A 52,813-nucleotide genomic window follows, 5' to 3' on the forward strand; every position below is an offset into this window, starting at 1 on the left:
TGTATGTTCTAAAATTTTAAAAAGATAAAAATGTATCTTTAAAGAAAGAGAGGGATGTTGCTTGAGTGTGATGTACCTGATGAGTCGCTCCCAGGCGCCTGGTACTTGGAAGAGCAGAGGCTGATGCCCAGCAGTACATATGGGATGGAGCAGAAAGGACCCAAATGAAGACTCACTATTCACGATGTTGGCTCAGAGGACCATGGAGACCTCTGTGAGATGCCTGATGGAGCAAAGAGCATTATTGAGGTATCAGATAAAGGTACGCAGAAGTAAATGTGTGTTTGAATTGCTCTCAGAACGACTTCCCTCGGAAGAGGAAGGGTTAGACTAAAACTTTGATGCTTAATGATGTGTTTATTACAACATATCAGCCTGTTATGGTGTCATTGTGACATTGTAGGCATCATACAGGAAGAAAAAGTGTTGTATAGCTCTTGTGTTGCCCTTTCATATCATATATTACTTGATCTGGTCTTGAAATGTTTCTTCGAGGTCAACTTTGAACTTCAGTGTTTACAATGATGGTGAAGGTCAAATGTTTCACCAACCTAGGGAGTCATGTCCCTCAAGGCCTAGTATATTGTTTGAATTTTGAACACAATCCATAAAAATGTGTGGGTAATGTAAAGTTTTTACTGCTTTTCACAATTTGTGTGAACTTGATGTCATTTTCACCCAAATTAAACAAGCTTGAACTGAAAATGAAAATGAAAGCTGTGGACCAAAGACTGCTAACAAACAGACAGACGGACAAACTTTGTCTGTTTCTCCTTCGAAGGAAGGACATCAAGTGCGCTAAAATTGAATAACGATTGTGTAGATTAGCCGCTATATTTTAAAACTCGAGCAGGCAAAATATTAATGTACAGTAGGGCTGCTTTTCCACATTGGAAATTTTAGGTCATAGATTTTAAGATCGTGTAAAATCACATAACTACTTTTGGCCACATTGATTACATACTTTATACTTTTCCATTTTGTTTTTTAACTACACGACACTGCCCCTCTATTTGACAGTGGGAATCATGATGGATGTAGACAGACCCAAAAATGCTCTACTTACCTGGGATCCTGCCCCCAACAGCCAGGCATCCACTCGTTCCATGTTTCTGTTGGAAAGGCAAGAAGTTGGTTCTGACTTTCACTCTCAGAGATCTTCATCTCAGCTGATGTCACCAGTGACAGAGTAACATGTGAAGACTTACCCAGTGACTGGGAAAGCAGAAGTGAAGTGGTGAGGGAAACTGCCAAGAAGGTACTTACTGTATCCTCTGGATGGAGTAAAGAGGAGATGGTGCATTTAGAAGTCAGGAGTGGAGAGCTGAAAATGCTTAGATTTTCATTGGGACAGGATTACATCAGAGGAACAGCTCAGCTTGAGTGATTTGAAGATAAAGTGAGGCAAGGCTGACATGATTTGGACATGTGCAGAGGAGGGATAATGGATATATTAGAAAAAGGATGGTGAATATGAAGCTGCCAGGCAGGTAGACAAGAGTAAAACCTCAGAGAAGATTAATGGATGTGAAGAATGACCTGTGGATGGTTGGTGTGACAGAAATGAATGCTAGGGATAGGGTGAGATGGAGATAGATGATCCAATGTGGTGGAGGAATAAAACTGCTTTAGTGCCTCGAATTACTCTGTGCATACAGTTAAAATCCTGGTGCACAGATCTGCACTGTTCTTTTCAGCAACAACCCTTTGTTCTGTATTACTGCACATCTACCTGATAAATCTAACTCCCAGTGCTTTATTGAAACTTCGATGATGTACTAGTTCATTCATCCATAGCAGTTTCAAGGTTTTTGAAATGTGTAAAGCTGAGCAGTAGAGTGATGTGCTTTTGACTTACTGTATTACAGAAACTAAAGACAATTAAAATCCTTTGAGAATCAATGAGGCTTTTAAAGAGTCACATCCAGTAAAAATCAATCTACTTGACAAAGTTAAAGTTCAGGATGGTCAGTGGTAACCCTGACACATAAAAAGCATGGAAATATGTGAATTCACCAGCATTTCACTGATGTTAGCATAATGGTGAAAGGAAAGCCCCAACCACGCTTTCCTAATGTGGGAGTCAACCAGTAGGACCACTCCCTCCATGATCATGACCATGAAGATCATGATCATCACCATCTAACAGGATACCAGTCATCAAATTATTTGGTGTTTCACATTTTTTTTGTCATCATTTTTTATCACTTTGCCAGAATTATCAAGAACCTTATGTTAACGACTAATTCGGATTCAATAATGTTCCTACATGAAGAGCAAGGATTTGGTGGAATTTCTGCAGTGTGCGTGAAGGTCAGGCTTTTAAAATGGAAAAATGTCTGTAAAATGACAAATGTGACCTTGACTTTGGGTGAAGACCTAATAGGTGATCACAGTGTATAAGTTAAATTTTGAACAATCACGTAAAAGGACTATTCATGCTTTGTTATGGCTTTGCTCTTCATTGAAGGTTACATTTAACTAACTTTAAAACCTCGTAACGACCAGATTTTTCTATTATGTACTGATCCTTAAACCCTTAGAAAAGAGGGTGTACTTTCTTTTTACTGTGACTCAGAATCTGGGCAAAGTCAATTTACAAATACGATTTAATTGGTTTCACTGATATGCTATCAGGAACCAAAAGGTTTGGGAACTGGAAGCCCCACCTCAGCACTTCTGCGGTCAGCAGAAATCAAAGCAAAGTCATAAAGTTTAACTGAGATGGTTTCAGTGAATAAGTGAGCAACACAGAGTGCCTGGAACACACTGTACCCTTGAAGAGACAACAATATCTTTAACTTCTCTAATAAAATGTAAAAAAACGATTGCCCTTTAACCAAAGGACTTTGATGTTCCTCACAAAATCAACATGTGCACTTCCTGTTCTTTGGAATCTGCAGTGAGGAGGAAGGCTTGGCTCACCGGCTGGCCTGTGGGGGTTGTTGTAAGTGTTTCTAGTACACTTATGACTCTTTGTAGCTACTCAACCATGTTTAGCAAAGGTGGTGGTAGTGCTGGTGTTGGTGGCAGTTGTAAAAGTACAAAGAAACAAAGAGCGAAGGGGAGGGGGAAAAATGGAAATTAGCAACATGTTGCCCATTAAAATACTCTGTGCTCTTGAACAAAATGGTCTCTAACCTCTCAGCAAATTATTAGGAAAATGTCCTAATATGTTACTTTTTTATTTGTGACACATAGCATGTACCAAACTAAGGACTGTGGAAAGGTGGAAACGACTCACAGGTCCTATATCTGCTGAAGCTTCTGGGAACCCCCCCACCCCCACCCACCCCCCATCCTGAATCAGTATTTTTACTGCTAACACAACAGAGAAACCTACAAGAAAAGTGTGTACAAAAGAAACTAACATGCAGGCAGCCTCAGTGTACAACAGAAGTTCTTTATTGTGACACACACTGATAAATATGTATTTATATAAATAATGTAAGATTGCATAAAATGGAAATGAAAAATGCACATCCTTCAAGCCTATGTCATGTTGGCTCAGTAGTATGTCTCTAGCTCCACCCAACCTAGAAATCAAATGAGACACAATTAGTGTGTTGTTTCATGTCAAATGTGAGAGTTTAGATACTTCCTTTTGTCTTTTACAGACAAATCCAACGAAAAATTCTAATAAAAATTATAGAGTGGCCAACTTATCTAAAAAAGGCCTGAAAAACTTTTACTTGATTTTGCTTATGTTTACTGACAGTTATTGGGGGAAAAATTGACTTGACTGGGGATTATAAAGAAGATAAACTGCAGCCATGATTTTGGTGATGATGCTATTAGGAGCTCTACCCTGCAGGGACATGTGAGCCTGTGTCAGTTTGGTCTCAGGGTTGCTTATGAGAGGATATCATGAGCGAGGCCATAAATAATCACCCTGGGATGAAGTCATTAAAAGGGTCACATGATGCTGATATGACCCTAGATGAGCTAGATGTTTGTGTATTTGGGTTTTATATTATTAGATTTACATCCTGTACAATTCTGAACTGAAGTCTGATCCTCAGTACACAGTTTATTTTCAGTTCTTGGAATAATCAACCTTTTCCAGCTTTCACTCTTAATACTTTTTGCTGTTCTGATGTTCAGTATGTGGTTTCTCAAACCCTTTAGATAGAATGTAAAAAATTATGACCTTTGCATTTCCCTACGCTAATATTTAAATGCAGAGTTTACAGGCAAAAATGTGTCCTAGGTGTGTCAGAAAGTAAAACAAAGAGCTGGGAAGCTCTTACCTCCTGGGCTGCGTCTGAGGATATATTTTCTGACTTCATCATAGATGAAGATGAGGAAGGAGTAGGGGACGGAACAGAACCACCACATTGGCCTAAGGTAAGGATGGGCAGACAAAGATTCAATTTCAAATGACCAAAAAAAACCCCCAAAACCCCCCACACAAAAGCATGCTTCTCAACCTCTTGGAAATTCTTATGTCAGGTTCTGTAAAAGCACATGAAAAGCTTTGATGGTGAGCATTACGCTATAGACAACCAGATGTTAAAATGAATTTATGAGGTGAGGAAGCAAAACGACGCATCTAAAAAATCTAAAAACAAAAGGCACTCACTGCTACAGGTCAGTAAGAACAGACTACATAGCAACTGATATATCAGTGGGGTCAATATATTGGCTTAAATAACAGCATTGGGATATATAACAGTTGATAAATTAAAAAAAAAAAAGTAAGGAAGACATGGGGAGAAAAAAAGCCTTCAGTCATTTTATGACCATTGATGTTGCACAGTTTGCCTGCCAGAGGGCACTCTGCAACTTCCCTGTTGGCAACACATATTTGAAACGCCACAAACACAAAACCCAGCTAACCCGAACTTAGTTGGACAGAGCATAAACAAGCAATCCACGACAAAGAAAGACTGTTTTAAAACATCATTGTCATATCAAGGACTCATATATAACTACATATAACAAATAACAGGGAAAGCTGTTCATATTTTCTGTCTGAAAGAAAAAAATTGGCCAGTATCGGTTCTGAAATCACCAAATATTTGTGTCAGTATTGATCTTAAAATTCCTGTTACTGGTCACGTCTAGAAGAGACCATACGGACACGATCCCTTTCAATGTCATAATGCACACATAGAAAACCTGTGATATACTGCACAGCATTTAAAGAACACCCACAGGAAAAGTAAAGAAATAAATGCAAATGTTTTATGGTCCTCTTGGATATTCTTTGGCAAGATTGTATGAATTTCTGAGCCGATGAGCCTAAAAGTGTCTTAACTTTTTTCTTTTTAGAGGAAGGCAACCAATATCTACAGCTTGTGTGCTTTACTACAAAGTGGAATTGACAGTAATAAACATATTACATTTTATATTAACAAAGCTAAAACTCCATTTAATAAAATACAAGGACATGATTGTCTTTGCATAAATGAAGATGGCAAACTAGGCAGCCACAAAAACATTGGTGAAATAGCAAAACTTTGCGATATGAATATATAGCGATTTCTCTAAAGTAGCCAAATAATGCTGAGTGTTTTGGTTCATTTGTATAATTACAGTGTAGAAAATCATAGGGTAAACCTATCAGATTGTTTTTACTCACTTCATAGGGTACATTCTGATGGCAATGTCCATGCCTGGGCAGTATGACAGGAAGGCAGCCAGAGCCATCTCCTCAAAGATGCCAAAGATGAGAACGTAGTTCCTGTGAAATAAATAAATAAATGTAAGAATCAATAAAACAGCAGAGACTAATCTCATCTGATTTCCAATCTTATACTTGGCTAAACACCAGGAGAATACATGACTCTGGTTTGGTGATCAGCAAGGAATGTTTTCAAGTTCTGTCTTTGAAAAAACCACTGATATGTTGTGGAAATGATTTAAATAAGGGAGGTAATTAAAACTGGACTTATTTGCTGGTTTATTTGGAAAATGTCGGTTCCAAAGTCCCAGTTGTTATTGGAGATCTCATGTATATCTGTGCATACATACTTCATTCCTTGTTTCACAATGGAGTTGGTCCTGGTTTTACAGATGAGCAGATCGGCCACCTGGACGATCACAATACTTGTGAAGAAAGCTGTGTGGCAGGTAAACTCTACGATCTTTCTGCGCTCATACGTCTGGGGGACAAAAGCTAAATTAACACTAAATCACTGAAACATACTACTGAAACACCGAAGTTTTACAATTCTCACAGTCCGGAGTAAAGCTAGTAACATTACTGTGACTGACCCACTCCTGTCCATAGCTGTCTTCCAGGTCATTTAGATATCTGTTATCCCAGAACACTCTGATTCCCACCAGGTCTTTGGGGAGGAATCCGTTCTCAGACAGGATGACAAAATAAGTGAAGAAGCCACCTAAGGCCTGCATCATACCTAAAAGAAGGAAAAACATCAAAGAATGCATATCAGACAGGGTTTCAGCTTTTACTAATGACAAATATAAATAACAACTGTGGCTGTCTCTTCATAAAGAAAGCAGTAGCAAATATGACATATCAATGTAATACTCTGCAAATCCATGGTGGATGAAAATTAAACACATTAATTGTTTGAAACAATGCCGCACGCTTAACCTATTAACAAATTAAATAATGGTCAGATTTGCCTGAAAAAAACTGACGGATTCCATCTTTAATTCCTGCAAACAAATAATCAATCTTTAAATTTAATAAAGTAATATGGATTTAAATTAATGATTGCATTCAATCTATAAGCAATAATTTCCTGACCAAATGACGGTACTCATTTTGGACATGATATTTAAAGGTGTTTTAGTGTCTGCAGTACAAACAAAATCCAGCAGGGGGCAGTAGAGGAAGGCTTAAACCAGCACAAAAGTATTAAAAACAGATTTGATATAGGTAAAGGTTAAACAGTGAACGATGTGTTACCAATTTGCCCATAGGCCATACTGATGAGCCTCTCATTCACCAGCTTGTCTGTTTGGGCATTTCTAGGCTGCCTCTTCATGATGTCACTTTCAGCTTGTTCATAGGCCAGGGAGATGGCAGGGACCTGTCACGGAACGAGAAAAGAAAAAGAAAAAACAAATTATCCACCCATAAATGCATTATCTTCTGCTTGAGCTTCTGTGTAGAACAGATTCAGTAAGCTGGAGAGGAAATGCCCCCTCATTAACAAAGAGATCTTCTTTTAGCCTGCAAAAAGAGATTGTTGATCTAAGAAAAACCCAGGACATCTTCCTAGTCATCTCTGATCAAGGAAAACAGCAAAAATCGCAGGTTTCTTTTCAGCACTGTACCCAACTTACTTAAGTATAAATAACTTTATGAATTTCTTCATAAATAATATTTGAACTATTTAAAAAACAACACTCATAACAATGTCACAAACATATCATTATTCACAGTAAGCTTTAATACTACTGATATTTATTTAGACTCTCTCCCTACGATTGATCTATCTGAGTTAACGTCAATAATTAGTACTTCTAAATAGTCAATGTAGACCACATTACACCACAGAAACAGCTTTAGTGATACTGCTGGTATTAAAGGTACTGTGCTACAGTAGTTTGAAATCTTTCCATCCAATGGACTACAGTTTCTTCATGTAAGATGGAGAGTCCTCTTCTCACGCTAAGGTTAATTATGGAGTTCCACAGGGTTCCCTGCTAGGACCAATTCTGTTTACATTATACATGCTTCCCTTTTACATTGACTTTTACTGCTATGTGGATAATACCAAACTTTATTTATCCATGAGGCCAGATAACACAACAATTAGTTAAACTCCAGGAATGTGCTAAAGTGTATGAATGTGAGCGTGAATGAATTATGGCATTGTAAAGCGCTTTGGGTGCCTTGAAAAGCGCTATATAAAATCCAATGCATTATTAAAGATAAAACAGCCTGGATGATTCTTGCTTCTAAAATCACTGTTGTTGTGACTGTTGTTGTGATTTTGTTCTACATAAATTGAATTAAACCAAATTGAACAGAATCAGGCAAAATCTCACCATGTCAGTTCCCAGGTCAATACAGAGGATGGTGACAGTTCCCAGGGCAAGAGGGATGTCAAAAAGCACGAAGAAGAGGAATGGCGACATTTCGGGGATTTTACTGGTCAGAGTGTAGGCGATGGACTTCTTCAAGTTATCAAAGATCAGACGGCCTGAAAAAGGAATTCAGCAGCTGCTGCGAAGCTTTGTGTTTTATGGAATTTTACTTTTTTTCCAAGTCTTGATATAGATCTTACCTTCTTCCACTCCAGTTAAAATGGAGGCAAAGTTATCGTCCAGCAGGATCATGTCAGCAGCCTGCTTGGAGACATCAGATCCAGCGATGCCCATAGCAACACCGATGTCAGCTTTCTTCAGAGCTGGAGAGTCGTTCACACCATCACCTGTCACGGCCACAATGGCTCCCTGGAAGAAAGCATTTTTTTTATATACATTTTAAACAAAACAATGTTGAAACTGTGTCTGTGAGAATCCCCATTCCCCCCCCCCCCCCCGGCAGCCCCCGATGCTCACCTGTCTCTGGCATCCTTCCACAATGATCAGTTTCTGCTGAGGGGAGGTCCTGGCAAATACAATTTCTGTGTGGTGCTTCAGCACATCGTCAAGCTGATCTGGGGTCATTTCTTTCAGCTCACTACCATGGACGACGCAGGCCTTAGCTTCCCTGTAGATTAGATTGCAGCAGTGTTAGTACAGAGGTGTTTCGCTGATTTTTTTTTTTTTTTTTTACTGCGCATTGTATTCTGCGTCCTGATTGGCTGTAGACCATTTTCAATCAATCTCGTGCAGTGTCTCCTGCACAGTACAGATTGCGTTCAACTTGTCAAATTTACATAAATCTTCGATCGCTTGCAGTGTGACTCTGAAGTGCTGCACTGTATGTTTGTAAGTTTTCTCCCCAACAAACACAACAATGTCGACGAAACATCGTCACCTGCGGGTGCCTTCGGTTTCATTCTATAATACTGCACTTATTTTTCTACAAGGTTTGAACTTTGAGAGTATTTAAACAAGAGAGAAAAGTGTAAAAATCTTCATGCCTGTCTGAAAAAAAGTGTATAAAGTGTGTAGTGAGGGGTTTTACAGCCTTAAAACATCTATAATAATTGCAAAAAATAAACTTGGCTACTTCGCGGATTTCACTTATTGCGAGTTCTTTTTAGAACGTAACTCCCGCAATAAATGAGGGACCACTGGATGACAGTAGTGTGGCTCAGGAGGTAGAGGAGTTCAGTCGCTAACTGGAAGGTTGCTGGCTCGTGTGTGAATGTGCATGAATAAATGGATAAATGTTGCATGTTGTACAAAGTACTTCAAGTACTCAAGTAGAGCAGGAAATAATATATACTATATAAGAATCATCTATTAACGAACAGCAGCTGTAATCCAACATCCTGTGTCCAAGCACAGACTATGTTAAGGATATTAGAAAAAGATAATGATCGGGGAAAAAATACTGTCAGAAAACAAAATAACATCAGCCTCAGCAAAAGTTGATGATGGTACATTCAGCAAAAAGCTATATTTACAACATATTCTACTTGTTGGCTTCCCACTGCAGATAATGAATCACAGGTGTAGCATTTATTAGGTATTATTGCACTTGAGTTGCAAAGATGACTACTGATTCAGGATTATAGTATAGTATAGTCTTGTATTGCTGATGAAGAAACAGGAAAGCCAGCAGCTAAGAACCACATCAAGATTATTATTTTTTTGCATGAATTAATGGTAAAAGCCTTTTAGGTTCTGCAGATGTCAAAACCTCCGTTAGCCAAACTTGATTTAATTTGAACAGCTGCCTCTTAAGCTCACAAAATGTTCAAAGCTAGCTAAATAAATCTTGATAAGAAAACTAACCTAGGGTTGACCTCTGAAACTGAAATGTTGAGGCGGGCAGCAATGTCTTCAACAGTCTCATTGCCTTCTGAGATGATACCCACACCTCTAGCAATAGCCTTGGCTGTAATTGGATGGTCACCTGTGACCATGATGACCTGAGAGGGAAAAAATAAGAAAAATACTTAACTTGAAGTTTTGACCACAGTTTGAAAAAAGAGAAAGTTTAAAATCTGTTGTTTCAAAAAAGTTAGCATACCTTGATTCCAGCACTCCTGCATTTACTCACAGCATCGGGCACAGCAGCACGAGGAGGGTCAATCATGGACATGAGGCCAATAAAGCACAGGTTTTCAGTGGGGAAGTTCACATCATCAGCATCAAAAGCAAAGCCTTCTGGGAACTGGTCATCAGAGAGGTGATAGTGGCAGAAGCCTGAAAAAGACACACAGAAAGTACTTGTTAGATTAAATTTTCTCCAGTAAACAAACAGTTCATAAATGCTGATATAAAAAGAAGTGAAGCTGTACCCAAAACTCTCTCTCCAAGGCCTCCCAACTCAAGATAGGCACTATTAAAAGAATCTTTCAGCTCAGCGTCCAGAGGCTGCTCTTTGCCCTGGATCACGATGGTGGAGCAGCGGTCCAAAATCCTCTCTGGAGCTCCTTTCATCACCAGCAAATGCTTGGTTTCGCCAGGGATGGTGTTTTTATGGATGGAGAGCTGTGGGGCAACAGAAAGCCTTGATTTAAATGCAAAGTTTTCAGGTCTCAAAAATTAGGCCCTCACTAGACTTCCTACATTTGCAAGGGTGATCTTGAGTATGACTTGAATTTCGCCATCTAGCGGTGAGTGCAAGCATCGGTGGAGATGTCACTGTGCCTGCTGATTATTTGTGACCACATGGAATTGTTCATGGAGACTTTACATTGCAATGTCCCAACTGTATATGTGAACCAGGCACCGGACTTCAAAGAAGTATAACACTGTGCATTTCCACAACAAAATACAGTCAAGGTTTATTGCCTTAAACTGTACTCTGGCCAGCAAAGGACGACTCCAGAGATAACAACAAGAAGTCAGATTGCATGGGTATTTTTGAGAAAATTAGCTTACTGGACTTCTGATTTAAACACAAAGCTTTGAAACAGAATTTCACAAACCAAAGCATGACTGTGGTTGCAGTTCCTCCTACATATATAGTATGTACAATGTATTTTTGAGATTTGTCACTCTGTATGGATGATTTACCTGGTATTTGTTTGTGGAATTAAAGGGGATCTCAGCAATTTTGGGGTATTTTTCTCTCATGTCACTAACAGATCCACAGCACAGCTCGATACACTTCAGCAAGGCCGCTTCTGAGGCATCACCAGCAACATGTCTCTGTGGATTTTTAGAAAAAGACAGAGTTGGTAAAATTGATTCATAAGTCACATCCTATGCCTTGTTTGAAATACCAAAGCCTTTACTTGACAACCACAAGAGCCTTAAGAAATGAAAGTTTATCACCTTCAGAACAGCAACTTTGTTCTGTTCAGCCAGGAAGACGGCCCGGTTGCAGAGTCCGGCAATTCTGGACAGAGCAGCCCAGGTGGGTGAGCTCCTGTCAAAAGCTGTACCGCTCTGGTTCTCAGTGGTGTCAGCTATGTGGATCTGGTTGTCAAACCACATGTGGGCCACAGTCATTCTATTCTGGGTCAGGGTGCCGGTCTTGTCAGAGCAAATGGTGGAGGTGGAGCCCAGAGTCTCGACAGCTTCCAAGTTCTTCACCAGGCAGTTCTTCTTGGCCATGCGCTTAGCAGTCAGAGTCAGACACACCTACAGACAAAATATAAGTTTTCAAAACTATGACAACTGCAGACAGTAAAATATAAGCTATCTGAAGAGAATGTCATTAGACACCAAAACTCACAGTGACAGTAGCCAAGAGACCTTCTGGCACGTTGGCGACAATGATACCAATGAGGAAGATAATACCCTCCAGCCAGTTATATCCAAGGATGACGGAGAGGATGAAGAAAGAAACACCCAAGAACACGGCCACTCCAGTGATGATGTGGATAAAATGCTCGATCTCAATGGCAATGGGAGTTTTTCCAGCTTCAAGACTGGAAGCCAGGGTGGCGATGCGGCCCATGATAGTATTATCTCCAGTGTTGATGACGATTCCTCTGGCTGTGCCTGAAAATTGAAGACACACTGATTCCACAGAACAATGGATGATTTCATTCTTCCTCGTTATCCTTCTTATTTTGTGGATTACCAGCAAACATCACTAAACTACTGTTTCATCAAATAAAAACCATACTCAAATTGTCAACCACGAGCTGTTCATACTCTACCTTCTACACAGTTGGTGGAGAAGAAAGCAATGTTCCTGGTTTCCAATGGGTTTTCATTGGAAAATTCTGGAGAACGAGTCTGGGGCTCTGATTCACCAGTCAGGGAGGAGTTGTCCACCTGAGAGATAACAAACAAAATCAAACAAAGATCAGTGAGGGGGTCAGTTACATGAAAACACAGAATTAAATATTTTTGTAAAAAAATAAATAAACTTAAGGAACAAAAAGCTACTTAGAATGTAGACCACCACATCCAATCAACATAGCTAGTAACTTCTAAGAATTACTGGTGGAATACATAAAAATGTTTCAGCTGGGCAATCAGCTTGCATGCACAAGATTAGCTAATGTAAATGGACTGAGGGCTGAGCTCGACTCTGTCATAACTAAACTATGTCTAAAACTAATTAAACATCACAGCCTGTCTTCTTCTCATTCAAATAAATAAATAAATAAATAAATAATAGTAGATATCAAACACATGCTCTACAAAAATGTTTGGTGGCATTAAGAGTATTTGAGGCACAGACCTTGCAGCCGTGAGCAGAGATGATTCTCAGATCAGCAGGGATCCTGTCTCCTCCTTTCACCTCCACTAAATCTCCAAGCACCACCTCCTCGGTGTTGATGCTTTTCTTCTCTCCGTCACGGATAACCAGGGCTTGCTATGAAATCAAAGATTTTAGGAATTTTTGATTAACTGGGTTTGATTTTAATCCCAGCAGCAAAGTTTCAGATGATAAAATGTATCATCAGTGCAGAACATTTTCCTTAAAAATGTGAAAATAATACTGCAGTTTCCTGCTACCTAGAAGCTGTAAATACATTGCAGTTATATTAGCTTTTCTTTCAGTGTCTCACCTGTGGGACCATGTTCTTGAAGGAATCCATAATCCTGGAGCTCTTGGCCTCTTGGTAGTAGGAGAAGCAAGCCGTGATCATGACCACAACAGAAAGGACGATACCTAGGTACAACTACATAAAGAGACACGAGAGAGTTAGGTGATCCTTAATGGTCACAATAACAATTTAGATAAAGACTCGCTTACGTTATCACTTGCAGGTTCATCTTCTGAGGCAGCCTGGATACTATAAGCCACGAAGCAGAGGAAGGCACCAATCCACAGCAGCATGCAGAAACCACCAAACAGCTGGAAACCAGAGGAAATAACATTCAAGCTTTGCTGGTTGTACTCACTTTTTTGCATTTCTAATGTGTGAGTTAAAACACAGGTTTGAGGTTTTAATGGTGATGATGTTTGACTCCTACCTGTTTGCAGAACTTGACCCACTCGGGTGTTGTGGGAGGAGGTGTGAGGGCGTTAGGGCCATCTCGGGCCAAGATCTCTTTTGCTCTGAATGAGGAGAGACCCTAAAAACAGTGTCTCAGTTACCGCAGAAGTTCAAAAGACTTGTCTGTACAAGTGGAGTACAGTACAGTTACATCCTACAACAGTAATATTGTGGTATATTTACTGGTTCCTGTCATTCATTAACTAAAGCACTGACTGCAAATAAAACCTTTCTTCCTTCTTTATGTTTAAAATCTCATTTTTCTGTGTAAAGTTGTCACTGTCTGGTGGTTCAGTATGCCCGAGCCGCTTTGCTGTCTTTCAGCTGGGGCCCAGATACCCTCCATTTATCACCGACTAAACTCTGGTTGAAATAAAACTTTAAACTTGCTCTTTCCTCATTATGTCTGCATCTGAGTGCTCAAATCTAAGTTTTTTAAATCTTGTATTAGAGAGAGGATTCCACTGCCCGGTTTTTTACTTGTTGGGGCAAGGCAGTGGTATTTTCTCTGTAATTTTACAATTCTATGCACAAAATGAGCTAATGTTAAATTTGATGTTTGCTACAGGCCACACAAAAGCTGTCAAGGGGGCAACAAATGGCTGAAAAAGCAGGAAAGTTCAAAAAGATTCAGCTTGGAGAACATATAGCAAATAATTAAGTTATTATTATTTGATTGCTTTTTAGTTGTTTAACATGCTTAGCTATAAAAGAGATGTGAAAAAAATACTGGCTCGTGTGGATTAAAAGTCTTTTAGTTTTCATTTTGTTCAAATTTGAAGAATTTGGGTTGTAAAACTAGACCAATAAAACAGAACTCCATAACTAGATACTGCTCATAGTGGGTGAGAAAATAGGGATTAACTGAGATCTTGGAAATTTTATATGCTATTATTTGCATGCACACCATGATGTTCTTTAAGACTGCTTGATCTTTCCTGGCCTCTGTCCTTATCATCTCAAACACTCACAAAAACAAAGACATATTCGGAGTCCTCACCATGACTAGGTCGGTTCCATATTTTCTGTGAAGCTCATCCACACTTAATTTGTGATCATCCTAAGGAGAGTGTGGGAGAGAATAAGACGAAAATGTCATTTGAGGCTTAAAAAACGTCCCTGTAAATTCCTCCAGAAGGACACAGGGGACAACATGCATCTGCACTTTACACGTTGCTCAATACAGAGTCATTTTAAGATAAGAATCTTTTTGTGTTTGAACACGAATTTTCACATGTTATAAACTCTTTATACTTTATTGGCATGCTTAAATTGTGCCAATCAAACACTTACATGAAAGATTATCCCAAATTGGCTTCACATAATTTACGTACTCACCAGGTCAACTTCTTTTTTCAGGTCTTCCGTATCCCTATTTTTTCTGCCCTTCTTGCTCCTCTTCTCCTCGTGGTCTGCGGTTGCTGCCAGTTTGTAGTCATCTTTCATTTTCTGTTATGAACAAAGTGTCACAAAATGGGGTTCTGAATAAGACTAAAATCGAACGTGATTTTAAAGCAGAAAGTTGCATGAAACTAAATTATTAATTATTGTCGACAATTAAAGAATAACATATTGTTAACTGATATGCTGTTAAGTATTAGAACAGCGAATTCAAATTCAAATACATCATTTTAGAATATGTTTTAAGTTTTTCAAGCTGTAAAGAAATTAATGTATGTTTTCACAGTGTCACAAAATAGGGTTTTAAATAAAACTGATACAACATGAAACATGCTGGAAAGTTGCCTTTCAGATTTTACATGATGAAGTAAAATGTGTCATTGTTGTCAGAAGAGGGAATTTGTTTATATAATTTCGCAAAATGTCTCCCCACAGTTGATAAAGCAGTCAAAAAAATGAAAGTTAACAGAGATGTAAGCTAATGTGTAAGTAAGCTGCAAGAATATTCAACCCTGAGCAATCCAAAACTGTCGAGCTTAATCCAAACTTACTGTCACTCCCATGGTTGCAGTGCAGTCTGACAGCAGTCAGTTCAGTTAATCAGTCTAACTTCCTTACTCCGCCTCCCTCTTTCAGTCCAGTTGTGTCCTGCGTCTTCCACTCTGCCCTGAACATAGGTGGCTTAATTTCAGCTTACTTTTATACCTGTGGAGGAGGCGCTTAGGGGAAGGAAGGGTGGAGGTTAAACTCAATAGGTCATGGGTTGGGGGAGGTATTATAATTAAACTCCTCCCACACTCAAATTTTTTGCTTCAGTCACTGCCAAGGGTACCCGTCAGCTGTGTCCAGAGGCCCAACAGCTAACCACGCTTGTTTGGACTCCTTCAGCTTGATGGCTCCCTTCGGCTTTGGTGCCACTACTCAGTGCAGATATCTCGGCAATAGAGCTACCAAAATTGCTCAGTCAACTTCGATAACCCTTCATCCTTGTCAGAATGCTCTGCTGGAAGGGGGAAGTTAAAGATCTAGCAAACAAGGATCCTCTGCCAGACATGCACAATGAACCCTCCATACATTTGGGCACAGCGGGGCGATCGTGGTTCAAGAGTTGGGAGTTCGCCTTGTAATCGGAAGGTTGCCGGTTCGACACAACAGTCTCGATCGTTGTGTCCTTGGGCAAGACACTTCACCCGTTGCCTACTGGTGGTGGTCAGAGGGCCCGGTAGCGCCAGTGTCCGGCAGCCTCGCCTCTGTCAGTGTGGCTGTGGCTGTGGCTACAATGTAGCTTGCCATCACCAGTGTGTGAATGTGTGTGTGAATGGGTGGATGACTGGATGTGTAAAGCGCTTTGGGGTCCTTTGGGACTAGTAAAGCGCTATACAAATACAGGCCATTTACCATTTACCACAGCAAACCTCACTGCGAATCTGGTCATACAGTTACAAAATCAATCATCAGCGACCTAGCGTGTTCTAGGTGCCTTCATGAACACAGCTATGCTCAAAAATTGACCCTGATATCCCTCATCAAACCAAGATGTTCTCTTCCTGTTCGCAAAGAAAGGACTGCCCTTGATGTCTGGCTGGTCGGAGTACATGGAGTTACAGGATATGTTTGCTGTAAACGTGTGTAAGCATGTTATCATCTCATTAGGCAAGGTTAGGATGGGTGTAAAGATAGAAAGAAAGAAACCGCAAAGAGGAGATATACTGTCAAACTAAAAAAGGGTGAGGGAGAAAACCTAGAAAAGAAACATGGAAACTGTCTGAAATAAATGTCAGAGAAGAGAAGAAGGAGAGGGTTATTTGCCATTTGCCTTGGGAAACAACATGAGGCCAAAATATGTCTCTAATTGATTAGGATTTTCCACCATTTATGGAAGGAACAGATTTTTAGAAATAAAAAAACATAAAAAATTACAACTTGTAATCTTGTAAAATTCATTATGGAAAATCTTTAAGGAGTAGTTTTGTCAACAAAGACCTAGCATGTAATTAAAAAAACACTTTTGACCCTGATGTCCCTCATCAAATCAATCTATCCTCTTCTTGTTTAGGAAGGAAGGGCTGTCCTTGAAGTTTGTATGGGTGCAGAGCAGGGAGTTTCTGGATATGTTTGCTGTAAACGTATAACTTTGTGTTATCAACCCACCAAGCAAACTGAGGATCATTGTGAAGATGCAAAGAATGAAGCGACAATGGTAAAATGTAAAACAAAAGGCGCAGGAGGAAAACATTGAAACTGTCTGAAATAAATACAAGAGAAAGGTAAATGATGAATGAGATGGTTCAAATTTAAGTATGAGGTCCAAAGCACACTTCTGTACATATTAATATATATTTAGAAAAACACAGAATGGTTCAGTCCATCCCACTCTTGACTCACCTTTATAGCACAACTGATTTATTCTGCCTAGGCGAGTGCTAATGCACACTATGAGTCATGTCTTTCTCCAAGAAAGCAAAATCAAAGAATTACAAGAAAGAAAAGAGAGGGGCAGAAAGCGGTTCTTAAGAAACGCTTTTTCCAAAGAAAGGTGAGCTGAGCACAACAAGCATTTTACGATGTTAACCCAGAGAGTTTGAAAAAGTAGGAGATCCCACTTCACTTGAATTGACACATAGTGAGCTCATATACTGCCAACAGCAGCTATTCTCAGCAATCTTTTATTTCGATGGCAGTATCAACGAAAAGCTTGGCAGTATTAACGCCTGTTCAATTCGGGGGGTTTTTCTTTCTTTTTTATATTGTAAGATAAAGACCCTACAATAACAGACAGGAGCAACATCAAGAAGCGCCTTTTCAGCACTTTGTTTTTTCAGGCTTTATATGTTGGACCAATGAGTTTGTGAGGTAAGAAAGCCACGTGGAAGTTGATAAAATAGCATTTTTAACATCACTGTGATTTTTTTTTTTCTTCTGTAAAAATGAAAAAACGTAATATTGCTAAGTGTCAATGAAATACGCCTCCATACACAGGCACATAAACATTTTCAGGCTCACTTCTATGTTTATGTTTGTTAACTAAGGAAAACTCACAAAGATTGTGATGCATTTTGACATACTGCAATTGGACCAACTGGACCAAGATACGGTATTTACAGTGATTTTTTGTTTTTGTTTTGTTAAACAGCTAAGTTTGGATACTTACTTAATATTTCAAAATTTCAATCATCTGTATTATTATATAAATTTGTATGTTTTGCCTGATGATCTAGTTTGATCCCTGCCTTAGCACCACATGGGTTGAAAAAGGTACGAGGCTGTGAGTATGGAAAATGAAGGTTATTCTGAGGTCACTGCAGATAAACATTTATTATCTGTGAATAAATCACATATCTAGTGACGTCTTCTGGTGTTTATTGAGCAGTATTGTAGCCTAAGAATTGCAATTTAACATCCTATCCAACACTTCCCATCCCCCGCCCCCAGTCCAACTCGCCAACCTGATCATAAAGGAAGGACTGTCCTTGATGTACGGCGGAGCTGGATATGTTTGCTGTAAACGAGCAACTGTGTGTTGTCACCCCATTAAGCTAAGTGAGGAGGGGTATAAAGATGCAAAGAAAGAAAGAGAACAAAGTAAATGGATCCTATAAAACTAAAGAGGCAGGAGAAAAACATGGAAAATCTCGGAAATTAATGTAACAAATGCAAAAATAAATAAATAAATAAATAAAATAATAAAAAGAGGTAATTGACAGTACACATCATTTCCATTTAAAGAGCATTACTGTTTAACTTGCTGTCTTATACTACAAATATATTTGTAGTATAAATGTCTATGATACTATGGGTATTTTGAAGACACAAAATTCTACGTTTCCCTGTTCCCTAGCACAATAATGACATTATTTAAATCAGTTGTGTGACTGAATTTTGATTCAACCAAAGTGTGCTGAGAAAAGTTGGAACGTGAGATATGCTCTAATACTTTTAATCTTCTTAATTAATTTTGTTTTTACATTTAACATCACTTCTTTTTTTTTAATAGAGTAATTGTGCAGTAAGGTCAACATATCACCTTATCTCAGAACTGGACAAGTAAGTAGAATTTATTTTTCTTAGCACTCTAGACACTGGCAACAGCAGCAAAGAGACCCTTTCGGTTCTGTTCCATTTATTGCCATAGTAAACGCTGACAAACAGACAAACTGAAAAGTTTCAGATTTAGAAACACACCATTTAGCAGTGAGTCATTCCCGTCAACTTCCTTTCAACAGTCATGCAGTGTTTAGGTAATTTGAGTCAGGACTTTAAGACTGGATAGCGGTGTTTGTTCAGAAAACTTTTCTCAAAAAAAGCCATGCTAGTAACTGCCCTTCACACTAATACTGCCTTTACTTCCCTGAAAGAATGAAACTGTCACTGCTCACTGCCTGCATTAAAAGGTCACTTCTAAAAAAAATCCCAGGTGGTGCAGTGTTTAGCACTATCACCTTACAGCAGGAAAATTGGGCTTTGGTGTGGATCAGTTGATTTCATGGTTTGCAAATAAAAACGTAGGCTATCTAATGGGCAGTAATAACAAACATTTTAATATTTTTTTTGTTTGGTTTTTAGTGAAGTTGTATTCACTCTATGCACATTTTTTCTTTTAGATTGAAGGATTCCCTGGCAATAGATGCTTACATAGAGTAAAACTGGTTTCCTTGATTTCAAATTACGTTGACTGACATCCTGTCAAGGACCCCTTGGTCTTATTCAATTTTCTTCAACTAATAAGAATGAAACCCAATCTCAGGACAAACATAAGAACTCTGCTTTTGATTTTTAGTTCATCTAAAAGCTGCAAGGAGTTCAATGTCAGAGGCATAAGTAGTCTTAAATGTACTATTGTAAGAGTCCTCCAAAGGACTATGGGAAAAAAATGAATAAACTGTTTACTAATCAATGCTTGATGGAGTAAACTTACCCAAAACATGAATTCCTCATAATTGTACTACAGAGATGTTTTGTAGTAGAGTCAGTCAGCACCCTCACAATGCGATCCCAGTTCTGTGACCTGTAATCAAAGTCAAATATCTGTAATCACAGTTTTGCAAAGTTTGGGAGAATCATCAAATAAAGAGATAGACTAGATACTTGCTGTCAACACCAAATTCAAATATGCCACAGAAGGGGACAATTTATAGCCGCATTACTAGTAGTCACAGGGGGAAATAAAAATGCAAAAACTGGCAAGATGGAATTGGTGACTGACTGTTCAACTTGGATTTTTCATATCTTTATATCTTTTGTTAAGGTGATGAAAGGTCATGCATCAAGTGTAGAAAGCCACTTTGTCTTGTTCTACAAAGAGCACTGATTCAGTACAGGACCCTTGCTTATGCAGTAACTGTACCAGTGGCTTCATAAGTTCTTGTACCTGATTAACTGATAACTTGGTGCTGAAAGTTTTCCCGGAGGAATATCAGCGCACTTCCTCAGGAATCACAAACTTGATGTGAATTTCTGTGAAATGCCAATTATTATTCTTAATTGTAAAACAATACAGTTATACAGAGAGAGAGAGAGAGAGAGAGAGAGAGAGATTACGACGACAGTGTTTACTTAAATGGCAGTTTAGTGATAACCTCTGTGCTGCAAGACCTGGCAAATAAAGAAATCACTGAAATAGAACCTATCTGACAAACGGAAGCAGGCAAAAAGATCTCAAAAAGCAACCTATAATCTAAAGAAATGTCTGAGAAACAAATGAATTGATATCTATTGGCATGGAAAAGGTTACAAAGCCATTTCTAAGGCTTTTGGACTTCAGTGAACCACAGTGATAGTCATTATTCAGAAAGGTCACCTCTGAATGGCTAAAGAAAAAAAACTAATCAAAATGAAGGTTCTGGAATGGTCTAGTCAGAGTCCAGAGTCAATTCCTAATTAGCACTGAGCTTATGTCTAGTGTAGAACTCTCTAATTTTTAAATTTTGTGTCCCAACACACCATTCAGAGCGACTGATCCAATTTCTAGATATTTACAAAACAAGACAAGCGTGTATGACTTGTGCTCTTTAAATGATTTCCAAGAGTGAGTGTGTCATAGAGGAGGGATACATGCATTACACAGAAATCTTAAAGACAAAAAAAGGTGGTGACAACACAGAGTAAACAAACGAGCCACGAAAGAGACCTAGAAGGGACTTTTACGTTAACCACAGCATGAGAACAATGCAACAACGATCTGACAGTTTGTTTCCTATGTGATACAAGTTTTTGTTGATTAATGCTAAATTTACTGTACAATATTTATATAGTGTGTATCACACAATTTTCCTTTTATTACTTTCTTTTTTTTGTAAATGGACTCCTCAGTGAGCTACAGCACCAAGAGTGTTTGCTCAAAATACCCCTCACCAAAATGTAAAACAAGAGTTAATCAACTCAACAATCAATAGTTCCTCTTTGGCAGCTGCTCTAAGTCTTTTGAAAATGTTAAACATCTGCACACCCTTCGCTCTGCTTTCAATGATTTAAGCATTAAAAAGCATTGTTAGTTTTAAATCACAATTAAATTTAACTAAATATCTGGATTCATCTACAGTGCTACAGTACACATTTATTAGACTACCTGTCATTAAAACAAGAAAACACAGAGAACAAAAAATTATATTGTTAATAGTTAGACAAATACCAAGCTGATCTAAAGATTGTAAACACATTGCACTTGTCTGAGGAGTCAATCACGCATAAGGTCATTCTTACCAGCAACTGTCAGACTCTATTACACAGTTTAACACTTTTTGGGTTATCTTACTCATCAGCTTGTTTGTTACATTGTTACCTATATATACAAACTTCAGTTGCTTGTGTATATTGGACCACTTTGTGTCTTCCTTCTATATTTTATATTCCCCTTGCTATAAGAGCTGTGCAACACCCAAATTTCTCATTTGTTGGATAGTAAAGCTTTATTCTATTCTATTCTATTCCATAACATTAGTCCACTAAACCTATTTTTCTTACCAGAAATGGAAGTAAAGTATTTAGCATAATAAAAACATACAACGACATTGATGTGGTTTACTATTTTTTCTGTGTTTTTGTAAAACTGTAAATTTGAAAATGAGTGAATAAAAACAATTTTTTTACATTTTAGCATTAAAAACATAATTTTGATTAAAGGCGCATATCCAACTGGAAAAGCATAAAAATGATTTTCTTAATCACAATTACTGTTAATTTATTTACTTCTGCTATGTTGCGTGCTTCAGGTACCCCTTAAAGGATTAGTAGGTGATTATTGAAACACTGCAAGATAACAGCAATATATCATGTCTAATAAAATGGAATAGCACTTAGCTGCTGCTATATTTTAAAGCTCCAGTAGGCAAAAGTTTAATGTAAAGTACAACTGCTTTACCACATGAAAAATCTATTCATTTCATTACATTTTCTAAATGATCTCTGAGTTATGAAGTTCATTGCAACTTGTCAGCTGAATTGCACCTGCTGACACAGTGTGTGGTAAAAAGAGGAAACTCTCTGAAGCAGCTTTTAGGTTTATTTGAAAAGGAATAGCTTAATAAATGTAAATATGCCAATATAGTACATTTATTTTTAAACTTGTAGGTACTATTGTTCATAAGGCCCAACAGGGTGAGAATGCAGCAATCGGCATGAAGGGGGAGAACAACGACACTCTACAGACAAGCTGCAGAAAATGCACCAAATGATTCTAAAAACTTTTTTGGCAAACTCATATTCTGGGCACCATCTATGACTCTGGGCCAGTGATTTTTTTTTTTTTTTGCATTGTATTGCTTGTTTGTTTTCTGCTTGGGATTTAAATAAAAATGTAATGTTTCAGTGTAATTTTGACACGCTGAAGTGAAGACAAGATATTTTCTGTTGATTCAAAATTTAGGAAAATCTGTATTATTACTAAAACTGTAACTCTTGTAACGCTTTTTTTATTTAGTAAATTAACTTGTTGCATGGATCTTTGCAAAGAAAACAAACACTAATCATTTATAACCACTTATACATTTTTAAATAATACAATTAAGATTTTGTGACATTTTTTGTTTGTCACTAGTTTAAAGATTCTGTTAAATTACATTACTACCAGTGGTGCTGTAACAGCACAAGTTTCAAGGATTAAGCTGTAACCACACCTTCAATCAGACTTTTCAAGCCCACTTATTACATTCTTTGTTCTTTCTTCCTTCCAGAGACATGAAAGTGCCCCTATTTGTTGTGTGGAAGTCAAAATACATCCACTTACCCGTGTTCCCGCTCCCAACAGCTAGACCTTGGACCACTACATCCGATCTCTCGGAGACTTGAGGTCTGGGTAAACAGCACACTGGAAAGTCGAATTGCACTTATAAATAAATAGTTGACATAATTCCTTATTTTTAAAAAAACTGCTAGTTTATGTCGGTGTAGTGTTAAAATGATTTCGAAAACAAAGTTTCTGAATGTCACGTAATAGCCATGTAGTTATAAAGTTGTAGGAAAATACTGTCACGAACCACGAGTAATGAATAAACTGCATAATCTAAACTGAGCTTGAAGGACAAATACAGTTTAGTATTACACTTTATTTTGTAAATACTGACACACTGATCTGTGCTAATATTTACAATAAGAAACCACAGTTTTATATTACCAGGAGCACACTGGGAAATAACAGCTTCCATCTCACAAATCTAGCTTCCAGCGCTTTGCTGTTATTTATAAAATTCATTCATCATTTCTTGCAACATAAAGAAAACATTCTTTCTTAACTCATATTTTTACTTCCCAGGTTGAAGATTCACAGCTGCCTCCAAAGAGGCGAGGTTGTCGAAGGAGAAGATGCTCCACTGAGTTGTCTGCGACAATGGTCAGAACCTGGATAGTGCTCAAATGCATCATGATGGAGGGTGTTTAATACAACAGAACTGGACATAGCACTGATTGGTAATCCATTAAACTCCATAACATAGGTGGTATTTATTTTTCATTTACCGTGTGTTTCTTTGGAATTTGTTTATTATATCTATCTTCTTTTATGCATTCCTTTTTTACAGCTCATGTCCAAAGAATTAAACAGTTTGTCCTCATTGGCAGTACTTTAGCAAAAGTCTATGACCTGTTTGCCTAAATTATTATCATTATTATTATTATTCTTTTTTATCAAAGAAGGCAAAGAACATCCAGTCACATGACAATACAACTACTAACTTCATGCTCATTACCCATGCATGGTTCAGTTGAAATAAACTCCAGTAAACTTATATTTATTCACCTTTTTGTTATAATTTACGTAAAGTATTACATGTTACATTGTAATACTGTATACAGACAACTTGTGTGATGCATTCATCTAATTTTTAATCATATATTCATTCATAATAAAATAATACTCACAGCAAAGGCAACATTTGTTTCTTTAAATGTCTTTAAATATATAAGAAATGATCTTGCAACTGATTTTGAAGTTATGTTACTTCAGGAAATACCAAAAGCAGCAGCGCTAGTGTTTAAAAACAAAAACAAAAGTCAGAGTTGAGGTTTTTCTGAGGAGAAGATGTAGGTTTCTCTTCCAAACATGGACAAAGTTAAATAGAAATATAAATTTAATTGGTTTCGTTGATATGTTACTGGGAACCAAAAGGTTTGCAGCTATGACTGGAAACCCCACCTCAGCGTTCCTGTGGTTAGCAGAAATCTAAAGCAAAGCTATAAAGTTTAGCTGAGATATTTAAGATTTAATGAATGATCAGGAAACTCAATGCACCTGAAATGACCTTGAAGTTATCTCTAACTGCTCATCAGATTATTAGAAACAAAAGTAAACTTCATAAATGACTGGCCTGGAGCCAAAGAACACTTTTGACTCTGATGTCCCGCACTAAACAAATATGTGCATTTTCTGTGTACTGGAATGTGCAGTGAGCAGGAAAGGTTGTCTTAATGGCTGGCCGATGCGGGTTGTTGGATGTGACATTTATGACTCTTTGTAGCCACTTGGCTATGCATGGTGCAGGGTGGGGTGGAGATGAGGCTGTTAAAGTACAAGGGGAGGGATTTTGTAAAATACTAGGTGGACAAGGAAAACATTTAAAATCTCAGAAATGAATGTGAGGATTACACAACTTAGTGTCCATAAAGTAGCAGGTGCCTCTAAACAAATCATCTCTAACTTCTTCTCAGAAAGTTAAAAACTTTGGAGAGTATTCACAGGCAAGACACTGAACCTTGGGGAAAAAACTCCTGAGACAGTTTTTTTTTTTTTTTCACTTTTAACACAACATAGAAACTTACAAGAAAACTGAATAAAAATGCAGACAGCCTTGATTTTAGATTAGAAATACTTTATTTCGGTACACACATTCATAAAGATATTCTTAATCTATCCATGCTTTGTGGTGTTTTTAGAGCTATAGCATCTCAAACAAACACTTAAGATAACATTAAGTAGTGATGAAACACACACTGCCTTCATGTCTGTCTCATGTTGGCTCAGTAGTATGTCTCCTTCTCCACCCAGCCTAAAAACCAAAGGAGACACGATTAGGGACATCATTTTTGTGAAATTTCACCTCACATTTTTTTTTATTCTTTATGTTGTCCAAATGACAAAGATTTTTGATATAACTCTGGGGCTCAAATTAGATGATTATGCATTTGTTTTTTATTTCATTAGATGTAATTCTGTGTAATTAAATATGTAAAAGGCTTTAACATGGACAGTTTCACACAGCTGTATTAGAGCCAGCTCTGCATACAGGTTCTGCTTAGATTCAAGCATCGTGACTGACTTCAACTAGTGGAGAGAGTTTAGTTTGGTTTCTTAAGATATTCAACCATTTAAAACTTTTAGACTTTTAGTACCTTTTTATTTGCTGATGTTTGTAGTCTCAAGGTTAGTTTAAATGTTAACTAGTTAATTAAAAATGTAAATACATTTGGTGGAAGGGCTAAAAGGAGCGTATTTGATCATGATTTTTAGTTTTTAGTTTAAAAAAAATATTATTAATAATAATGGCATTGAAAACAGGATTTATGTGTCCAAAAAAAGCTAATGGATTTTTATATATAAGAGATGCTCTTGCTTAAATAGATGGGGTCAAATGGAACTTAATAACTTATTAACCTATTTCTAGTCAGAGAAATTCCAAAGAATTTATGTGCAAGTATTTTTTTTTTAAATGGGTGAAAAAAGAAAGGGCTTTCATGTAGGAACAGAGTATGGGCAAAAATGTGTCCTATGTGCCTTGTAAAATGTTTAGTCATTCCTAAATAAAACTCTTACCTCCTGGGTGGTGTCTGAGGATATATTTTCTGATTTCATCATAAAAGAAGAGAAGGAAGCCGTGCGGTAATCCACAGAACCACCATAATGGCCTAAGGTTTGGATGGACAGACAGAGACTGAATTACAAGTACAACACTGACATTATTTCTTTGACTCTGCTGAAGTGACTGAGGACATCAGGCGAGGAGTCCAAGGACAAAGGGAAACTTGAGTGCCAGAAGATTATGGGGGAGGTCTGGACTGGCATGAATGCCATCAATGGTTTAAGGTAAACAAAGAGCAGTGAAGTCAAATGTAGCGTGTTGGTCAATGAACTAAATCTAACAGGTCTGACTTTGTGGCTGCACACAGAACTGCACAGATGTCTGTCACCTTTAGACATTTTCTGATGACTGCAGCAGTGGGATGCATCAGAGAAAGTGGTGAGAGTACAGGACTGTGGTGGACAACTTTTTTACTTGGCAACACCATCTGCAGTTTAATGTGGCAAATACTAAGGAACCGGTTGATGATAGGAGGAGGACAAGAACATCAGCGACCCCTACTTACATCCGTGGGGTCTGTGTGGAGGATTACAAATACCTTGGCCTTCACCTTGACAAAATCTGGACTTAAAAACACAAAAGCCTTCTATAAGGGGGGAAAGCTATCTCCTTTTTCAGAGAAGACATCTGCCAGAAGATGCTCAGGATGATTTATGAGTCTGTGTTGGCCAGAGCCATTCTCTATGATGCGATGTGTAGGGGCAGCAGATAACAGACTCAACAGATCGTGTCAACGTTATGGTCAATGTTGAAAAAGAAAGCTAAAACACCACTGAATGAAACACTGGGTCAACACTTTAACAGGAATTGGCTTGGGAACGTGAATGCCCTTACATAAATGAAGATGGCAAAGGAAACAGCCACAAACACCACAGAGAAAAGGACAATTGTGCATTAGGAATTAATCATTAAAATTGCTGAACTGAAAAAAAAAATGCCTAGAAAAGGTATCTCTAAGCATTCCCACTATTGCCTAATGGAAAATCATAGTATTAGCTTATCTGTTTTACTCACTTCATAGGGAACATTTTCAGGGCAACGTCCATGCCTGGGCAGTATGACAGGAACACAGCAAGAGCCAGCTCCTCAAACATCCCAAAGATAAGGACATTGTTCCTGTACAAAAAAAAATGTCAGTCAATATCAATAAAACTGAAAATATTTTTTTAATATTTGATGTGGATGCTCTTTTTCTGTTCTGGAACTTAGTGTATCCTTTATTGTACTACATATATATTTAACATTGGCTCATTTTCTTTAATAAATAAAATATTAAGTTTCATGTATATCTCTTTTTAGCTTTTAGGAAAGCTTTTACCCTCATTTGTGGAATAATAAAATTTGAAACTGTTTGCGGAGCTCGTTCTTCAAATGGTTTGAGATTTATACTTGTTCTAGGCTGAATGGATGCTGATGTCAGTCAGAAACTCTAAACAGAAGCCCCTGGTACCCCACCAACCCGTTCATATGTCCATTCAGTGACACACTGGCCAAGGAACAAACTCTGGAAATGGGCAATTCTGTTCTGAGACATATGACGCTGGAAACACTGGCAACCATAGTCACTTGTCTTCCAGGGCCCAGAGCAGGCGGCATTGAGGGAAATTTAAATCTGCTGGCTAACTTAAATTCTGTAAAATTATAATTCACGTCGGCAGTAATGACACCCAGTTATGTCAATCGGAGGTCACTAAAATTAATATGAAATCGATGTGCAACCATGCAAAAACGACGTTGGTAGTTTTCTCTGGTCCCCTCCTGAATCGGACCAGGAGTGACATGTTTAGCTGAATGTTCTTAAATTGCTGGCTGTCTGAGTGGTGTCCAAAAAAACAATGTGGGCTTTATAGATAATTGGTAAAACTTTCTGAAGGAAACTTGGTCTTGTTAGGAGAGACGACATCCATCCCACTTTGGATGGACCAGGTCTCGTTTCTTGAAATCTGGCCAAATTTATTAAACATCCCAAAACGTGACTATCCAGAGTTGGGACCGGGAAGCAAAGTTGCGGTCTACACAGGCCAAGGGGAGAGTGTGGCAGCAATTTCCCACTCCAGCTCATTAATCATTCATTATTCATTTGAAAGCCTGATTCTTAACCTTGTCCACCCCAGCTGAAAAACTAAAAAAAAGAAAAAAAGAAAAACAGTCTTGTTTGTTATCATATATCGTCCACCTGGGCCTTATTCAGAGTTTCTGCCTGATTTCTCTGACTTTTTATCCGATTTAGTGCTCAGCTCAGATAAAATCATTATTGTGGGTGATTTTAACATCCATGTAGATGCTAGAAATGCCTCATCATGGCATTTAATCTGTTAGACTCAACTGGCTTATTTCAAAATGTAAAAGAACGCACCCACCACTTTAATCACACTCTAGATCTTGTTCTGACATAGCTCAAAGAAACTGAACATTTAACAGTGTGTCCTGAAAACCATCTCTTGTCTGATCATTTCCTAACAATATTCAAATTTAGAATAATGGATTACACAGCAGTAGTGAGTAGATTTTATCACAGTAGATGTGAAATGGTATCTCAAAAATTTGGAAGATCACGATTTAGCCTGGAAAAACAGTCTGCTGCTTTATTTTTATTTTTTTAAAAAGCCCACCGTAAAGCTAGAACATCTTAATAATCATCACTGACTGAAGAAAATAAGAACAACCCTAGTTTTCCCTTCAGCACTGTAGCCAGGCTGACAAAAACACAGAGCTCTGTTGAACCAACCATTCTTTTAACATTAGGCAGCAATGACTTCATGAATTTCTGGAAAGCCAAAACTAGGGAGCTAGGAAATCAATAAACAGAAAAGGAACATGAGGGCTGGCACGACAACAGGCAGAGAAAAAAACAGGGCTAAAATACACAGAGGAATAACGAGGGAATGAGACACAACGGTGTCCTGACATGAAACGAAGAACGCAGGGAAGGCACAGAGTAAACACGGGCACAGAGACTATACACAGGCTATAATAAACACTGGCACCCAAAACCATAAATAACAATAAATCAAAGAATATTACTTAAACTTGAAACACAAACACTGGGCCACAGACCCAGTACCATGACAGATACAAAACTGCTCAGAGAAGTCCTACCATTAGTTGACCTTTTGCTAATAATCAGCTATGTGCCACAGGATTCCAGGCTGGCAGTAATAATAGGACAACTGCCTTTTACCTCAAAATTTCTCAAAAGAGTAGTTGCCAAACAGCCAACAGATCATCTGTAGAGGAATGGCTTATCTGAAGAGTTTCAGTCAGGTTTCAGTCAGGTTTCAGAGCTCATCACAAAACAGAAACAGCTTTAGTGAAGGTTACAAGTGATCTTCTTATGGCCCCTGACAGTGGACTCATCTCTGTGCTTGTCCTGCTAGACCAGTGAGTTTAATCCTGTTGACCATAACATTTTATTACAGCAATTAGAGCGTGCTGTAGGCATTAAATATGCTGTGCTTAACCTTTATTTAGATAATAAACTCATTACAATGAATCATTCAGTAATTTGTTTTAAACAAACTACTTTCATTTTAAACAACTATTTGTAACTTTTATCAGTAGGCTGCTTCATTAGTCTGCACCACTTCTTCAAAAAAGCAACAAGTTAAACAGAATGTGAACATGGACAAATAAAGTTCAGTCTTTGTCTTATAAAAAAAAAAAGAAATCCAGAAACTTGTGAACAGAGACGAAAACACATTTAAAATAGAATGAATCCTGTCTCAGAGTGATGCTGAAAAACTAGTTCATGGATTTACTATTTCCAGGCTGGACTACTGTAATTCATTATTATCAGGATGTCTGAAACCTCCAGTTAATCCAAAATGCTGCAGAAAGAGTACTAACAGAGACTAGAAAGAGAGAGCATATTTCTCACATATTTTTTGTCTTTATTGGCTCCCTGTTAAACCCAGAATCAAATGTTAAAACCTTCCCTTCAAATACAAGGTCTTGATCAATCAGTGCCCATCTTATCTTAATGACCTTACACTACCATATCACCCCATTAAAACTCTTTGCTCTCAGGCTGCATGCGTACTTATGGTTCCTAGAGTATTTAAAAGTAGAATGGGAGACAGAGCCTTCAGCTTTCTGTTATGGTCCAGCAGCCTTCATCTCTCGACCTGCCCGTTGTGTCTGAGTGTGTGTTTTTGCTGCTACTCCCCTCACATCTCTCTCCCCCTGTTGTGTGTGCTTTTGTGTGGGACTTTTGCATCCCTGGAGGTATTGGCGCTGAGTATTGTTCAGCGCGGAAGTGTTCACTCACTGGAGTCAGCCACACCTGCTGCTCATCGGTTGCTGCCAGCTGCAGCTGATTACCGTCATCGGCAGCATCCCTACTTAACAGTGTATTGAACTCGTCAGTATGGCAGTGGATTGCTTAATGAAAACCTTGTTTGCTGGTGGATTGCATAGTGATCACCAGTGTGTTTTGTCTTCACTATGAATCGGGAGCTGAGTTGTTTTCATGGGAGTGGAGCCACTGTTTTGGAATTGGAGTTGCTGTTTCACGATTCCTGCCATGGACACGAGCGCTGTTTGGGATTTGGGAGAAATCGCCATGGGAACCACAGTGCTGGGACTTGCACATTTTTTAACCCTGTAAATAAACTCACTGTCTTTTCTTGGAGGAGTTCTGCATTTGGGTCCTCTCATTACCTCAAACCTGACGCTTTCAGACCCCTCTTCCTTGGAACCAGCTTATGAAATAAGGCTAGGCTACCCATGATGCATCTAATTTTTCTTCTTCAGTCACCTTCTTCACTCACTAAGTGTTTTTAGACCTCTCTGCATTTACTTATTTGTTATTTTTAATCTTTGGCTCTCTTCCACAGCATGTCTTTATCCTCACTTTCTCCCCTCAACCTAACTAGTAGTATCTCCCTGAGCCTGGTTCTGCTGGAGGTTTCTTCCTGTTAAAAGGGAGTTTTTCCTTCCCCCTCTTGCCAAAGTGCTTGCTCGTAGGGGGGCATATGATTTGGGTGTTTTTCTTTGTTTTATTGTAGGGTCTTTACCTTACGATATAAAGCGCCTTGAGGCAAATGTTGTTGTGATTTGGCACTTTATAAAATTGAATTGAAAAGTTCTATCACACCCATTGGAGCTCTTTCGGGTCTTTATGTATACATACTTCATTCCTTGCTGCAAAATAGAGTTCCTCCTCGTTTTACAGATGAGCAGATCGGCCACCTGGACAATCACAATACTGGAGAAGAAGGCTGTGTGGCAGGTGAACTCCAAGATCTTTCTGCTCTCATATGTCTGGTGTATAAAAAAAGAGATGAAAAGGTTGGAATGCTTTTGATTTTGAGCACTGAAACTTCAGTGAACTGTACCGTAAAGTTTAATCATTTTCACAGTCCAAAGTACAGCTAGTAACACAAGTCAGACTGACCCACTCCTGCCCATAGCTGTCTTCTAGGTCATTTAGAAATCGGTTATCCCACAAGATTCTGAGTCCCACCAGGTCCAAGGGCAAAAAACCATTTTCAGCCAGGACGACAAAATATGTGAAGAAGCCAGCTGAGGCCTGTATCATGCCTACCATGAAGAAAACAACAGAAAACGTCAATGGATGCTTATCAGAGAAAGTTTGAACTTTTTCTTTTACAGCTGTGGCCGTTTCTTCATGAATAAACATGAACAAATATGACAGGTCAATGTCATTCTCTGCAAAGCCATGGTGAATAGATATGACAGACAGAGAATTCAAAGATTATGACACAGAACCAAACCACAGCAGGAAATATTTTACTTTACAAATGTGATATTGATATTGATCACAAAATGTTACTTTAAAAAAAACAAAACAATTATTGTTAATTGACTCTGGACCTGTTAAGTTTGTTTGCTTCTTCCTTTTTAAACATTTTTTAAATGAGAAACTTTTTACAAACTTTGTATTGTTACTTTTGCGACCATTGTGACCAGAGAATGTAAGTAAGTAAGTAAAATTTTATTTATATAGCACATTTCTAGAAAAAAGATCAAAGTGCTTCACAAGGTATAAAACAATAACAGTCCAAAGTTAACAAAATGCAATTCTAAAAAGATGTTTTTTTAGCTGTTTTTTAAAAGTAATCAATGAGTCTGCAGATCTTAAGTTCTGAGGAAGAGAGTTCCACAGTCTGGCGGCCACAGTGGCAAAAGCTCTATCACCCTTGGTTTTCAGCCTAGTATGCTGAATAACAAGTAGGCCCTGAATGAATGGTACAAGACTGCACACATTTTCTCTCACTCAAAGGTATTTGCACTACAAATACAATGGGAAAGGACAGGGACACTGCACAAAGCAGGTTTTTCATAAAGGCATTGATCATGCTGATGATCAGTGTTCGGTGCAAGTTATAAAACAACATGTTACTGTAATCCCATTATATTTTTCAGTAACTCTGAAATGTAATGAATTACTGTACTAAATTGAGTAAATTACATTGAAATTAGCATTACAAAGCTTGTGGATAGAAAAAAAGGCTTTTTTTTCCTTCATGTTAAATTGAAGTACAATCAGCTGATTTCAGTTTGTGTGTATGGGTGTGCACAAAAGGACAAGGGTGCAGTGGTAAAGTGCAAATTGCATTCATAACAGAAACAAGTGCATCATACCGCTGACACAACATCAGCTCTTTGGAACCATCTGCACAGACAGACTAACACTAAGCTAGACAAGAACCCAGAGTGATGTTAAAGTTGATTGTTCCGTACAAATTCACACATTTGTACGGAACACAAATGTGTGAATTTGTACATCAAATTCACCAAGGAGAATTTGAGAAATGACAGGCTTCTTAGACTGGGAATTTTCCATCACTAATGGGGGACATTTAAAAGTTGATGTATAACATAAACCTACGCATACGGATCAATATTTAAGGTTTGACTCTCATCATCCACTGGAGCACAAACTGGGTGTCATCAGGACCCCACATCACAGAGCGAACACCATCCCCACAGACACAGTGGCCAGGGAAGCAGAAGAACATCACATCAAGAAGGCCCTGAGTAAATGTGGTTACCCCAGCTGGACTTTTGTCAAAACTGGGAAGGCGCCAAAAGAAAGCTCCAGCCGATCCAGGAGAGAAGGACAACCGCAGTCTAAGCCAAAACCCGTAGTGATCCCGTATGTGTCAGGAGTATCGGAACAGTTGAGACGCATTTTTTCTAAATACTGTGTCTCTCTGGCTTTCAAACCCCAAAACACGCTGCGTCAAAAATTGGTCCACCCCAAGAATCGGGTCTCCTGACACATACAGAGTAACATAGTGTACGCTGTTAAGTGCCAGGAGGATTGCCAGGATTTATACATTGGGGAAACCAACCCACCTCTGGCGAAGCGGATGGCACAAGAGTGAAGAGCTACCTTGTTAGGCCACAGTCTATTCACACCTACAAGCCAGTGGACACTCTTTCAATGATGAGGATGTACACATCCTGGACAGGGAAGAACGCTGGTTTGAGCACAGTGTCAAGGAGGCCATTTACGTGAAAAGGGAAAGACCATCTCTGAATCGAGGAGGGGGCCTAAGGGTACATCTTTCACCATCTTACAATGCTGTGATTGCAGCCATTCCCCAACTCTCTGTGAATGGTACTCATGGCCATTGATCAGTGGGCCTTGATCAATGATCAATAATAATGACAATTTGCATATTAATGATCATGAAACTGACCTCACTGCCTATTTTTCATTTAGTGCTGCTAGTTTCATACATTATGCAAATGTACTGTTTTATAACGTTGGGGACTTCTTCGGTCTCAGCTGACTGAGACCGAAGAAGTCACTTGGATGAGTGATGAAACATTTCTCCTACTGAAAATGGGACGTCCAGATTAACAGAATCAACTTTTGGGGATTTCTTTACCTGTATGATTGAGCATGCATCAAGACATAATACAGCAAATATGAACAGAATAATTAAAGGTTTAAAAGTATAAATAATGTGTTACCAATCTGTCCATAAGCCATACTGATGAGTCTCTCGTTCACCAGCCTGTCTGATGCATTTCTGGGCTGTCTCTTCATGATGTCACTCTCAGCTTGTTCATAAGCCAAAGAAATTGCAGGGACCTGTGACACCACAAGTAAACAAAATCAACTCATAACTACATTATCTACCATTTCAACCTCTACATAGAACAGAACCAGGAGCCAAACAGCTCACCAAATCAGTTCCCAGATCAATACAGAGGATGGTGACGGTTCCCAGGGGCAGAGGGATGTTGGCGATCACAAAGAGGAGGAAGGGTGACATCTCAGGGATTTTACTGGTCAGAGTGTAAGCGATGGACTTCTTCAAGTTGTCAAAGATCAGACGGCCTGAAAAAGTAATTCAGGAGTTGCTGTGATGCTTTGTATTTCATATAATTTTTCCCAAGCCTGATGTAGGTCTTACCTTCTTCCACTCCAGTTAAAATGGAGGCAAAGTTATCGTCCAGCAGGATCATGTCAGCAGCCTGCTTGGAGACGTCAGATCCAGCGATGCCCATGGCAACACCGATGTCAGCTTTCTTCAGAGCTGGAGAGTCGTTCACACCATCACCTGTCACGGCCACAATGGCTCCCTAGACAAGGAAGAAAGTGTTTTTTACAAGTCACAAATAAAACACTTGTGAAACTGTGTCTGTGAGAATCCCCCCAGATGCTCACCTGTCTCTGGCATCCTTCCACAATGATCAGTTTCTGCTGAGGGGAGGTCCTGGCAAATACAATTTCAGTGTGGTTCCTCAGTACATCGTCAATCTCCTCTGGGGTCATGTCTTTAAGCTCCCCACCGTGGATGACACAGGCCTTAGCATCCCTGTAGATTAGATTACAACAGTGTAAGTATAACAGCAGTTGTAATCCAACGTCCTGTGTCTGAGCACAGGGCATGATGAAGACAAGATGAAAAAATTGGGATAGAACAAAGAGTGAATCAACCCTGGCAAACAAAGAAAAAAAATGGTATGTTAAGGAAAAAACAAACTTTAGAAAATATTAGACTTAAGAAAATGTTGGATTCCCGCTGCACATAATGAATCACATTTTCCCCCACACAACAGAAATGTTATTACACTTGCACTACAAAGAATTAAAGTGTCAGAGAAAATACAGTATTTTCACGTAAAAGGCATTTTCGCTTTACAGATCACATGACCTCTGTTCATGAACAGCGGCTACTTATCCTCAAAGTTAGCTAAATAAATCTTGATAAGAAAACTAACCTAGGGTTGACCTCTGAAACTGGAACATTCAAACGGGCAGCAATGTCTTCAACAGTCTCATTGCCTTCTGAGATGATACCCACACCTCTAGCAATAGCCTTGGCTGTAATTGGATGGTCACCTGTGATCATGATGACCTGCAAGGATTGAGGAGATAGAATGTTTAAAGTTTATGTGTAGATTTTTGTTATAAACTATATCCAAAAAATGCAAAATTTGAGATGTTCGTTCAAAAAGTTAGCATACCTTGATTCCAGCACTCCTACATTTACCAACAGCATCAGGCACAGCAGCACGAGGAGGGTCAATCATGGACATGAGGCCAGTAAAGCACAGGTTCTCAGTGGGGAAGTTCACATCATCAGCGTCAAAAGCAAAGCCTTCTGGGAACTGCTCATCAGGCAAGTGATATTGACTGAAACCTATAAGGCACAAATAAAATGTGATTGAGATTCCATTGTCTGTTCAGAATCAATCAGAATCTGTATCTGTTATGGTCTGGGAGGAACGCTGCCTCGTTTCACTCTGTACTGTACTCAACATGGTTGAAATGAAAAATAAAACCACTTAACTTGACTTGAATTTTTTTCTGCTAGCTAAAATTAAAATATATAAACACATCAGGAAGCTAGCTGTACCCAAAACTCTCTCTCCAAGACCTCCCAACTCAAGATAGGCGCTATTGAAGGCATCTTTTAGTTCGTCGTCCAGAGGCTGCTCTTTGCCCTCAAGCATGATGGTGGAGCAGCGATCCAAAATCCTCTCTGGAGCTCCTTTCATCACCAGCAGATGCTTGGTTTCTCCGGGGGTTGTGTTCTTATGAATAGAGAGCTGTGGGACAGCAGAAAGGCTGGATTTAAATGCAGGTCTTATCTATACTATCAGTGGTTTATGTAATGCAAAATGACTATGTTGTTCTACACTCTTGTGCCCATAACTGTTTATCAAAGATGGGCACAGCTTCGAGGTCTTAGGTGGAGTCACACATATAAACAAACATACAATCTCTATATACAATATCATTTTAAGTTTTAATAAATTGTGTGGATTGTTTACCTGGTATTTGTTTGTGGAATTAAAGGGGATCTCAGCAATTTTGGGGTATTTTTCTCTCATTTCACTAACAGATCCACAGCACAGCTCAATACACTTCAGCAAAGCAGCTTCTGATGCATCACCAGCGATATTCCTCTGTGGGTTTTAGCAAAAACAGAAATGGATTATATCGATCATAGATCACGTCCCTTTTTTTAATAACAATATATTGCAAATAAAAATGAATGAGCAATAAATAACAATATAATAGCTCAATTATTTGTTGGTGAATTACATTAAATTTATAGCAACCAGGTGTTTGTGGATGTCAGTCCCAAAATTGGGCAGAGGAATATGGTACTGTTTAAATTTAATTGGACAAGAAGACACCTGTAACCACACATATTATACAAATACTATTTGCAATAAATAACCCACCCTGTCACATTTAGTGGACTCACAGTGCAAGAAATATGTATGTCATATATGATAGATCCAACAATCTCGCTGGCCACCTCTTGCTATGGCTCAAGCTGTATATTTAAAACATCTCCAAAAAGAAAATCAGTACACCAGGTAATAAGCTCTGTCCAAGCCTATGAGGACTCGTTCCACTAAAAACCAAAGTTACTAATATTTTTCTCCAATATTGAATTAAAGTATTTTCTGATGATCAGAATTGATGAACTAGAGCAACACATTTATGATGAGCTTACACTTTTGTGTTCAATCTATGCCATTGTTACCCCATCATTGCAAACCCTGTTGGAGCCTTGCTGCGTAAACTGACATGAATCTGACATGAAAATGTAACTACACTCATACTGCTGTCAGTGCACCAGCATAAATGCTGTCAATAGCATCTGCCAGTTGCATATTATGCATGCTATGCTATAGTTTCTGCAAAGATTCACTGCAGATGTATAATTTATGCGCTAGAATTTGGTAATTAGAGGAGTTTTAAAGATGAAAGTTTCTCACCTTCAGAATGGGAACATCGTTTTGGCCAGACAGGAAGACAGCACGGTTGCAGAGTCCGGCGACTCTGGACAGAGCAGTCCAGGTGGGGGAGCTCTTTTGAAAAGCGACACCACTCTGGTTCTCAGTGGTGTCGGCCTCATGGATCTGGTTGTCAAACCACATGTGAGCCACGGTCATTCTGTTCTGGGTCAGGGTACCGGTCTTGTCAGAGCAAATGGTGGAGGTGGAGCCCAGAGTCTCGACAGCCTCTAGGTTCTTCACCAGGCAGTTCTTCTTGGCCATGCGCTTAGCAGTCAGAGTCAGACACACCTACAGACAAAATCTAAGTTTTCAAAACTGTAAACTATGACAACTTTACACAATAAAATGAAAGGTATTTGAAGAGAATGTCATTAGACACCAAAACTCACAGTGACAGTAGCCAAGAGGCCTTCTGGGACGTTGGCAACAATGATACCAATGAGGAAGATAACACCATCTAGCCAGCTGTATCCGAGGATGACGGAGAGGATGAAGAAAGTAAGACCCAGGAAGACGGCCACTCCAGTGATGATGTGGATAAAATGTTCGATCTCAATGGCAATGGGAGTTTTTCCAGCTTCAAGACTGGAAGTCAGGGTGGCGATGCGGCCCATGATAGTATTATCTCCAGTGTTGATGACGATTCCTCTGGCTGTGCCTGAACAGACGATTGAAATCCATTGATCAATGGAACATAACATCACTATGCATGTGAGCAATATAATAAATATTATACATAAATTTCTCTATCAACCACAAGCTGTTCATACTCTACCTTCTACACAGTTGGTGGAGAAGAAAGCAATGTTCCTGGTTTCCAGTGGGTTTTCATGGGAGAAGTCTGGAGATCGAGTCTGGGGCTCTGATTCACCAGTCAGGGAGGAGTTGTCCACCTGAGAGATTAGAAAAGAAAGTAATACAGGTAAAACAAACACCTGAATACTATTTAATAAATATGAATTTAACTTAAGGAATAAATGGGAACTGGTTATTATGTTTGAATGAATCACAAAAATGCTACTTAGAATGAAGACTACCACATGCATCAGTATAATTAGCAACTTAACATCCATGCATAAAAATGTTTCAGCTGAGCAATCAGCTTGCATGCACAAGGACTGAGGTCTGGGCTCGACTCTGTCATAACTAAACTATGTCTAAAACTAACTAAACATCACAGCCTGTCTTCTTCTCATTCAAATAAATAAATAAATAAATAAATAATAGTAGATATCAAACACATGCTCTACAAAAATGTTTGGTGGCATTAAGAGTATTTGAGGCACAGACCTTGCAGCCATGAGCAGAGATGATTCTCAGATCAGCAGGGATCCTGTCTCCTCCTTTCACCTCCACTAAATCTCCAAGCACCACCTCCTCGGTGTTGATGCTTTTCTTCTCTCCGTCACGGATAACCAGGGCTTGCTATGAAATCAAAGATTTTAGGAATTTTTGATTAACTGGGTTTGATTTTAATCCCAGCAGCAAAGTTTCAGATTATAAAATGCATCATCAGTGCAGAACATTTCATCAAGACTGTGCAAAAAAATACTGCAGTTTCTTAATTCCTATAAGCTGTAAATATGTTGAATTTACATTAGTTTTCCTTTCAGTGTCTCACCTGTGGGACCATGTTCTTAAAGGAATCCATAATCCTAGAGCTCTTGGCCTCTTGGTAGTAGGAAAAGCAAGCCGTGATAATGACAACGGCAGCAAGCACAATCCCTAGGTACAACTACATAAAGAAAGAAGAGAGAGTTAGGCGATGTTTGGTGGTACAGATTGTTTATCTTCATGCATGCTCAATCATCCAGTAAAGGTAGGCCCAACAAGTTGATTCTTTTCAACTGAAAAGGTTACGTCCAGATGAACAGAATCACCTTTTTGGGATACACATTATTTAGTAGATAACAATTCAGATAAAGACTCACTTACATTATCATTTCCAGGGTTCTCCTCTGAGGCAACCTGGATAGCATAAGCCAAGAAGCAGAGGAAGGCACCAATCCACAGCAGCATGCAGAAACCACCAAACAGCTGGAAACCAGAGGAAATAACATTCAGGCTTTGCTTGTTGTGAGTTCAAACACAGATTTGTGGTTTGACTCTCACCTGTTTGCAGAACTTGACCCACTCGGGTGTTGTGGGAGGAGGCGTGAGGGCGTTGGGGCCATCTCGGGCCAGGATCTCTTTTGCTTTGGATGAAGAAAGACCCTAAAAACAGTGTCTCAGTTACTCCAAGTTCAAAAGACTAGTCTGCACAAGTGGAGTACACTACAGTTATTTCCTGCCACAGTAATATTATAGCATACAGTTCCGATGACCCTTTTAATTGTGTGTTTTGTGGGTCATTGTGAGGAGTGTTTTCATTTTATTTATTTTTTGTCATGTCCATGTAATGTCATCATCAGAAAAAGAAGTCAGACTTTACTTTTTCGCAATCATTTCACAGTGTTTCTTGGATAATACACCTCCAATAATAACATTAATTCACAAATAGCCTGGTAAGTTGACAAAGCATTGAATGCAAGCAAAATACACCAACTGCCAAATCTTCCCTCCCCTCTCTCCTTATCACACATTTGGAGTGCTCACCCTTGTTAGGTCAGTTCCATATTTTCTGTGAAGTTCATCGAAGCTTAATTTGTGGTCATCCTAAGTTGAAACAAAGACAGAATGAGACAGAGAGATGTATTTTTAAAAACAAGTCAAAATCCCAGTGATTTGTAAAGCTGCAGTTATAATCTCCTTTGAGAAAAATCTTTTGTAAACTTCCCCGTGTCCTCCAGAGGGACACAGAGAGCATAAAAAAAAGACTAAAAACTGGGCATTATGGATACATGTTGGTCCATGGAGGAAATTTAAGATTAGTTAAAGCAAACAGTCAAGTAAGACTAGAATCTGTCTGTGAATGAAAACAATGCCAACCAGTCATGTTGCTGCTAATAACCACTCTTTTAATATCTGACTGATGTTTCCTCCCAAGAGTTTTGCTCATTTTTTTGACATTGCAGTTGAATTGCCCAGCAGGGGCGTCCACCCTCACAAACTTGTAGCTGAACTTTAATCAATATGAATTCTAATGAAAGAAATTAACATTGATTTCATGACGTTGATCATGCACATTTGTAATTAGCCCAAAAAATTATTCCAGCAATTTCGTTATTAAAACTGTCAAAGAACAACTTATTGTAGTCTTAATACAGAATACAAGACACAACAGGAACAATATTCTCTATCTGCATTTTGACCTAATGCAGAACGTCGTATCTTATATATAAAAACATATATATCATGTTGTTTCCTCATCTCTTCGTGAACTGAAATGGTTAGATGTTTAAGTCACAGCTGATAATCTTATAGGACTGTATTGTACAAATACAAATGTGCAAATATCAAAGCCACAGTTGTGGTCTCACATTTTGTTGGTTAACAAAGCATGAATTAGTGCTTGGAAGAATTAATTAATTAATGAATTATGAATAAATTAAACAAATTGAAATTTGCTCTGTTCAGAGACAGTGTTCATTAAATTATATAAGTGTATTTTGATTATTTAAAAAAAAAGTCTACAGTAAGTTGTCTGAGCATTTTTTGGTCAGTCACCCTCGCCCCAACCCTTCATGGACTTGGTATCCAAACAAGGTGATGGAAAAACTCCATGTACAAGGACTGAACCCCACCCTGTGACACTGGATAATAGATTTTCTCACCTACAGCCCTTAGTCTGTCTGCCTGGGCAAGCACACATGCTCCTTTCTCACTCTGACCAAAGTGCCTCAAGGCTGTATGGCGAGCCTTTGCTACATGCTGTGTACACACAACTTTGAAACCATCCATACCTCCAACACTATTGTTACAGTTGCGGATAACATGACAGGCATCTGACTTTTAACTGTAATCAACGAAAACACATACAGGCAGGATGCTCACAATCTGACATCATGGTATGTGAGCAACATCTTTGTCTAAAACATCACAAAGACCAAAGAAAACCACGCACATGGCTTTATATCAGTACCAGAGGTCATGGAGGGTGTCTCAAACTTCAGGTGCCAGGTGGTCACCATCACAAGGCACCTTTATTGTGATGACAACCCCTCAGCAGTCGTGGGTAAAGCGCAACAACTTTTCTCTATATTTCTAAAGGAGATTAAGATTATATTGTTGATGCACTTGCACTGTTGTTTAAGGAAGTTGGTCCAGTACTTATGTCCTTCCATGTGACGTTAGTATAAATGTAATTTTGGTATGCTTGTAAAATTACAGTACAGGTCTGTAACCTACAAGTTCACTTTGACTGTTCAAAAATTAAAGTTTCAATCATCTGCTGCTCTGAGTAGGTTGAATACAAAATTATGCATTTCATTAATATTTACTTGTTCAATGAGAAGTCTTCAGCTTGGATAAAGTGTGACCAGTCACATTTATAAGCAGTTTTTACAGTGACATGAGAAAACGGGTGTGGTTGCATGGTTCACCCAGCACTTCTGCTACATTGCTGACATATAATAAGCCATTTTCCTTACCAAATGTGCCATAGATAATGTGAACATGCCACACACTACTGTTGCTACTATTGCAGTTCGAGAACACTTCTCAACTGATTTTGATGTTCCTACTCATAAACCCCCACATTTTCATCATGTTTATATGGAACTGAGATGTCCTGTAGCACATCTTTGAGCTCGAGTTAAGATATAGGACGGTGATCATTAATATGCCACCAAGACGTGGCTTTAATCACCTAATAACAATCTGCTGGGTGGCATTGTGCAGGAGGGTCATTTGCTGGATTCAAGAAACTAGAACATCAATCATGTATGTACGCCAACCATTCATCACAATTCTTGTCAAGCTTGTCAATGTCAAGGTCATACAATCTTAACCTTGAGCATTATCTGGGTTAAGAACCACTATATGGTTACTGTGTGTAAGTTTAAGTCATTTCTGACTAATACTGGAGGAGGAATATTATTCTCGTGAACAGAGCAGATGGATGGCAGAGAGCTTGCCATGGACTAAGGTCAGCGGGCTTTCTGATGGACGAGCTTAAAATTATTCTCAAAATTATTTGACAGCATATCATGTTCTGTCAAAATAGCATCTTTTCTAAAGTTGTTTTAGAAGCATACAAGAATCACCAGCAAAATATTTTAATTCTCTATTTGCTTTCTATTTGGTTACGAACTGACATGGCCAAGGTCACTAGGTCCCTCAAAACCCTGCAGGCACCATGTTATTGTTATGAAATAATTTGTTATCCCTTTGTTTGCCTTGTGATGCTTCCCCAGTGATGCAATTTCATCAGTGACCTTGAGAAGTGACCAAGACACCGGTTCAGAGCAAGAGAAGGCTGTATATATAATAATAATATATAAATACAACCAGCTCCTTCACTCAGCATTTAAACCTTCTTTAGCTAGCATAACTTAAAAGTTCATTTATAACTGCCAGCATCTTAACATCTTAACATGGGATGGTACACAACAATGTTTATGAAGTACAGCTCGGACAGCTAGAGCTCCAACCTGGAAACCATAGCAGACAATGGTTTCAGTCATGACTGTATCATTGCTGAGGGCACTGGCGGTGACTGCGTTCATTAACATGGACTGAATAACGCTCTTCTTAAGTCCATTTCATGAAAGTCATTCCATTCAATGCCTCTTTCTTTCTTTTTTAATTAAGATGAATATTTGCATGTTGCAAACTCTTTATAGCGATTGCAGAAGTTGTGTTTGTGTGCTTGAGTGTTACCTGACAGATAATCACAGAGTGGCTGCACAAAAGAGGAGTACTCACCAGATCAACTTCTTTTTTCAGGTCCTCCGTATCCTTGGCTTTTTGACCCTTCTTGGTTGTTTTTTCGTCATTGTCTGAGGTGTTCGCCAGTTTGTAGTCATCATTCGTTCGCTGGAATGAACAAAGTGTGACAAAATGAAGTTCTAAATAAGATTCAAAACATGTGAGAAGATTTCCCTGAAGCTTCGTCTTCTATTTATTCAGAAAGCTGCAGAAAACCACCTTAATTATTATTTATTAATTATTGCTAATAATTAATAAATAATATATTGTTGATTGGCATGCTGTTAATTATTAGAACAGTGAATTCAAATTCACATACATAATTTTAAAATATGGTTTCAGTTTTTAAAGCTGTAAAGAAATCGATATAGGTTTTAACATGAGAATGTGATATTAAGGTCCAATAAAAAAAATAAAATAAAATAAAGCTAAACCAAAAACTCATAACCAAAGATTTAAATGAATTTAAAGCTAAAAAAATTTAAAAAAAAATTAAATTAAATTAAAGAGCCCAGACTTAGTCCAAATGAAGTGAAACATGTGACAACACTTACTTTCGATCCCATGGTCGCAGTGCAGTCTGTATCCTTCACTCTGCCCAGAGCAGAGACTATAGGTTACTCATTTTAGCCTACCTTTATACCTGGATAGGAGGAGCTTAGGGGAACGGTGGTTAGAGGACAAGAGATGAGCACAGTTGGGGAGGTCAGTGGTAGAGGGAGGCAATCTTCCATGATCTCAATGAACTCCTCCAACACCGGAGTTTTTGGTTCAGCCACTATCACTCATGCTTGTCAGGTACTAGGTAGGTCTTCCGCTTGATGGCTTTGTTCACCTCTAGTATCCACTATTTTGTCTGAGGGATCCCACCACTGCGGGTTGTATCCGCAGTGGTCTCAGGAAGAGAGGTGCAAAATATAGACCATTAAGACTCAGTATCCCTCCTTCTCTCTCAGAATGCATCCTCACTATACATTTTAGCACATCAAGCCTAAATGTTGTTTGATTTTCACTTCATGAGTAGAGTGGATAGGCTCCAGCCCCACTGTGAAAGTGGATGGATGGATGGATGGATGGTCTTATCAGGTCTCATCTAGTAATAAAATGCATGATCTGACTAGAGACATTTCAAGTTTCTGTATTCTTGTACAAATCCACAATACAAAAGGACTTGCTGGTTCAGCCAGAATTTCATCACAGATCGATGGTGCAACCAAAGGAAATTTGTAACCCTGATGACCCTTATGAAACCAACCCGTGATCTTCCTGCTTAGGAAGAAATGACTGTCCTTCATAGCTGGCTGGGCCACTGTGAGTTGTTGGATATGTTTGTTGTAAATTCAGGACTGTATGCAATCACTGGATTTTGCAAGATGAGGAAGGGTGTAAAAATGCTAACAAATACTTAAATAGTAAAACAGAAGGGGGATGGGAGGGTGGGGAGTGAAACATGGAGAATCTCCAGAAGTATTATTAAAGAAGTGCATAAAGGCCAGTGAAAGGGTTGCACATATGAGACTATTGCTGTTTAACATATACATTTTGTCATTACATTTTGTTGTTATTGCTTGTGTACTGTGTCCATGAGTGTTTTGAAAGGCGCTTTCTTAAATAAAATTTAGTATTATTATTATTATTATTATTAGTATTATTATTAACTCACTGGACCTAGATGACAGACTATTTGACTGTATAAAAATGCATACATAACTGCATCATTAATTCCTTTCTGGTGTGAGTCTGGAAATTTCTTAAAAATGAACACATCTGTCTGTGGAAGATGTTACAGAGATTAGAAACCTTGCTGAGATCATAGAAGCTGACCACATTCCAGCAACAATTCAACGGCATATTTAAAACCAAAAAAAATCACACATGGAAGATTAGTATGGAAGATAGTCCAAACCCATGGCTGGGTTGGCCAAGTAGTGCCGGTCACAAGCCTGTATACATGGGGAGGTTTCCATCAGCAAGGGCATCTAATTGCCAAATCAAACATATGGATCATGATGAGATGATCAGAATGAGACCTCCACACAAAATTGGTCCAGGTCTGGATTAACAATGACTGCCTATAGTTTTGTTGACCAGAAGGTGGAAATTATTTTACTGTTGGCAGTAGACAGAGGAGGAGGAGGTAAAGGGGAAGGCGTGTTGGGAGGCAGAGAGAAGTGAGAGTAAGTACTTTAAATGGAGGGATGATGACTGGTAAAGAGAGAGCTGGCTGATATGAGACGAAAATGAAGGTAGTTTTAATGTCCGTGTAAGAAACCAGTTGGGAGGGAAGCAAGGCCAGAAGCATTGGATTCAAACTGCTCTGCCATCGTGTAGATTGGAAGAGAAATAGAGTAGGGGTTATCATGAAGGAAGATTATGTGAACAGTGTTGTGCTGAATGTTGTCCCACAGGTTGAATGTCATTCAGTAGAATTCTGGATGAAGTGGTAGAGATTGGTGATTGGAGCGGACTTCAGTGGATATGTAGGTAAATGGAACAGGGGTGATGAGGAGGTGATGGGTGGGTATGACGTAAAGGTGAGAAACGCGGAATGATAGATGGGAAAAGAATGAAATGGAATTGGCTGTGGTGAACACGTGTTTCAAGAAGACTAACATGGGGTGAACTGAAGAGTGGAGGAAGGTCCACACTGGTGGCCTAAATGTTATGCAGAAGATGCAACCTGGCATACAGAAGATTTTAAGGCAGCGGTCCCCAACCCCCGGGCCTCGGACCGGTACCGGTCCGTGAGTCGTTTGGTACCGGGCAGCGAGAGTTGAGGCTCAGGTGTGAAATGTATGGTTTTCTGGGTTTTTATCGGTTTTCAGCGTTATTTTGTTATCGTTTTTACCGTTAACTCGGTTTTCCTGGGTCTTTTCACGTGTGTTATGAATAAATCTTCTTTTTTTCGGTACCGGTACTAGTTTTATTTTGTTGTATTTATCCGCGACACCTTAAAGGCTGGTCCGTGAAAATATTGTCGGGCATAAACCGGTCCGTGGCGCAAAAAAGGTTGGGGACCGCTGTTTTAAGGTGATGAAGAAAGCCAAAGGAGCTTTTTAACCTCACATGATCTCAGCCAGAGCGACGGGCTTCAGGTACTCCTTGTTCCCAAAAACTGCTTCCTCTGTGGAAGGTGTGTTAGTGCAGCGGTCCCCAACCTTTTTTGCGCCACGGACCAGTTTATGTCCGACAGTATTTTCACAGACCGGCCTTTAAGGTGTCGCGGATAATATAACAAATAAAACCAGTACCTGTACCAAAAAAAGTTAGATTTATTCATAACACATGGGAAAAGACCCAGGGAAACAGAGTAAACGATAAAGAAAATAATAACAATAAAAACTGATAAAAAAAAAAACCCTGAAAACCATAAATTTCACACCCGAGCCTCAACTCTCGCGGCCCGTTACCAAATGACTCACAGACCGGTACCGATCCATGGCCCAGGGGTTGGGGACTGCTGTGTTAGTGGGATCCAGGAGATCCCGAAAGCATCCCTTCCCCAACTTCAAAGCCAAACATAATTCTTATTCTTTGGTGTCATCAAACTCCTCCCTTCATCTATTTCAGCCACCTGTCTTGAAAAGGCAATTTCTTATCAAATTTTCTGAAACAAAACTAAATATCAGTTAGTGCATGTGTTCTTGTGAACCAGATGTATTATACAAGTATTTTTGAGCCACAGTGTCATCAAAGATCTATGGTGCAACCATACTTGTGACCCTGATGTCCCCTATGGAATCAGCACGTGATCTTCCTAATCAGGAAGGAAGGTTTGTCCTTGACAGCTGGCTCACTGGGCAGCTGGAAATAGTTGGATATGTCACAAAGCCATGACTATATGTAGTCACTGGATTATGCAATGTCAGGTTGGAAAGAGAGAGCCAAGTAGAGGAAATATGGAGAAAATCAATTACAGAATACAGAGACCTGTTTACAAGAAGAATATTAGGTATTAGTAAGGTGTTAGCAAGTGCTTAATCCATGATTTCTATATTATTACTCTTCCTTAGTATGTCATTTATAAATATAGGTATTTTTCTCCATCTGTTATTGATGGGTCTATCTAACACAAACCCCTCACTGGAACAATCAGAGACAATGCTACTACAATGGCAAAAAGCATTGGAACTCTTTGTGTGATCTTGTGCACAAGGGAGACAACTGTGACGAATGCTGCTCCTGACGCTCGAACCCCAGTCACCCTCAGTTAGCTCTCCCGTAGCATTGCTCTTTATTGAGGTTACATGAATATGCACAGTCTCATTAACATATGACGTCTTACATAGGCATACATGTGAACATAGAGTACTGTCTGTGTGTATGTGTAGGTATGCGTGTGTGTGTGCGGGGAGGGGGGGGGGGGGGGGGGGGGGTCTCCACTAAATCTGCTGGGCCTGGAAGTCCAGCAGTTCATCTAAAGAAAAGGCACTTATACCTAAACAGACATAGATGTGTTTACCATACCATAAAACAGTAAGAGAAGGTACAACCTCTCTCATGACCTTAGGATGTGTGTGCATGCCAGAGTGCTCTGGGAGGCACACAGAGTCTTTGCAGACTGCTAAGGATCAGACATCCTATCACTATGCAATCGATTATATACCTCTAAGAATATATGAGTATATATTTCTAAGCATGAATGACAATCCAACAATATAAACCTAACAGTTATTGTTACACCATTCACAGCTATCACTGCTACTACATGACTGCTAAAAATAAATCATAATCATAGTCATAATAATATATTTGCATTTATGAATGACTAAAGAGCAATAATGCTATATAAATAATGAATTAAGCACTTACTGATACCTTAATAACGCTTGATAGTGTAACAGCATTTGAAAATGTTACCTATTAGTTTAGCACCGGCCAAAGAGGAGGAGTGCCAGCAAGCGTTCACAGTAGCTCATTAATCAACCTTTTAAAAAATGTCAGTGAAATTATGTCACCTATCATGGTGCCAAAATACTGATTTAAGCACAGCATGTACTGTAATCGGTATTCAGTTTCATGAAAGTAATTAATCTTTCATCATACAGGACATGCACAGCTGATTTAAGATCAAAGATGTTGGAGACTTAAATTATTGAGCTACTTCTCATCATCATTCCTGCAGCGAGGGTGACAGTCAAATTCGTCTTCAAGTGTTTGTAAGTTTGTCCTGTAATAACTTTTCTAGTTATCCAGAGTAAGTAAGATTACAGCTCTTACTTGCTGGCACTTATTCATACTGATTTTATTTTCTACTTTTTAAATTTCCGTTAATTTATATCTTTTTCATCTACATTAGCCTCAGTTTTGTTATTTCTGTGCTAGTAGGTGTCAGGATGTCACATTACTAAATGCCATGAATGTTTTCTGCCATGTTTGAGAGGGACACTGTTTTTTTAATGCATACAATCGGACATAATTTTGTGGTTTTACATCAAATTATATGTTTTACAATAACTGCTATTAACAAAGCACTCAGTTATATTAGGAATTATATTTCAAAGACAATAATAATAACATTAATAATAATAATAATTTAATTTCTGTTGCCCGTATCAGAATGTACATTTTCATGCAGTTATTTTTTTAATCAATGAAATCCCGTCCGTTTAGTTGGCAAAAACATCTTTTATTTCAACAACTAGAAGTATAAAAATCCTAAGGTAGCAAGATGCCAAAAACAAAACAAAACAAAAGAAAAAACATGCTGAGCACAACAAAAGGTCCTGAAATAAATGTGTTATGTATTCATTTTGTCTGAAATTGTGTTTTTCTCACAATATTGTCCACAACAACAAATGATCAGGACAATACAGGCAGGAAAAAAAACACACAAAAGATCTAGATCCAAACATTTGCCCGCACCCCTGTTATTTACTAGCCAACATAATATTATGCTAGATTTATGTCTTTTTTATATTTTTTGTGAAAAAAACAAGAAAAAAACTTCTTTACCAAAAGACTTTAGGAACCAGAGAGGTCTTATTTGATCTGAAGTCAGGGTATATTCACTACTGATGTCGATGTTATGCTTACAGAATAATTCGAAAACTGCCACTAAAAATACTCCAAACTTAAAAATATAAACACAATGTGTTTATAACACGTTTTGCAATTAGAATTGTGCAATTCTAATTGCAAAAACAAAACAAAAAGGCCACATGAGATTAATTCTAAATGTCATGTGACTTTTCCAGATTTTTTTTTAAAGAAATTTTTCAAATACAAATGTTTTTGCCGCATTACATTATGATGAATCCTGGTTTTCAGGGGTTTGTCTCCCATATTTATTCCTGTGCTTATGGACAGGTTTAGGTGCTGGCTGTTTTTAGTTTTCACTCAAGACTACCTGGGGCTTGCAAAGCTACAAATATGATTTGCCCCAAAATCAAATTGATGTATTTTCTGGCTTGTGGGGCTTAGATTATATAGGGCTGTGCAAAAGCCATGAACCATGGTTCACTTCTTTATGTTTTGCTAAAAAAAATGGGAACTAGGTGCAATAATTTTGTGAAATGTGTGCAAGCTTTCAGTATATAATAACAGTAAATAAGGCAATTCACAACTATAACAAGCTTGAAAGTCAATATTTGGTATGACCCCCTTTATTCTTCAACACAGCCTGATCTCTTGTCGGCAGCTTTTCTGTAATTTCTTTTTAAGTATTCTTTAGAAATAGTTCTCCAGGCTTCTTGGAGGACATCCAAAGCTCATTTTGTTCTGTTCTCTTTCGAGATGATCCCACACTGCGTCAATAGTATTGGGTACGGGCTCCGGGGAGGCCAATCCATGACTAAGCTGTTATGGCACAACACCAGTTCATCATTTGAGTGAGGTGCCTTTGCATGCTTGAATGATGAATGATTTGTCTTAACAAACAAAAACATTTATCTGAAAATAGGTATGAGTACTGGACTGAAAACAGGTTAAAAAAAAATTTTAAAAAGCAGACAATGTGCATAGAAGAACGTTGAAATACCTTCAAAAACCTGGAGAACTATTGCTCAAGACCCCACTATAAAATTAAGAGTGTCAATGGAAGCAAAGACTTGCAAATTAGGAATGAGTCAGCCCTGTCACGCGGTGTTCAGGTCACTTGAATCGGGACTTTGGGACAGTGTGGCAGTGTTTGTTGAGAAAGCTTTTCCTAAAAAGGAAATGTTACTCGCATTCAGACTAAAGCTGCCTTGATTTCCCTGAAAGAGAGTGGAAGAATGACCTCCAAGGTCACAGGTAAATGGTAAATGGACTAATTCTTACATAGCACTTTTCTACTCTTCTGGAGCACTCAAAGCGATTTATACAACATGTCTCATTCACCCATTCGCACCCATTCATACAAGCACTTTTCTCTATTGTGATAATGGTGATGATACGAACTGAAAATTTGGTACAGATGGTACAGCAAACTGTGCTCACAGACAGATTTCTACAAGTACGCACAGAGATTTCTCCAGATTCTCTGAATCTTTTGATAATATTATGTACTGTAGTCAATTTTACATGAGGAACATTATTCTGAAATTCTTCCACAATTTATAGACACTGTTTTTTACAGACTGGTGAACCTCTGCTCATCTTTACTTCTGAGAAACTCTGCCTCTCTAAGACGCTCTTTTCCTAATCAGTCATGTTACTGACCTGATCCCAAGCAACATAATAAGTTTGTCCAGCTGTTTCTTTTTAGTCCTACTTGCTTTTCTAGCCTTTTGCTGCCCAACTTTTTGAGACATATTACTGCCATTGAATTCAAAATGAGTCAGTAGTTTTCATGAAATTATAAATTATAAAGGCAATAAAATATGGATTTCTTTGAAACTTTTTGGAGTTGTCTCAACATATACACAGAAGTTCATTTTCCCCCCAGCAGGCTTGCTGGTTGTATGGAAAAGGGGGAGGAGCCAAAATGTGAGCGATCACTTGACTATGTTGTTGTTGATGTCTGTGTCTATATCTTCTGCCAGTTCAGTACCCCTTTCATTTTCAGTACACCTTCACTCTTGTCTTTTACAGCAGTGATCAAGTTCAAGAAGGATGGGGTCCAGTCTGTCTACATGTGCGTGCCTCCTCTAGTCTCTGGGGACATAAATACTTCATCCTGGGACCTTAATGTTTTTGCAGATTCCCAGTAAAATCAACCATCTTAATAAGACCACAATGACAAACAGTTTAGCAGTGATCAGAACTGAACTCTCTTTTGTCCCGAGAAGGCCACACTTTTCCAGAATGATTATTCTATTTTGATTTCATGCTCTAAAAATAAGAACTTCTAATGGACAGTATTGAAAAACAGTCAAGTATTTCTGTGTATGCATTTTACCTTTATAACTTTAACACAGCACAGAAAAACAGTTTCCTTGGTTTGAAACGAGGATGATTGACATATTGTTAAAGACCCCATGGTCTCAGTCAATCCTCTTCAGCTTTTGATATTGAAACCCAATCTCAGGACAAAGAGCAGAACTGTGCTTTTAATTCCTGGTACACCTAACAGCTGCGGGGATGACCACATGGATTGTAATGTCAGAGGTATAAGTAGCCTTAAATGGGGCGAGCAGTGTGGTGTGACTCCTCCAAATGACTGTGGTATTAATTCATCTGTTCAGTGATACATGCTTGATAGATCACATCGCATATTTCATTTAAAACCCTATAAACCCTATATATAAAATATGAATTTCTCATCATTATACTCGCACTTTAGGAAAGTTTGGCCTGTGCTTGACATGGTATTCCCGGTGTGTTAATTCAGCGCCGTCACAAAGGGGTCGAAGTTATGTGACCTGTATTCAAGGTCAAATATCCATGACGACAGGTTGCAGTGTGTATCAGTGGCTTCGGCTGTCCGAAACGCTCCACTTGAAGAGATAGGGCAGAGAGCTGTTGTCTGAGAATGCAGGCAATATGTGTCAACACCAAATTCAAATCTGCCACGGAAGGAGACAATTGATAAGTGAACAAGCACCCGTGCTCGCAGGGGGAAATAAAAATACTAAGATGACGACATGGGTTTAGTGTTCATGTACTGCTCACCTATACTGTGTATCTTTTAGACACAACTGGAGTAGTTTTTGATCATGTAGTTTGAAATCTGACTCCAGTTGTATGTTACGCATCTTGTTTCATGTTTTAAGTTTTTCCAACAATTTATAATCTTCTGAATCACCTACCTGTACAGACTTGTACCATAAAGGGGCCTGAATTAAAACAAGTGTTATCACGTTATGAACTTTTTGTATTATTTCTCTTCAAATCACAGTGTTATATCGCTCTACATATAACTAATTTATCACTGAGAACAGATTTTTCAATTATTAATATGTGCTTAATTCACCTGATATTAATTTAAATCCTATCTAGCTGATATTTTTTTGAAAAAATATACAAAATAAGCTTTGATTGAAAAGCTTGGAAATATTATATATATTTCAGTCTTAATGGACTAAAAGGCTATATAGTCAATACATTGAGAGCTACTCTACACAGACACTTGCAGTCGTTGTCTGACATATTTCCTTTTCCGATTTTGTCATTTTCCTTTATTCATCTGTCTGATATACAAAACATACAAACATTTTTGACCCACAAAAAGAGAGATGAAGCGCAGGGCGTGGAGAGTATTAATAT

The 52,813-nt window shown here is 38.6% G+C and overlaps 2 protein-coding genes across 2 annotated transcripts; both read right to left on the reverse strand.

Annotated features, from left to right (window-relative positions):
- Window positions 1-3,507: 3,507 nt before the first annotated feature.
- LOC134620094 (sodium/potassium-transporting ATPase subunit alpha-1-like) lies at window positions 3,508-15,415 on the reverse strand. The gene is made up of 23 exons (XM_063466025.1): window positions 15,404-15,415; window positions 14,790-14,900; window positions 14,452-14,511; window positions 13,429-13,530; window positions 13,208-13,309; window positions 13,020-13,133; window positions 12,689-12,823; window positions 12,159-12,276; window positions 11,729-11,997; window positions 11,326-11,634; window positions 11,065-11,199; window positions 10,344-10,536; window positions 10,073-10,248; window positions 9,835-9,971; window positions 8,488-8,638; window positions 8,211-8,379; window positions 7,972-8,126; window positions 6,884-7,007; window positions 6,220-6,365; window positions 5,977-6,107; window positions 5,585-5,686; window positions 4,251-4,342; window positions 3,508-3,536 (listed from the first exon to the last, which is right to left on the reverse strand). Exons 1-23 carry the CDS (start codon window positions 15,413-15,415, stop codon window positions 3,508-3,510), a joined length of 3,072 nt encoding a protein of 1,023 aa, XP_063322095.1.
- Window positions 15,416-25,223: 9,808 nt separating this feature from the next.
- LOC134620074 (sodium/potassium-transporting ATPase subunit alpha-1-like) lies at window positions 25,224-43,752 on the reverse strand. Its single transcript, XM_063466001.1, has 23 exons — window positions 43,741-43,752; window positions 43,184-43,294; window positions 39,974-40,033; window positions 39,491-39,592; window positions 39,314-39,415; window positions 39,000-39,113; window positions 38,669-38,803; window positions 38,154-38,271; window positions 37,768-38,036; window positions 37,358-37,666; window positions 36,398-36,532; window positions 35,980-36,172; window positions 35,588-35,763; window positions 35,342-35,478; window positions 34,785-34,935; window positions 34,531-34,699; window positions 34,300-34,454; window positions 34,085-34,205; window positions 31,533-31,678; window positions 31,269-31,399; window positions 27,152-27,253; window positions 26,092-26,183; window positions 25,224-25,327 (listed from the first exon to the last, which is right to left on the reverse strand). Exons 1-23 carry the CDS (start codon window positions 43,750-43,752, stop codon window positions 25,299-25,301), a joined length of 3,069 nt encoding a protein of 1,022 aa, XP_063322071.1. The 3' UTR covers window positions 25,224-25,298.
- Between the last annotated feature and the right edge of the window lie 9,061 nt (window positions 43,753-52,813).

This window comes from Pelmatolapia mariae, linkage group LG23 (assembly GCF_036321145.2).
Source record: "Pelmatolapia mariae isolate MD_Pm_ZW linkage group LG23, Pm_UMD_F_2, whole genome shotgun sequence".
Taxonomy (NCBI): domain Eukaryota; kingdom Metazoa; phylum Chordata; class Actinopteri; order Cichliformes; family Cichlidae; genus Pelmatolapia; species Pelmatolapia mariae.

Coding starts and splice junctions, on each gene's coding strand:
- LOC134620094 (XM_063466025.1), bottom strand. Junction 12,277..12,688: donor TCTCTGCTCACGGCTGCAAG/GTCTGTGCCTCA, acceptor GTTATCTCTCAG/GTGGACAACTCCTCCCTGAC. Junction 7,008..7,971: donor TTGACCTGGGAACTGACATG/GTGAGATTTTGC, acceptor GTTCCGTGACAG/GTCCCTGCCATCTCCCTGGC.
- LOC134620074 (XM_063466001.1), bottom strand. Junction 39,114..39,313: donor AGAACCCTGGAAATGATAAT/GTAAGTGAGTCT, acceptor TTCTTTATGTAG/TTGTACCTAGGGATTGTGCT. Junction 37,667..37,767: donor GCCTCTTGGCTACTGTCACT/GTGAGTTTTGGT, acceptor TTTTGTCTGTAG/GTGTGTCTGACTCTGACTGC.